Here is a 70,990-nt window from a genome sequence, read left to right as displayed (position 1 = left end):
ATCTGTGTCCAAAATGCCAAAGGTCCGGGGCAGGGCTCACTTGATGTACACCAGACTCTGCCATGAAGCCCTTGTGATTCCAACAAGGTGGGGGCTGGCAGGAAGGTGAAGAAGAGGCAGAGTTCTGAGAGAGGCAGGTGCCAAGTCAGGTAGGGTTCCGTGAGAGTGGGAAGGGGGTCATGTTCACGTTCTGATCACAAAATTATCCATGCATCTGCCTCTAGACTTGGAAGGCTCCTGCAGGGTCTGGGAGGGGACATTTTAAGTTGTATGTGGCCTGTCAGTTGTGGCTGCTGTCTTAGTCCAGGCAAAACAGAATGGGATCTGGAGCCCCAGGGCAGCACCGTGTAGGTGCTGCAAAGCCTTCAGAGAAGTATTAACTTTGATGATGGGGCCAACAGAGTTGGCATCTATCCATCTCCATGGGCAGCAGGGTCTAACTGGATCCTGGGCATGTCTCCAGAGTTGTTAAGTCTGTTAAGTCTATGTCTGGGGCAGAGACCTTCCAGAAGTTTCAGGAGGCCCTGGGAAGGGTTGTGAGAGGGGCAATAGAGGATATGCGTGTAGATCCCCAGATGGGACTCTTGGCCCAGTTCCCACCTGACCCATGTGTGGGATCCGTGCAGAGCCCACATTGTTAAATAACATGAGCAGACTCCTCACTGAATTTCCAGAAGGACAACTGCCCAAGCTATTCTGCTTTCTGGTCCTTATACAGGTTCTCCCCAAGATATCCTTGGGAGTCCTCCAGCCACTATGGCCCCAGTGACTCCAGAACGTGGAGGAAGGATCCCCATGGAATGAAGCAGAGCAGCAGTGGCCCCCAAGGACAGGCATGAGGGGTCAGAAGAGACAGAGCCACTTGGGACACCACTGTAGACCTTTCCAGTAAGTGGAGGACAAAGGATATGTGGTTGTGGACCACAGAAACCAGGGTATTCTGGTTATGGAATGGGGAATGGGGGAGAAGGCTGGGCCACTGGCCTCCTGGATGCAGCCCAGCAAGTCCTGGAGAGGGCTCCAGGCTCAGCCCGTCACTCACTGAGGCCACCGCCCAAAGGTGGCCTGCAGAACCTCAGTAGGCCTTCTGTAAAGGAGGATGGAGTCTCCTCTCCCTCTCCCTGGGGATCAGAAGCAGCCTTAGATGAGCTCATGCGAGTAAAAAGCACCTTAAAATTACAAAGCGCAAAGAAGAAAGCAAGTGATGATTATTGTCATTATTCCCTGAGACTAGGACATCATTTTTCAATTGCGTAAGTGGTGGGCGTGCGTGTGTGTCCCATGTGCGTGCATGTGTGTCCCAGAGTGGCTTCAACACAGTCTCAGAACCAGAGGGCTGAAAGACATGTGGGGGCTAGAAATACAAACTGTAGCAGCCAAGGGCAGCATCTGGGAGTCCTTGGGCCGTCCTTGGGCGGGAACCGAGCGCAGAAGCCGAAAGGGGCTTCCTCCCACGCCAAGGGCAGTGCCCGGCCCTGGTCTGGAAGAGGGCAGATAGTTCGAGGGAGGACAGGGGCACTCCCGGGGACACGAGATGCAGCCAGAGGATTCAGATGTAGGTGTAGAGGCAATGGGTGCCTGCGTGAACGTCTGGTGCGGGAGGACCCACGGGTGTGGCGGGAGCCTGAGACAGAACACGGGAACGCCGTCTCCCGTGGAGCTGAGTGGAGCCCTGAAGGAAAACAGAGCTTTGGGAGGAGTGCGCGGTGACGGCCAGGGCTGGGTTAGAGGGAGAGATCCGAGGGGAGCACAGCAGCCCCCGTGAAGGAGCCCCCTGACTCTAGGCCTGCTGTCACACGTGCTGTTTCACGCCTGTCGGTCCACACAGGAATCCGGAACCTCCCTGGCTTCTAGAGAAAACCCTCTCACGGAGCAGTTCTTGAATTTTGGGAATTTATTGGAGCCTGGGAAGCAAGGAGGGCTTCCCCGCCCGGCCCTTCTCTCCTCCCTCCTTCCCACCCCATCTCTCATTCCCTCTCCCTGAATGTTTCTAGGAGCCCCAGAAGGCCTGGACCCTCCAGTGTCCCATAGCCTCATCCCACAGTCTCACCCAGAGCCCCGCCCACATCCCCGCCCACAGCTTCACTGACAGCTCCGCCCACAGTCCCCGAAGCTCCACCCGTAGCCCCCGCAGGCTCCGCAGCCTCACCTACAACTCCGCCCACAGACCTCTAAGCCCCGCCCACAGCCTCCGACAGTCTCCACAGCTTGGCCCATAGCCTCACTCACAGCTCAGCCCACTGTACCCCACAGCTCCACCTATAACCCCACCCTGCAACCTCTCAGAGTCCCCCACAGGCCCACACACACCAGCCCCACCCCACAGCCCCCTCCCCCAACCCTCCACCTGGCAAAGGAGACTCATGCAGTGGAGACTGTGACATCCTTTCCTGCTTGGACAGCCTAGTAAGGGTGAGGACAAGGTGCTTCCCGCTGAGGGGGGTATGGACACGCCTGGGGACAGGGATGCTAGGGCAAGCTGGAAAAGGACGGGACTGTCTTAGAGGATGTATGAGATTTGAGTATAGAACTCTGTTCCAGCTCAGGGAGCAGACCAGGAGATAAGAGGGAAGGTAAATAGGAGTATAATCCAGGACAGAAAAAGTGAAAGTAGAGATAAGAGATACAGAAAGCTGACTCTCTATGTCTACCTTCCACTAATATGAAACAAAAAAGGAGACGCCAGGAAGGGAGGAAAATTATCAATAAAACATCGAAGAAAATATTTCCAGTTCTAGAGAGACACATGGGATGGAGGATGAAGGAAAAAATGACCTGCTCTTACAAATACCTGCTTGAAAGTGCGAGACAACATGGAGTAAGAAAAACTTGAGAGACTTCAAAAATGGTAAAAGTAAAATGTTTGCTGCAAAGACCTGAGCAAAGGCTCAGACTTCCCATCAGTAGCAGTGGACATAAGAAGAAACAATAGACACATGAAAAAGTGCTCCACATCACTCGGCATCAGGGAAATACAAATCAAAACCACAATGAGATACCACCTCACACCGGTCAGAATGGCTAAAATTAACAAGTCAGGAAATGACAGATGTTGGCGAGGAGGCAGAGAAAGGGGAACCCTCCTACGCTGTTGGTGGGAATGCAAGCTGGTGCAGCCACTCTGGAAAACAGCATGGAGGTTCCTCAAAAAGTTGATAATAGAGCTACCTTACGACCCAGCAATTGCACTACTGGGTATTTACCCTAAAGATACAGATGTAGTGATCCGAAGGGGCACGTGCCCCCGAATGTTTATAGCAGCAATGTCCACAATAGCCAAACTATGGAAAGAACCTAGATGTCCATCAACAGGTGAATGGATAAAGAAGATGTGGTATATATATACAGTGGAATACTATGCAGCCATTAAAAGAAATGAAATCTTGCCATTTGTGACGACGTCGATGGAACTAGAGGGTATTATGCTTAGCGAAATAAGTCAGTCGGAGAAAGACAACTATCATATGAGCCCCCGATATGAGGAAGTGGAGATGCAATGTGGGGATTTTGGGGGTAGGAAAAGAATAAATGAAACAAGATGGGATCAGGAGGGAGACAATCCATAATAGATTCTTAATCTCACAAAACAAACTGAGGGTTGCCAGGGGGAGGGAGGGAGGGAGAGGGGGGTGGGGTTATGGACATTGGGGAGGGCATGTGCTATGGTGAGTGCTGTGAAGTGTGTAAACCTGGCGATTCACAGACCTGTACCCCTGGGGCTAATAATACATTATGTTTTTATAAAAAATTTTAAAAATAACAAAAAAAAAGAATTTCCACATACCTCCCCCACAAAAAAGAAGACACTCAGGAGGTAATTTTGAACCTAGTGTTCTATATTTAGCCAAATTATCACTCCAAGTATGAGACAGAATAAAGACGACACCTTTAAAGATGCAAAAATACGCATCTACACTTCACACACATTCTTTCTTGGACAGTTACTTGAGGATATATTGCAGCAAAGTGAGAAAGAAAACGAAGGAATGGAAAGACGCGGCGGAGGCACCCTACATCAGTTTGCTAACAAAAAGGAAGAAAAGGGATGAAAAGCTACAGAAGGAAAACATGTATATAATAAAATGACGTCTCCAGTATAATGAAAACTAAAATGTGATATCATTTTAAGCTACTGATGGAACAAAATGTGTTCACCCAATTTGCCCTGGATGCTAAGAATATCTTTCTGTAGGCTCACAGAGAAGGAAATGTCCCCTAGCCTAGGGCCTGGCTGTGCAATGAGTGACAGGTGTGTCACCAAAATGCTCACAGCCCCGGAGGATAGAGGTGCTTCTTGCTGTGCCACTTGAGTCCACGTTTACTGTGCAAAGTTTGCAAGAGTACATGACTGAGGGGTGGCCTGGGCGGGGGTGGATGGCAAGGGCCATGGGACCCTCACTTTCCAGAAAGGGAATTAAAGACATGGACCAAAGGTGGGGCAGCATTCATGGGAAAACCAGCCGTTTGTAAAGCTTCAGAGAGAACCTACGGAGCTCAAACATTCCCCGTCATGTAAGCACAGGGTGGACAGATGGAATTAATCAATCCTATTTCATATCAGAAAGCCCGTATATTTTATCAAATGCTCACAGACCGCAAAACAGGAGGACAGACAAGCATTTCACTGAGGCTTGAGGGAATAACTAAAAAGATATTTATAAAGAGAAATGATAATAAGGAAAGGGTTAGGCCTGGGGTGGTAGAACTTGGGTGGGGACGGGAGAGCAGGAGGAGGGAGATTACTTTATCACTGGATTTTCTGGCATTTGTTTTTTTAACCTTGTTCACATGTATTACTTTGATTAAAATTCGCAAATGTTAAAAATGAAACCCATGGTTGAATTGCTTCCAAAGTCCTTGAACACCATGACTCAACACTCCATAAAGCAAAGTAAACATACTTTGCTGTTTTACTTTGTAAAGCATGTCACTTTCTCGGTGAGTTTTGCAGTCATCACCAAATGTGTACAAAGCATGCCTTCCTTACTCTACCTGTGCACATGAAGGGGAAAAAACCTTCAGGCTTTTACCTAAGGGTACAGCGCTGGGCGGAGTGAGGAATAACGAGTCCCCACCCCCACCCCCAGCTAGGGCTCCAGGTCCCAGAGTAGGTAACAGGGTCCCTTCCCAGCACTCAGGGCCAGCATCCCTCCATAATCTCAGATCTGTGAACACTGCTCTCTTTCCGGAGGCTTCCCAGCAAAGAGCCCCCCCGCCCACTTCCCTTTGGCTGGAACAGGTCTATTTTTATTTCCTGTGATCCACAGCTTACATACCTAGCCAGCGGCCAGGCTGCTGGTGCCAGGCTTTGCCCAATGCAGGGGGCGGCCTGAGGCCATCACAGTACACTGCAAGGACGGCCTGCAGGCCTGCCTGGACGAGTACAGATGCAGGAACCAAATCCCAGGACCATGTAAGATTGTTGAATGTTTCACACCTAGAGCAAATATGCAGAAAGAAAAACAGCCCCCACAGTTCTCACCACCTAGCAGGTACAGGTGAAGGCCTCTGAGCTACCTGCCTCGACGCCCCCCCAACCAGCATGGTTCCACACGCCTGGCTTATGGGGATGGATGCACTAGGAGCACCCAGCATTGCCCTGTGTTTTCCAGCTCATAGACATGTCGCCCTATGGCAGGGCTTCCTTTCTGCTGCTTGCTTTCATTACACAGCGCTGTTTCGGAACGCTCTAAGGTTGATGTGCTCGGTTCTACATTGCACCTTTGCACGGATGGGCCGGCAGCCACCGCATATGTCCTTCCTCACCCGGCTGTGTGTTTAGGAGCTTCTGGGGTGTGTCTGGGTTTTGTTGTCCCCAAGGACACAGCCATGGTGGATAGTGGCCATCTCCTGGGGGTGGGAGGTAGGCCTCCTAGCTTCCTCTGACAAGCTCTTAGCCTTAGCCACAAAAGTGGTATTATAGTTTTTTTTTTTAATTTTTAATTTTTTATAAACATATATTTTTATTGTAGTTTTTAATTACAAAAGTTATACCTGGGTCGTTTTGAAAACTTAAAAAATAAACAAAAATAAGTAAAGAATTACAAAAGTTATACCTGGGTTGTTTTGATAACTTAAAAAAGTAAACAAAAATAAGAAAATAAAAATATAATTTGTAATCTCCACTACTTGCAGATAAAAGTGCTTGTGTTTTGTCTTTTACCAGGAATTTTTCTATGCATATATACATAAGCACAATTATATAGGTAGAGAGAAAACTTTTTTAAAAAAAAGATTTTACTTATTTATTTGATAGACAAGGATCCCAAGTAGGCAGAGAGGCCGGCAGAGAGAGAGGAGGAAGCAGGCTCCCTGCTGAGCAGAGAGCCCGATGCAGGGGCTAGATGTGGGGCTCTATCCTGAGCAGAAGGCAGAGGCTTTATTTACCCACCGAGCCACCCAGGTGTCCCTGAGAAAACTTTTTAAATAACATGTGATTTTACTTTGTAAACTGTTTTATTACCTGCCTTTTTTACTTAATAGTATATTGGATACTGGACACAATGGATGTTACATGGTTCACTTAGCCAATCCCCTATTCCTATATATGCTATTTTAAACATTTTGGTGTTTTTCAACAGATGATTTTAAGTATTTTATTATTGAATATTTGCTGCGTTCACAAGAATATATATAATGGAGGTGCAAGGTGGGTTTTTGCTGTATTTTTTGTTTTGTTTTGTTTTGTTTTTTTTAAGAGAGAGAGCGCGAGCAGAGGAGGGAGGGGCAGAGGGTGAGAATCCTAAGCAGATTCCACACCCAGTGCCCAACCCCACACAGGGCTCGATCCCACAACCCTGAGATCATGGCCTGAGCCAAAATCGGGACTCACCCAGGCGCCCCCAGAAGTATGAGTTTTGACCTCCCCACCGCAGCGCCGGTCATGGCTGCCACTGGCCCCTGGCTGGTCCCTCCACACTAGAGGCACCCACTCTTCTCCATGTGGGGTTTGTGTTTCCATGACAATCGAGGATCAAGCACTAGCAGCTGTTCTTCCTTCCCCAGGTGAAAGTTATATAAGAAACTCCCTGGACCAGGGCTGGGAGAGAGCTGGGAGGCCCGGACTGAGCTGCTCTCCCTGCTCTGGGCGTCCTACCCCCGGGGGCCCTTCGATCAGTCTCTACTAACCTTCCAGAATGTGCTCATAGTTAGAAAGGGCAGGAGAAAGACCAAAGACAGGGAGCAGCTAACGTTCATCAAAGCCAGCCGTCAGTAACCATTTCCCAAAAGCAATAAGGGATCAATCAGCAGAGGTCTCCCGCGGTGGCTCTGTGTGCTGATGACTCCTCTGAGGAGGAAGCCTATTGATGGTGCAAATCATATTGATATTTCTTGTTGATACTCACCCGGTGCTCCTGGGGAATTAATAAATGACTTGCTGCCCCGTTGTGAGGCTGGGAATAGAAGGCACTAGGGCCAGGACGGGGGTGGAGAAGCAGACTAAGTCCCCGAGTGCTGTTTCCCCACCTCGCCCTGCTGGGGAGCCTCCAGGTGAATGGGGGGCCCTGCCCTACCCTCTGCCTGTGTGGAGGGTCTTCACGGGAGGACTGAGTTTCCTAACTGCTTGCGATGGGGTTGTCTTGGCGGCCGCGAGTGGGAGTGGAGGCCATACCCGAGGGAGCCGTTGTCTGGGCACAGACAATTCTTGCTGACTTGGTGCCTGACATCTGGTGTATCCCAGTGAACTTGACAACAAGTGTGCATGGCCCCCCCACCAAGCCGGTTTCCCCAGTGAGGCAGGAAGGTGAGGCTCAGAAAAGGATCTCTCTAGGGCTGCTGGGTGGCCTGCTCAGAACTGAGAGCTGCTGTGCTTGTGTCTGTGCAGAAACAGACCTTTGCTCTGCATGAGGGTCCTGCCAGCCACTGCAGGCCCACTGGGCTGCAGTTCTCAGACGATCAATCACTTCTTCTTCTTCTTAATGGTCAGATCACTCATTTTACTTTTATTGTTTTTAAGATCTTATTTATTTATCTGAGAGAGAGACAGAGCATGAGCACAAGAAGGCAGAAGGGTAGAGGGAGAGAGAGAAACAGACTCAATGCTGAGCAAGCAGCCCCATGGGGGACTTGATCGCAGGACCCCGGAGGGATCATGACCTGAGCTGAAGGCAGAGGCTTCACTGACTGAGCCACCCAGGCACCCCTCCCCATCACATCTTTAGAAAGAATTGCAGCGGAGTGACTACTGTTTCCATGGTTGTTATTTCTACTTTTCAGAGCTGACAACAAGGAAAATACCATGGAGGACTACGGAATGCACGTGGCAGACACTGGGTCTGGTTTAATTTCCCGTGTGACCACAGGGTTCTCCCACCACGTGGGGGTCGCTCAAGCCTGCGTCTCTCTGACGTGGCCCCGCCCTGCCTCTGTGCTCTCCCGTGGCTCGGGGTGGGTGCAGGAAGGCCAAGAGGGCTGGGGCAGGTGCGAGGTTACCCTGCACTTCATCACAAAGGCCCTTCTAAGAGGGAGGTGGGAGGTCAAAGAGGAGAGACGTTGCTGTACTCTTGGCTTTGAGGATGGACAGAGGGGCCAGGAGTCCAGGAGCGGAGGTGATCTTTGCAGGCTGGAAAGGGCAAGAAACAGATGCTCCAGAGGACACCAGTCCTGCTGACAGCTTGAGTTGACCCTATTAGACTCATTGCAGATTTCTGACATCCCAAGCCACAAGAAACTATGTGTTGCCTTAAGCTACACATAGTTAACTATGTGTTGGCAGTGACTTGTTACATTGGTAAGAGGAAACTATGATGGGCCAATGCTTCCAACAGCATCTCCATCAGACCCTGCGTGCCCTGTGTACCACTGCTGTGGGCTCTCCAATCCATTCCAGTGGCAAGGTCAGGACAGAGGCGACAGCCCTGTCAGGAGGGACCAGGTGCCATCCCTGAGCTAAACTGCTGTATACTAAGGACGCTTAGGGCTCGTGCTAATGGCAGAAATTTTTTTTTTTTTTTGAAGATTTTAATTTATTTATTTGACAGAGAGAGGGGGAAAGAGAACACAAGCAGGGGGAGCGGCAGTGAGAGGGAGAGGGAGAAGCAGGCTCTCCACTGAGCAGGGATCTCTGCATGGGGCCCCCGGGATCAAGACCTGAGCCTAAGGCAGATGTTTCACCAACTGAGCCCCCCAGGTGCCCCTAATGGCAGGAATTTTATCACGGAATGCATGAGGTTTGATTAAGGGGTACTAAGCCATCCATGTCCCCAAAGTGAACCACACAGTCTAACCCACCAAACACCAGCCGCATCCCCAAGATGACTGACATGGGCATAAAGAGATTGGTTCAGAGGATTATGCCCCATTGGGCCCCCCTGGAAAATCCTGTGACCTTAGTTTTGCCTGCCAACCAGGCTCCCATCCAGAGTCACTCTGTGGCATTTGGGACGGGTAGCACCTCAGCCTCTGCTTGAAAACCTCCAGCAGTGCGGTGATCACTGCTTTGCAGACTCCTGCCAAATGATGGGAAGTTTCTGCAGTTGGTGGACCCTGCAGGGCTCTGCCCTCTGATGCTACCCTCCTATCCTCCGCCCTCCCCCCCGCTCAAAGCCAGCACTCCCGGTGTCCCCAGGAGACCCGAGGGCGGGTCAGCAGCAGCCGGACATAGTCTCCTCCAGACTCAGTGTGGTAAGGTGGATCTGTCACATTTGGTTTTGTTGGTTATGGTCAGGGGCTTGTTGTCATGCTACTGGCCTGTTGAGGCTATTTTGAATCCTCTGTTGGTCCAGAAATTAACTACTACATCCCCATCTCTGTGCAAACCCTCCCCTACAGTGCACACTTCAGCTAACAGCCCCGGGTGGGACGTTGTAATGCAATGTCCTGATAAAAAGTGCCAAGAGTTTTGGGCAAGGAGTGTCTGGGGGCTGACCACACTGTAACACCCAGTCCCTGCTCTGTTCTGATAGCCCATCACCACAGACCCTCTGCCCCCACATACTGCTCGTGTGTTTTTTTAAACACCAGGAAAACCTATTGCTTGAGCGTTTTCTTTTTTCTTTTTTTTTTTTTTTAAGATTTTATTTATTTATTTGACAGAGAGAGATCACAAATAGACAGAGAGGCAGGCAGAGAGAGAGAGGGAAGCAGGCTCCCTGCTGAGCAGAGAGCCGGATGCGGGGCTCCATCCGAGGACCCTGAGATCATGACCTGAGCCAAAGGCAGCAGCTTAACCCACTGAGCCACCCAGGCGCCCGCTTGAGCGTTTTCTTCCTTCTGCATGACTGGGTACCTCTCAAGGTCGCAGGACACACCTTGGCCCTGAGATGTAGCCTCCCTGATGCCAGGCCCCCATCTTCTAGAAAGGAGCCCCAGCAGGAACCTGGAACTTCTTGCAAACCTCAGCAGCAATGTCACAATGTTAGGATGGATGGCTGCATTCCCCCCACCCCGTCAGTATTTCTTTCTTTCTTTCTTTCTTTCTTTCTTTCTTTCTTTCTTTCTTTCTTTCTTTTTAAGATTTTATTTATTTGAGAGACAGAGATCACAAGTAGGCAGAGAGGCAAGCAGAGAGAAGAGGAAGAAGGCCCCCTGCTGAGCAGAGAGCCCAAATCGGGGCTCGAACCCAGGATCCTGAGACCATGACCTGAGCTGAAGGCAGAGGCTTTAACCCACTGAGCCACCCAGGTGTCCCCCTCCCCCGTTAGTATTTCTAAAGCATCTGGGCTCCTGTCAACACACAGCTGTTTATGGAAATGGATCCATCCATCCGGCTTGCTGTGATCAGGGAGTTCCCCAGCAGAAAGGAATGGTGTCTGAGAAGGCGGAACACCGGCTCTCCTGGGAAAATGCCCCCCCAAAGACGGGGTTCCCCATGTCTCAGCACCAAGAGACATTTGTCTGAAGATGCGTGCTTGTTTTCCGGCTGGTTCCTGTGTGCTCTGGGGCCTTCACTTGGCGGGTCTCCCTCCTCAGCTGTGATACAGAAAAAAAAATTATATATATATTTATTTACATATATTAAATTTTAATATAATTAATATCATAATATAAATATATTAAATATTAAAATATTTTCTGGGAATATATATGTAAGTATTTATTTATATATAAATATATTTATATTAATAAATATATATTTACATGTATATGTAAAAATATATATATATTCCCAGAAATACATATATATATATATTCCCAGAAATACATATATATATATATTCCCAGAAATACATATATATATATATATATATATATATATATATATATATATATTCCCAGAAAATATTTAGAAAATATTTTAATCAGGAGCGCCTGCCAGTGTAGATGTCGCTTTAGGAAAAATCACCTTTGATCAGCTCCAATGCGTGTCACTCATAACACTCATTTTACATTTCTCTGTGTTTCTGAGTGCTTGCTGAACCACAGGTGATAATGTGAGACGCTCGCACTGTCCCAGAAGCAGGCCTGGCTCTGCCCCTGGCTACGGGCTTCTTTCCGTCCTCTGTGGGCACAGGCTACAGGCCAGACCCATCACCCATCTCTTCCCACTAGCTACAGGCTTTACACTGCCTGCTGCAGAAATGCCCTGTTTTGGGGGAGCCCCACAATCACGGGAGACTTAAACGAGCTCTGGCATTAACACGTACCATGCCAGTCCCCAGACCCCAAGACCTGTCGCCACAACTCCGGGTTGCCATCTGTGGCAGAGTGCTTTAGGGTCAGTGCCCCCAGCCACCCCAGGGGCGTCAGTGGCTGCAGGCAGGTCATTCTTCGGACTCTGGGCAGAGGGGCGAGGGGAGCAGATGGGCATCTGGCTGAGGGACAGCATGGTTTAAGGGGCTGTCAGAACCTCCGAGGGGATCTGGGGTGGAAAAATGGGGCTGCTGCCCGGGGGAGACAAAATGCTGGGCTTTATGGGGAGTTCAAGGGAAAGTCACTATGCCCTGCTCAGAAACCCATCATTGCTGCCACCCCAGGGCCTGCCTTTCTCCTTGATGCTCTTGGGGATGGAACTGTCAGGGTGACCTTTTGGGGGGAGGAGGGTGGGAAGGGGAAAGAGTTGAGGGGTGAAGCTGTGACAAGCTAAAATCAGCTGAGTAGATGGGAGGGGATAGCCAGAGGGGCACCGACTCTGTAAAGCCTTCGATCCTACAAAGTCCCAGGTGGGTTTCTGCTCCCTCAGCCAATTACATAGAGCTGCTGGAGTTGGTCCCCTTTGATTGCTCCCCTCCCCCACCCTGGGGCTCTCCAAGGAACCAGCTCTGGCAAATAAAATAATGAATCATAAATTTTATTTCAAAATGTAAACGTCACTAAACATGCATACACGTTAAAACAATAAAATTTACAATTTAGTCATTTTTTTCTTTTTGCATAGGACATCATTACAATATAGAATCTATGCCATACAAAATACATACAAAGTTTTATCCGAGCAAGCCAAGGCCAGATTGGGAACTGTACAACTGTAATACTTCACTGTAGTGATCCAGGAAGGATGAAACGTGGCCTTCAGAAGCATGGTGTGGTGCTGGTTAAAAAGAAAAAAGTTCCTACAGAAAAGGAAAATGTGTGCTCCATGGAAATGGTCTTGGACCCTTGGATTCTGCCTTGGGATTTTGGCAAACGGTTCCAGAGAGGCTCCATCAATGGCTTTGGATGAGGAAGGGGTCATTTGTGTGGGTCTGGGGGTAGCCGACTCATGTGCCTGACACACCCACACAAGGTACTCCCGGTTATGTGGGGACACAGCAAGCCCCCCTCCCCACAATGCATAGCTCCTGGTGATGCCACGGAGCCCTCGGGTTCCTCGGCACCAAGCACGCGATTCTCCAGGGGGGGATGAGAGGGAGCCCACCCGCCCCACCCCACTCCACACTGGCACCCTAACCCGGGAATGGCTGCCACACCACTCCTCAAGTGGCATTTGAGCCCAGCTGGGAAGTGGTCCCCACACACAGGGCAGGCTGGGGAGGGATCCTGCCGGTACACCCAGCCTTTGTGCTCCTGGTCAGGGCGGGGATCGGTCAACCTCCGGCCAGACTGTGGTTGTCTCGCCGGCATTCAGCTCACGTACTTGGGTTTCTACATGAGCTTGTACAGCATCCTGCCAACACGTCACTAGGAAAATGCCCCTGAGCCCTGGGAGAAAGCTGCTCTTGTGGTCCACTCGCCTCCCATCCTGATCATCTTTAAATAAAAGTAGTAAGGTTTTAAAGCTGCATGAGAAGGGGAGAGGCTGGGCAGAGCCAGCCAGCGGCCGCACTGCAAGTCCAACATTGCTACAGGGGGTCGGAAGAAACCAAGTAGGGCCCCTCCACCCTCATGGATCTGGGGCCACGGCTCCCACCAAACCTAATCTTCACACCAGTGAGTGGCAGGGCAGGCGGTGGGGGAAAGGCCTCGCCCTAAATGACGTTCAGGCGTTTATCAGTAGTAAGCTGGATTGCACATCCAAATTCTGGTACAAAATTCTCTGGAATGTACAAAATTCTCAGTTTCAAACCTTTGAAATTGAGCCTCAGAATCAGGAGTGTCAGTCACAAGAGCTGGCTCTTCCCTGGGCAAGCCTGCATTCGGCAAGTGGCCCACATCCTCGATTCTACCTTTGGAAAACATGGTCACCAGAATCACATATGGAATCTTTGGGTAGCAAAATATGCAGGTGACCAACAAAGCATCTCTTACTGTTTTCGATGCAACCGCTACATCAGACCCTTTAAACCTTCCAGCACTGTTTTTGACTGACTTTTTAAAAATGGGTTAAAAAGAAAAAAAAAATCAGTGCTATCTGTCCAAAGTCAAAATAATCAGGTAGTCTTGTGAACAGCCCATACCAGGAGTCAAATGACAAGGGGATGCTATTGCTCAGATCCCGCTTGCTTGTTAGGTGGCACTCCTGCTAGCTGAGACCACTGATCACATCCCTGGGGAGTGCTGCGACCCTGTGCTTAGCACCTGCTTCTGGCAAGAAAGGAGGCTGCGTCTTCTGAAGACTCTGGGCCGGGCAGCAGACAGCTCACCTGGAGACGCCAGCTCGGCCACACTTCACTTGGGACCACAGGAAGCCACCAGCCCTCCCTTCATGTCCCAACAGGTGGGCTGGGGGGCCACCTGTGGCCTGGCTGTCCCTACCTCCGAGTCCCTACCCACTGGTCTGAGCTGTGACCCAGGGTACAGTGAGATCCGGGGACCCCAGTGCCCCTGATGTTTGCACCTGGAGGCTGCACCGTGGCAAATCCTGCACCTGCCTGGTCGCATGGCCTCGGAATACAGGGTGGGCGGTGTCCTGCACCTCCAGAGCCAGAAGTGGGGGTGTGGTGGGATGCAGGTAGGGTCCCTCCAGGACTACATTCCCATCAAGGGCATCGCTGCCTGTTCCTACATAGCACCCTGTAGAAGAGGACCCTGAGGCCCTTTGTGGAAACGGCTGTGTTCACCTGTTCCTTTCTGGATGGCTGTAGGATTCCATGGGCATGTGGGGAGGGGACAACTGGCTCCCTCACATGGCTGATGCAAAGAGGGGCTTTCTTATTTGGGATGTGATCTAAACACCAGCCCCCTGATGGTTGAGTCCTGGGTCACTTTTAGGACTTTTTGGAGGAAATCCTCCGGGTGTTCAGGCAACCTTCATTTTGAGATCTCTGCCCCCTTGGCCTGTGAGAATAAGTCTGCTACAAAATAAAGGTTTCAGTTTTCACTATTCTGTCTAGGAGTCCTATGGGCTCTTCAATCACACTGAAGCCAGTAAGCATGGCCATAAACCAGAAAAATGAAAGACCCTGAAATAGACCCAGGCTGGGAAGACATTCTACATCTTAGAAGAAAATGCAGGCTGTATCAGGAGGGCCCGCTCCATTAACTACTTCCAGTGGGGGGCCCTGGGGAGTCGCTTTCCAAGGCCCACCACCCCCTTCCAGGAGCACTCATTTCATGATGATGAGATGCCGGTGAGAGCCCATTTAAACCTTGCCTGAGGTTCATGGATCTTTCCCCCCACCCTTCAAGTGAGATGAATTCTAGCCCCAGGTGAGTTAGGATGGTCCAACCGGAGCTCCAGGCCAAGTGCCCAGGGATGCCAGGTGGGAATTCCCTCCAGGTGCCCTACGTCAGCTGAGCAGTGCCCCATCTCTCCGGCCAGGCCCACAGCGGAAGGACCGCACCCTGCCATTAGACCAGAACCACTTTGGGAATGAAGACACACTCATTTGCCAAAAATAGCCAATGCCTGCATATTTCTGTTTTAAGGCAATGTTACCCTTCCATCTATCTGATGGAACAGCCCTGGGTCATTTAGAGGAAAAATTAAATTAAGTGCTCTCTTTGGAAACAGCAAACACCCGCTTTCCCTCCCCCACCCCCCACCCGCCTCTAAAACAAACCAGCTCTTCTTTTATTCCAAGATGACTGGGTTTAGAGTCCTTACTCCCCTTCCTATGTGCAGACAGATGTGGGGTTAGAAACCCTCCTTCTGAGATGCCAGTGGGCAGATCACAAGGAGACTCCTGGCTCCTCAAGGGGACAGCACTGCGTGGCCTCCCAGAGACACACGGCTCCCTCTCCCTGCCTTTCGGGGACCCGTGGACGGTGAGCACACCAAAGGACTTTGGAATAAAATTCCTGAACCTGGAATGTGAGTTCCTGAGACATGAAATGTATTCAGTGTGGCTTTCTATGCCTCACACAGAAACGACTTTGGGAGGAGCCTCCAAGGGCCTTCTGGGCCTCACTTTGGAACTGGGCACCAAGGCCTCTCACCCTCAGCACTCAGGGCGCTCTTCTGTCCAGGTCTCTATAGGATCTTCCACTCTCTCCCCCAGATCAAATGCAAGCATGGCTGTCATGCAGCCCAAACGGGGCACCGTGGCCAGGGCCAGCAGCTCTGCACCTGACCCCCCCAGCCCCGCTTGGCTTCCACCCACACCAAGAACGCTGCCGCCCAGCTTGGTACCTAACACGCCACTCAGAGGCTACCACCATGCCACTGGCTGAGCCCAGATGACTCACAACAGAATTCGCAAGGGGTACCCAAGTGTTGCAGAAAGCAGACTGTACTCTTGTGCTCACCATGGGCAGAGGGTACCAGCCTAAAGCCGGGGCCAAGGGCTGTGAGCACCAGCCATGCCTGGGTCTCTGTGCTGCAGCCCACGCCATGAAAAGGTGGGGACAGAAGCAGGACGGCCACAACCAAGGCACTCTGGGCCCAGGAAGCCCATCTCTAGCCCTCTGAGGTCCCGAGGGTCATTCCTCCTCACCAAAATGAGCAGAGGTCTCTGCAAGATACCCCAGGTCCACCCCAAACCCACACCCCCCACCCAACACACACACATACGCACACACTGTCCTGGGGCTTGTATTTACATGCCCCGACTCTCAGGAGGAAGGGAAGGGAGGTGCCTGGGCAGCAGCACTGAGGTGTAACCTCCAAACGTGGCTGAGCAGCAGCACGCTGGAGTCCAGCCCAACTGCCGTGCCAGTGCTCAAAGCCCGGCCCAGCCCAGGCGGGGGCTACCAGAGATACCGCTTGGCTCTCTGCTCTTCCTCTCCCTGCAGGAGAACGCCGGCGACAGAGCCCCTAAACCCCAATGCCCCCACGAGCAGGTGTGGGCTGGATCCTCCCGGGCAGGAGGGGACAAATGGGAGGGAAAGGGAGAAATTAGTCCAGGGGGTGCAAAGCTCATGGAGAAGCTGGAGGTTTGCTAATTCCGAGCTGGGAACACGGTGGGTCTGAGCAAAGTATTTCCCACAACTTTCTGTCTGGCGTTCCCCAGGGAGGAAACAGAATGCACATTCTCCGACAGCATTTCCCTTAACATCTGCTTTACCACTCCCGAAAAGTTCCAAGTCACAATGTTCCGGTCTCTTGCTACAGAACTGTCTCTGTGAAGCACCAAGCGCTGCCACGTGCACGGCCACATACACTGGGCCTCTGGCCAGGTGGCCCAACGACCTTCCCCACGGTTGCAAACAAAGGTGTCTTGAGACCAGGGCCATCCAGGAGAACACAAGAACTAGAGGCACGGAAGACACTTTCAGACGTCTCTGAAGACCAGGATTCCCAGGCTTTGTTTTCCAGTCAGAGAACGTGGCTGAGTGAGAGGTCTCCATGTGCCTTCTGCAGGACACAGACGACCAGGTGTCCCTCCACAGGGCACATACCTCAGGCAGGCCAAGGGCTGGGCAAATGTGGCCCCGGGACCCATCACATCGGACTTCAGATGGTGCACTGGACTGACCAGCCGAGACTTACATCTCTACTCTCAGTGCTCTGAGAGGCCCCGAAATAGGCTCCTGGAGGCAGGGGAGGGAGATAGGCAGGGCCTCCCCCGCACAAGGCAGGCATTTCTGTGGTCTCCCCAGGTGGAGTGCTTCTTTTGCCCGGTACAGCTTAAGGCATCCCTCTGAATCATCTATGTCCTGAGCCTGGCCGGGCTGCTGGGGCAGAAGCTGGCAGCTGGGAGGCCCCCTGCTTGGGAATCTGGCCTGGAAGCAAATGTCAGTGACCGTGTCTGCTCAGAAGTGACTGATCAACTGACCCACAGGCTGGATGCTGAGCCCCACCTGCACTGCTCCATCTCCTTTGTCCCCAGTGTGTTCCCGAACCTAACAGAAAACTCCAGAGTGCAAATCTATATACAGAGTAAGGCGGCAGGAAGGGGGTGTCCTCACTGACCTCGTGGAACATGTCCATCCCTGAGAAAGGGGGGGGAGGGGTTCAACACCACTGAATCTCACCTTTGTGGGTATGTCTATTGTGCAATTTGTGGATGGTGTTTTTTGAAAATTTTTTGTTTTTTTACAAATTTACTTTTGACACCTGAGGTGAAGAAATTGTGTTGTTACTGACTTCATAAAGTTATCTCTTCTTTCTTATTACAAAAGGAAAAGACACGGCATCAGTAGAGGAAGGGCGAGCATCTGCTCATGGCTGTAGTGGGGGCGGAGTGTCCTCGGCCAGCCCTGGGGCGGGGCGCCCGCGGAGGGGTTGGCGACCCCGTGGAGGGGCGGGGCACCCGCGGAGGGGTGGGGTGGGGCCCCTGGGAGGGGCAGGGCGGGGCACGGGGGGGTGTGGGGTGGCCGGGTAGCCGATGGAGGGGTGGGCGGGGCGCCGCAGAGGGGCGGCCGGGGCTGTGCTGCTGGGGGCGGGGCAGCGGCCTGGCTCAGGGTGAGCTGGCCGGGCTGATGGTGGGGCTACTGGCGTCCGAACGGCTGTAGTCGCTGAGGGAGCCGGTCCGCGAGCCCCCGCTGCGCCGCTGCAGCATGCCCGGGTGGAAGTTGGCGTGGCGGCGCGCGTGCTTCGTCAGGTGGTCGCTGCGCATGAAGCGCTTCTCGCAGATGGGGCAGCTGAACTTCTTCTCGCCGGTGTGTGTGCGGTAGTGCCGGGCCAGCTCATCCGAGCGCGCAAACTTCTTGTTGCAGTCCTGCCAGCTGCAGGCAAAGGGCCTCTCACCTGTGGGCGACAGGGCAGAGCGTCAGCCCCAGCTCCTGACTCTGCCCTCCACGACAGCCCCTTCCTTTCTCCCCACCCCTAGCTGTCTTCCCACCCTCTGCGACAAACCCATCAGGGCAAAGGTGTGCCTTGCCAGTGCCCTCCAGCTGGTACCCAAGGCAGACAACAGACCTCTCCCATGAAAATGGCAGCATCTCAGGTAATGTGGCTGCAGAGCCCACGGCCGCTGGGGAGCTCAGGCCCATCTTCAGAATCAAAGACTGGTTGGTAACCAGGAGTAAAGGGTCTTGGGGCAGGAAGAGCTTTCAGGCCTGCATAGTCCCGCTGCCCCCACACTGGCCCTGGGGGAGTCACACTTCAGAGCCCCACACCTCTCAGGGCCAAGAGACAATTCCCAGACTCGAGTGCCCTACCCTCATCCTGACCTCTGCTCAGTTTCCTCATCTATAACATGAGGAGCCCAGACCAGGTTATTTTCTTCTCTTGTTGCGCCTTCTCTTATAGAAGTTCCAACAGGGCCAACACGCAAGAGCCAGCAGAGCAGGAGAGTACAACAAGGCTTTTGCAGACCCAAGCCCAGAGACAGATAAGGGTGGCTACTCAGAACACTCCATGAGAGGGAGGTAACAAATATGTAGGCTATGATCAGAACCACTCCCTTCCCTCCTATTCCTTGCTCAGAGCAAGGAACAGTTGAGCATTTACCCAGACAAACTCTGAACCACAAGAAAAATGACATCAACTGCTCAGAGAGAGCCAGCAGAAGCTCCTGGCACCCCAGAATACAGCCCTTATGGCACCTGGGTGGCCACACAGCCACCTTTCCAACCATTTACTTTCCCCTCCCTTCCCTACTCTGGCTCTAAAGCCAACAGCCAGTCCTTATAGCTGGCCCACCTGTGCCTGGAGGAGGAAATCCACACCACCCACCCCAAATGAGGCCATCAACCTTAAATATAAACAAACACCCAGGGATAGCCAGATGGCCAAGGAAAATCAGCAGCATGAAAGGGAAAAATCGGAGAGCAACAAAACAAAGCTTACTCCAGGGGAAAAAGAGTGAAGCCAGAAGACAGAAGAGAATGTCAACCTAAAAATTCTAATTAGTATTCTAAGAGCAATTTCAGACAAAATTCATGCATCAAGCAAACGTGATACCATCAAATGGAAGTTCAGAGAACAAAAAATTGTATTTAAAAACTGAGAGCATTGTTGCCCAAACAAAAATTCCACAGAAAAGCTGGAAATAAACTCAAGGAAATATCACAGAAAAACAGAACAACATCAAAAACCTCTAGAACATGTGAATGTTGCTGTGTTTTCTGTCTCCTAGTAATGCTAAAGCTAAGAGCTACGTGTGGTTGTATATGTTCTTATTGACTTTATGTGGGTTTTTTGGAAAGGGAAAGGGTGTGTGTTGGGGCGAGGGATTCAAAGTAAAGTAGGAGAGTAAACCATGATCACTTCCTAAACCTATCTAACAGTTTACAAATCATAGTTCAGAGTTACAGGGACTCAATCCTGGGGAGTGCAATATTTAATTTCTGTTAAAGAAAAAAAAAAAAAAAAAAAAAAAAAAAAAAAAACAGGGAAAAAAGGGAGGAGCGCAAAGTACCAAAGAAACAAGAGCACCGTATCTGTCAGGATCAAGTAAGACTAGTTACCACAAATGTGGGCAGGCTAGTGAGTAAAGGCTCCCGCCATGAGAAATTCTGCAATGTCAGAACACTGAATAAAAAGAGACCACAAAATTCATTAGAAAGAGGTGAGAAACAAATACCAAGTTATCTGGAAGGGAATAAGGCTGGGACACACACTAGACTTCTCATAAATCACACTGGATTCTAGATGACAAAGAGAGTGGGTCTTCATGTTTACCTCCAGCAAAAATAAGAAAAAAACAAAAACAAAAACAAACCTGAGAAGCCAGATTGATGAGCGAGAAATGAAGGGGTGTTCAGGAGAGTGAGGTAGAGACCTGGAGACCACTGAGGCAGGATTCATGGGGGGTAGTTCCAAGAAGAAAGTGAGTTCCATGCATCAGAGAGTATGATCAAGAGGCTGAATATACTTCAGGACACAGTGAGGGTACGTATTATTCTTTATTTAAAACAAAAAAGAGAGGCAATTAGAAACTCCAGGAAAAACAGAAGACATGCAAGAAAACTGGGGTCTAAACTGGAAGCAAACTAAAATGCTGCAAGACTCTGAGCAATCAGGGAAGAGCTCTGAGCCAAACAGTGGTCTAGGGGCTTTTTGCATGTTAAACTATTTATCTTTCACAACAACCCCATGAGGCAACAGAAGGGAATGAAATCCCTGTACAGGCCCTGGCATATGGAAGGAATCTTTTCATAGTCATGGTCATGTGAACCCTAGCACCAGTTAGTTGTCAGTGTGTAGAATCAATGTTATAGACAAAGTCCACGCAACTGACTCGGCCCCAGGAGAAAATGATTTATAAGAAAGGTAGGAACACACACATGAACAGTCAAAGGAAATGTCTAAATGAGGTTAAAGTTATAAGGATAATCAACAAAAAAATTAATAACATATCCATCAATTCAGGAAGAGGTGATGGGAAGGGTAGGAATGAGGTAAATCCTTAAATTTCATGGCAGGAAGATCATACCTACATCTAAATCTAAATCTGAAATATCAAAGAACAGTAAAAAAAAAAAATTCACATATGTTTATTTATATCAATAACCACCAAGACAACTAAAATCAGAGCAGTGTTGGTCTCTGGGGAGTGAAGCTGCACTGGGAACAGGATTTTTGTTGTTGTTGTTGTAAGCTCTTCTGTGTTACATGTCTTCTTAGAACTGAATATATTGTTAGTTGGTTCTGGGGGGAAAAACCTCGTCACAAAAATGTCCGAGAAATGCTGCATGCTAAGTCCACTTTAGGAACCTCACAATGCACGCTGGTCATTAAATGTTTGGAAAGATCCAGCATTAAATACAATGGTTTCATTTCTGTGTCGCTGGGTGCTGAGTTCAAGAGCTCGGTGTGCCAGGTGTGAGGTTTAGACCCATCCTCACAGTTTGCTGAGTGTGGCCTCAGATAAGCGTCTCTATGGAGGAGTCAAGAGTGCCTCCCCTCTAAGAAGTCCAAGTCCTAACCCTTGGAACAAGGAATCCTCGAATCCCTTTTCTTATTTGCAAAAAGGGTCTTTGTGGATATAATTAAGGTAAAGATTTTGAAATGAGATCACAAGTGACCTTAGAAAAACACAGAAGAGAAGGCCAGGTGAGGATGGAAGAGCGACTGGAGCGCGCATCCACCAGCCCAGGGCCAGCAAGCACTGCAGGGCGCCCCGGAAGCCAGGAGAGACACGTGAGATGGATTTCCCCCTCCCTGCTGCCAGCAGAGCCTTCAGAAGGTGGGCAGGGGAGTGAGCTGCCAACACCTTAATCTTAAATTCTGCCCTCTAAAACACTGAGAGAAAGTGCATTCCTGTTGTCTCAAGCCACCCAGTTTACAGTAATCTGTTTCCAGTAATCTGTTCTGTCAGGCTACTTAGTTTAAGGTAATCACCCAGGAGACGAATAAACTACTCCTTCCTCCCAGTGGGGTACACGTGGTGATTCCTCGAGGTCACACACAACCAGGTCGTGGCACCGTGCCTGGCACGGGCCAAATGCTTACCTTTGAAAAGTTAAGCTGTTAGTTTTGCTCTTATCCATTATTTTTGTCACCTGTGTCTTCTCAAATTGAGGCCTGTGGTGGGAGCAGGGGAGGACCAACCCAAATTCAGACTCCCCTTTGCTTTCTAAGAAGCCCTGGGGCCTCACTGGGGGTTTGTCCTTTTCAGGGTCCTTAATGCTTACAGCTCTGGGAGGCACGTGAGGCAGGCATAGTCAGAGATGGCTCCAGTGATGTCAGGGCCGCAGAGAACTGCAGCATCCGGTGGCATGGGATGTGGTATCAGCCGGCCTGGCGCGGCAGTGGCAGAAGGGAGGGAAAGCCCAACACCACCCCTAGGCCAGCACGCGGCTCTTGGTCTGTCTAGGCGTCAGCAGCTCGGCACTTTTATTGAACACACACCCAGTGTCTGGCCCTAGGGACAGGGTCCTGATGCAGACAGGGTCCTCGATACTCCATCCTTCATGCCTCTGTCAGTCCACTCCAGGAGGGCCGATGGCAACAAAGTGGCCCACCAACAGATGAAGCAGACGCCTGCAGACACCTGGGAAGTTATGATTCATGCTGGTAAAGAGCGGCACCAGGGTCTGGCTGGGCTGGGGACACTCAGGCAGCACCCAGGGGCCTAATGAGGAACAGCCAGTAAAATCGAGAACAGCTGGGGTTAAGGCAGCATGGACAGGGGGACAGAGTCACCCACGACAGTGTTTCTCATACTTGTGGAGAGGGACCCAAAGAGAGTCTGTTCATATGGGCTATATCTGTTGGTATTTACCGTATTAGAAATTAAAACAAAAAAATTCAAACTCAAGCACACATTCCAGTAGCTGACAGAGGGATGATGTCATCACTCATCATTTAGCTTTTGGAATATTCCATTATATTCTTTTGAGAGAATAAAGGATAAATGATGTTATTATTTTGAAAATAGTTTTCCTAGAAGGGTCTCAGGTACCTACAGGTGTCCCTAGGCCTCCCTCTGAAAACTGCTCTGCTTGGGATTGGCCCCAAGGTGGTGCGACCAGACTGGAGTGGGGACCCAGCAGGTCTGGGTCCTACAGGGTGTCGGGACTAAGTGGATCCTAGCTTCCCTCCTGCTGGGCTCAAATTCTGCATCTGCTTCCTCTTGGGCACATGACAGGGAGACAGCAGGAGAACCACAGGGCCATCACACGGAGAGTGCGCAGTCTAGCTCAGAAGTGACATGGGCCCTCTTGGAACAGGAAACCTAACCGAGGATTCCAGATCCTTGAAGGGAGCTCAGCCCTCCTGCAGCACCCTGCCTGAAGCCTAATCCTGGCATCGCTCACTGAAGACCCCCTGCCCTCACTTTCCCAAGGGGGCCAGGATTGGGGCTGTGGGACTGAACGGTGAGAGGGCCTTGGGAGGGGGAAGCAGAGTGAGAGGAAGTGGGTAGAGGTCAGGTTTTGTGGGGTACAGGGTACACAGGGAGGGAGGGAAGCTAGGGGAAGGCTGGAGTCACTGTGGGGGGCTGGGGAAGAGGCCAGGCCATGCTCAGGTGGAGGGAGGGGCCTGAGGCTGCCAGGCTGCAAGGCCAGGGGATAAATGGTCTGTACTGAGCGGGGTGCTACTGGTGTGTAGTAAGGGGGGGGGGGCAGCTGGGCAGCAGGGGCGCCAGGGCCAAGGGCTCGTGGGGCACAGGGCGGGGGTTACATAAATGTTCCCTGGCGCTGCAGTGAGGCTGTGAGAGCGATTGCCTCATCTTATCAGGGAACACTGCGTCCCACATGCTCCTCTTGCCCAAGCCACAGGCCTGGCCTGGGACAGCTTGTTCCTCCCGGAAGCCGCAAGAGGCCAGACTGGGAGCACAGGGGCTTTCCTCCTTCGAGCCCCTGACTGGGCACCGAGCCCTGGGCCCTCCCCTCGCCCCCTGCTCGGCAGCCTGCAGGTGCAGCTTAGGGAGTGTGCACCATCCAGCCCCTGCCCGGGGCGCAGGCTCCGGCCACAGGGAGACTCCCTCTGGCTCTCACCCTTGTCCAAAGGGCATGCTCCCAATTAACTCAATTGCTCCAACCAGTCTGGGCCAGACTGCCAGCTCCTACAGGTGAGTGGGTCCCTCCTGGCTCCAAGAATGCCTGCACAAGGCAGTTCTTTTCTATGGGCCTCTTGGGGGCAGTCCTGGGGGTCCTTTAGCATTGGCTCCTAGTGCCACTCACAGAGCTGGGGCCAGAATCATGTCTGTGGACTAAAGCCTTTCCTGCCTGTGGCCAGTAAGTGCCCTCGACTATTGGCCCCCTTGACCTCCTGCTGGCTCGTCTCAGCTCAGGCCAGCTCGACCAGCCAGGGCTCTGGGAAGCCGAGCTGAGCTCCTCTTTGTGGAAGTGAGAAGGGATAGGGTACATCTCTGAACAGAGGGCCCCAGAGAGAAGACCCATTGACGTAACGGCAGTGCCACAGGCCCCATGAGCAGACCTCAGCGAGCAGAAGGAATCCACATGGGTGTGTGTCTGGGCAGTGACAATGAGGGGCAGAGCTGGTCAGAGTCAGAGGCAAGCACAGGGAGAGTCTGCCCCTCCCCCCCGACACGCAGCTTCTCCAGGGCCCCCAGGCCCCAGCACCCAGGTCCTGGCTAGTCACTGCCAGCAAGTGGGCTGTCCCCTTTCAACAGCTAGCTCTGAACTGCAGCCACTGGCATGAGGCCACTTCCAGCTCCCCACCTTGACACTGCCATGTTTTCCCCTCTGGGGAATCCCTCCTGCTCACCCTCCCACCCTGGGGCAGCTTGGCAGTCGGCCAATCGCTGGAGCCAACCAAGGGCCAGCCTCCAAGGAAACCCGGGCTCACAGGCAGCCTCAGGGTCAGCAGAAAGGCCTGTCCCCTGTGGTGGAAAGCAGACTCTCTTCTCCTTAAGGAGGCCACTGGCTACTCAACTGATCACTGACAATGCCCACGGTTTATAGACCCACGTGGAGCTGACAGGAGGATGCCCTGTCTCGCAGAACACCCCTGTTGGAAGCCCCTCCCCACTACCGTTGGTGCAAGGGAGGGAGGTGAGGCCCAGCAGGAGGGAGAGCTGCCACTCAGTGGGGACCCCTCTTACCCTGGGACTCTGCCCAGAGCTAGAGAGGTGCTTTCCGCATGGAAGCAGCCCCTGCAGTGGTCAGCCCCCACCACACCCCTGCACCCCCCTCCCCAATCTGCTGACAGCTGCAGAGGCTGTCATCTTGCCTGTTTCTTCTCACAGTTACTGGAAGACTGAAGAGGGAGCACATACATGCTCATACGAGTGACACTGTTATCACCAGTTGCAGGGGGGTTGCTCCTGGGCTCCCCAGCCCCTTGAGGGGGGCTCTCATGAGCAAGCCACCGGTAAATGACCGTGGTGGCAACCACTGGTTGCACATGCAAGCTCCACACCCGAGAGCATTCATCTTTGCTGGAACTGCCCCCGCCCCAGGGCACTCTGGTCTCCTGCGGCTGTAAGAGCTGCACCAGTGCGGCCAATCCCTCGCTCCTGACACTGTGGCACGAGCCAGGCCGTGTGGAGGAGGGACGGGAGACTGCTGCACAGCCTGGGGGGCACAGTGGGAACAAAACCTGCCTTTCTACAACAGATGCAAGTGTATTTTTAAAGTAGGCGGTTTTGGTGTTGCTTTGCTTTGTTTTGGACTGGGATAACTTGATTCTAAAATTCCTACAGAAAAACAAACAAATAGAAACTGCGAGGAAAACAGAAAGATTGACGTGGGGGTACCAGACCACCAGATATTCCACATCTGCCACATAAGCAGGTAACGGGCCAGTGGAGAGGAGCAGAAATGCCAGAACTAGACCCCAAAAGAGCGGGGAAACAAGTATGGCATAAATGAGCATCTCAGATGGGTGGGGGGGAGAGGACCCAGGATACGCGCAAGGACAGCTAAGTAGCATCTGGAAAGAAAGTAAGGACCATGCTAGGGTAGACGTTAGACGTTCTTTCTATGCATGGAAGCCCAGTAGCCATAAATGAAAAGACGGATGAGTCTGACTACAAAAGCATAAAATACTTCTCGAAGCACAAAGCTACCAGAAACAAAGGCAGCAGATAAATGACAATCCGAGGAAAAAAATATATTTGCAGCTCGTATCACAAAAGGCCTGCTCTCTGATACAGAAAGAAAATACAGAAAAGGAAAAACCAACACCCAATAGAAATATGGGTAAAGGCTATAAGACAGTAGAGAAAAAGAACACAAAGTACTCCCCAACACCTGAAAAGATGCTCAGCCTCACCTATCAGTGAGCAAATGCAAACCGACCCCCCACTGAGGTCCAACTTTGCACCTGCCAGGGGCCAAGGCGGCAGGATGCTTGCACTCCCAGCTTGCCCAGGGGAAGCACAAACTGCCCCAACCTCTACTGGGGGCCACCTGGTGAGGAGGTTGATCACAATTACAGACATGGGCAAAATTTGACTCCACAAAACAACTCCTGGGAACTTATTCTATAGACATACCTGCACCCCTACAAAATGGGATAGGTACCTGATTATTCAAGGCAGCAAAAGCCACAGAACAACTCATGCCCTTTCACTGGGGCCCATTAAATCAATTCTGGAACAGCCGCAGCACAGAAGACTGTAAGAAAGAAGTGGACTGGGCTCCTTGTGAACTGATGCGGGAGATCTCTAAAGCAGTACTATTGATATTGAGGGAGGAAAGCAAGGTTCAGAGCAGAAGGCATGAAATAGGGTACATGGCGCGTGTACGTGTGTGCATCTCCCTGTGCATGCAGCAGGATCCTCTGGGAGGACACCTAAGAAAGTCACAGCAGAGGTCACCTGGGGACAGAGCTGGGAGGGTGTAGGGGAGGTTGGGAATTTCCTTGAAAACTGCTTGCATCTCTTGGAGTTCCAAACACTCAAACGTATTTACCTATTCAAATGATGAAAAATAAGAATCCATAGCAAACTAGGAAACGCTAGCCACAAAGAAGGCAAATTTTAAAACAGGAGTCAAAGAACAACATTCTCTGCCTTCCTGGCCAGGCCGACTCATACCACACGTGGCCTTGCATATCCCTCAGCAGATTCCGCAGACACAGACGATCCTGAGAGCGCCCCTTAAAATAGATTCTCCTCAGGACGGGGGAGTGGGCAGGGGAGCTCCTTGGCGTAGGAGAAATCCAAAAATAGCAATGAGGTCCAATCTACCTTTCTGGAAGGTGTTCCTGGGTGTCCCAGGACTTCTGGGGCTCGAGTCCCTGGGTCACACCACAAATTGCTAGCGTTGGAGGGCGCTCCCTGACACCTGGTTGGACAGACCGGTCTGACTTAAAGGGCAAGGGAGAAGGAAACGAATGGCAGCAGACCCAGATTTGCGACTGCATGTGCCCGAGGCGCCTTCAGGCTCCTAAATACCATGCGCCTATCATTAGTGTCACAGGACTGGACAGTGGAGAGTCAGCCTCGGTAGATGGGTGAGGCACTTCCAGGAGAGTCCGTCCACCTACCAGGACACAGGCCCCAAGTTCAAGACAGGAAAACTGGTCCCCTGGTCCCCTCTGCCAGGGACTGGGAAGAAGGTGGGGACTAGAGACCCCGTGCAGGCTTCTGGGAAAGATTTTTCTCTTGTACCAAGGGAGAGGAAAAGGAAGGAAGGGAGGGAGGGAGGGAGCACAGAGGGCCAGGCGTGTGGGGGTGGGGGAAATAGCCACAGATCAGAAAAGCCTCTGGCAGGCTGTGCTGGGCTGTGACATCTGGGGTGGCACCAAGTCATTGGCGGCCACACAAGGAAGTCTGCAGGGACTCATAGAGAAGCCAAGATGCTCCTAGACACAGACGAGCAAACCTTGAACCGACCTGAGGCTGCCCATACCACCCCCTCCCCAAAGAAACAAAACTTTTCAAGGTCAGCCACGGCCCCTGGGAGAGGGCAGGGAGCAGAGCAAACGGGTTCCCTTCCAGACACCATCTGCCAGCGTGCACCACCAGCTGCCCTGCTCTGCACCCCAAGGGCTCTCTAGGCAACCAAGGGAGGGGCCCTGCTCTGTAGAGCCTTTGGCAACCATTCTGTCCCACTTCCTTTTCCTGTGTCCCCCCCTCCCCCAGCCTTCATTTCCTCACTGGGTGGGTCTCGCCAGTGCCTCCTGGGTGGGCCTCACCAGCAGGGACCATCCACAGTGCAGACATCTGCAAGCACAGAGCCTACCAGTGCACAATTTTTACTTCTGACATCTGCAAGCTCCTGGGACTCTACCCTAAGGGAAAGAAGGGTGTCGAGATGAAACCTATCTCAGAGATGGGGACTAAAGGCAGAAAGTCAAAAGGGCCTCACGAAGGCCACACACCTGGCATGGCTTGCCCTCCAAGTCTAGATTTCCCTTAGAAGGAGGACATTCTCACAGCTTTCCCCACTGTGGAGCAGGAACCGCTATGGCAAGCTGCCCAAGCTGACCTCGGCCTTTAGTGTCCTGGGAGCTGAAAGAGGAAGAGTGACATTCAAGGCCAAGGGGCCCATCTCACAGATGAAGGCACAGAGGCCCAGCACACACACCACCAGTTGCCACCCTAGGGCCTCCAGCTTCCCAGGGAAGAGAGCTCCCCAGGAGCACGCCCAGCTTAGGCGAGCAGATCTGGGCCCCTCCGCCTACTGGCAGCCTTGGCAGGCAGCCACCAGTCCTTGTGCAGCATGTGGCCGCACCTAACGTGGGGACGAGCTGGGCAGTTTTTTTCCAAGAGGCCCTGCCCACCTGTCTGAGAAGGACTAAGCACCCCGAAGCAGTGCGCTCAAGATAACTGAGCTCAGAAGTGGCTCCTGAGGAGCATGTGCTCGTCCTCCAGACCCCGCACCTACACCTGGCCTGTTCCATGTACTAAAGCAGTCGTCCACTTCCCTCAGGGGGAGAAAAAAAACAGTCACAAGGTTTCAAACAGAATATAGCAGAACAATGTATTTTTTAAAGCAAATAAATCAGGATAAAAACGAGTAAGTCATTTTTCTATAGTAGTCCTAAAAATGCTTTGGTTTTTGAGGTAGCTGATGAAAAAAAAAAAAAAAGAAAAGAAAAGAAAAGGCAGTCACTGACCTACCTTTTCTAGAACAGCTGAAGAGTGCTGAGGAACTGCTTCAGACACCCCCCGAGAGCTCCTAGGGCCTCTCCTTCAGTAGCCCAGGTCACCAGACCCACCACAGCCTCAGCCACTGGGAGCAATTTACACCCTGTGTGTTCTAGGAAAACTACATTTTTTGTTTTTGTTTTTGTTCTTTTTAAAGATTTTTAAAAATTTATTTATTAGAGAGAGAGAGAGAGATAAAGTGAGAGAATATGAGAGGGGAGAAGGTCAGAGGGAGAATTAGACTCCCCACAGAGCTGGGAGCCCGATGTGGGACTCGATCCCAGGACTCCGGAATCCTGACCTGAGCTGAAGGCAGTCAATTAACCAAAGGAGCCCCTCAGGCGCCCTCTAGGAAAACTATCTTGTTCACAAAACCACCTGCAGAGAACAGGATACTAGTACTGTAGCCAGAGGCTTTGCTCCTCAGTAAATCAGAGTTCCGTCCCCAGAGAGGAGGTGGCCCCCCAATGCCTTCCGCAGCCAGCCCTCTCTCTACCTGAAGAAACCCACGTAGAAGGAAGAGCATTCCCAGGGCCCTTTGAGGCTCAGGGCACAAAGGCCAGCCCCTTCCCTATCACAGGACCTGCCCACTGCTTCTCATTCACATCCTGCTTCGCGCTCAACCCTGTTCTTGTGCCTAGCATGGAACAGGTCACTAGGGGGGCTGATCCTGAGGACAGCAGCCAGCAAGAAGCAGACACCCCTCTGCACTGCACCCCTCACCATCCCTCAGAGTGACCCCTTCCTTCTTCTGGTGACAGCTCTGTAGGGGTCTCTATGACCCAACACTACCTGCATCAGACTGATGACAAGGGAGGCCAGCAAAAGCTGGGACAAGCTGTTCAGGGCAGGTGTCACCCCCAATGTCACTGGAACCAGGCTTCATGTGCTGGGTAAGCAGACAAAGGAAAGGTCAGCACAGAGGCTGACTGGCTGTCCCCCTCTAAAGTCCTGGAAACCACAGACAGGGATGCAATTGTAAGTAGTTGTATTTGCACAGACCAACCAAGAAAACAGCACCGAGCAGGTGAGCCCCACTGTCCCAATGTGTGCAGGAAATGCACACACTACAGAGCTGTAAGGGCAGGAAGGAGACAAAGCCATTCCCTTGGAAAGACAGGATTCATGCGTGATTGTCCTTTCTGCGTTTCTGGACTCTTCAGCTGAGCTGCTTTTTGCAGAGTGCAGCGTGTTATCTCATGAAACTGGATGCATGCGTATTTATCTGCATGTGTGTACTTACGTGTATGTGTTCTAAACCTCTGTTACAAAATGATAATAGCTCACCCAAAGTCCCGCTCACTAACTGGCCTGCTTCCACTGAACTCAGCACCTCTGGCCTCTTGTGAGGGAGTAGCACTAACTGACATGCACGGGTGCAATGTGGCTGGAAAGGTCAAAAGATCACATGCCAGAAATTTCACAAAGGTGTTTCCCCCATTTTGCTAAGGGTTACAAAACACATTTAAAAATTTCCGTTCCCAAGGTCCCATTTAAAATAGCAGTAATAAAATACTAATGATTTCTGCCAGCAGGGAGCCAGAAACCACCCTGAACAAGGGCCCTAGAGGTCCCCCACCCTCTTCACACAGACACACACAAGCACGCACACACATTCTACCAAAGGGACATGGAGAGAGAGGTATATCAGCTCCCATCCCCAAACACTTCCAGATTCCGGACTGGAACAGTCCACCAAGTAGCCAAATTTGGTGAGTGAACCCATGGGAGGTGCCCCAAAGCACAAACACGTCCATCTCTTTCCCATCTCTTCTGAGGGTCACATCGCTCACTGTCTCCAAAGGGAACCCAGAAGCACTTCCCCTGGGCTGACAGTGTGACTCACGTCAGGCTCCCCAACCCCCCTTCCCTCTGCAATCTCAGAGGGAGCACCCCCTGTTTGGGAAGCCAGAATGCTGTCCCCAACCCTGTTCTTGCATCTGTGATCTATGGCACATACGGCAATAACAGCAGCTGACAACTTAGGGATGACATTTCAGTTGCTCTTTTCAGAGGTTTTCTTAGACAGCAAGGACATGAGTTTGGAATCCGTGATTAAAGATTCAGGTTTATTCATTTGATAAAAATGTTCTTCATTTGAGGCTGATTGAAAATAAAGGAAACTTTATTTTCCTTATTTTATTATATAGAGCAACTGGAACTCTTGTTCATTGCTGGTGACAACGTGTCTTATCATAGCCATGTGATAAGACAGTGTGGCACTTTCTTATAAAGTTAAATACAGACTCACCATACAGCCCAGCAACCCCAGCCTTTGGTATCTACCAAGTGAACTCAAGAGCCATCTACAAATGTTTATAGCAGATTTACTCATAATCAGTGAAAATTAGAAGTAAGTATTGATTCACAAACAGAAAAAATGGTTGAGTATCAAATGCATTTTGCTAAGTCAGAGAAGCTAGATCCAGAAGTCTATGTATCCTATGACTCCGTTCATATGACATCTGCCAAAGGCAAAACTGTAAGGACAGAAAACATACCAGGGGTTGTCAGAGTTGGGGAATCAGGAAGTGGCTGACCTCAAAGGGGAATTTTTAGGGCAATGGAATTGTTCTGCCTGGTACGGGACGGTGGATACAAGACTCTTCATTGGTCAAAACCCACAGCACTGCACATCGAAGTGTGCCTTCAACGTACACAAATTCTGAACACGTAAAGGAGGCTGGGGGATCCCAGGATGGAATGCAGACTGTGACCACAGCTTCTGACCATATTACAAATGTATGGTGTGGCCTCTGGGAAGGGGGCGGGGGTGGAAAGCAGCTGACTTAAGTATCTTGGGAAAATGGTGTTTTGACCGGAAACTGAAAGACTGCAGACATAAGTAACAGTACTTAAACACTGCTCTAGCTTCTCACAAGATAAACAATTACGAAACCATTTCACATGTGTGCTGGGATTGAACAAACAGGCGACAGACAGCACAGTGAATGGTGGGAGCTGGTGTCTCACTGTTGGAGAAAGAGGTTACAGATTAGCAGAGGGAGGCAGGATGAGTCCTTCCTGAAGGGCTGCCCCAGCGTCTGAGATAGCTGTGTGAATGTATGCTTAGCTCAATGTGCACACAGAGGGCCAGATAAAGAAATTATTAAGGGTATGTACTTGTAAATGGGCTGGGACACAGACATGTTTCCTGGGTCCGTCCACTGGGATGGGCTAGAAGCAGTGACATCCCCAAAACAGGGAGCACACTCAGTACCCAGATCTGGTTTCTAAATACCATTTTCCAGCAAAAGGAATCAGGGTTCCTTAGAGAAATAGGTGATCCTAGGACTAGAACAGGAAAAATAGAAGATGAACTTGATTTATCTTACTAATGCCAGAAAGTAAGGAAGTACACAAAAACCCAAAAGGATGGGAATGGGTTAAAGGGACAGCAAAACTGACAAGAGTTCCTGGCCAACGCTGGAACAATGAGCAACAAAATAAGTATCTGCAGCAATCACGTGGTAATGTTCTCCCACTGATACAGCCTGATGAGAAGGGTACTTCACCTCTGGTATTTTTCCCCCAAAGCCATAAATCAGTGTCATCGCAAGAAAACCACCAGACGAATATAAACTGAGGGACAATCTACAAAATATCTGGCCACTGTTCCTCAAAACTAAAGGTCATGGAAAACAAGGGAAGTCTAAGAAATTGTCACAACACACAAGGAGCCTGAGAAGGCATGATAACTACAGTTCCGCTAATAAATTACAGAAAACCCATTTCACTCACATTCTGTGATAACTGCAGCTGCACATTCTGTGATAACTGCAGCTGCGACCATGTAACTCATTTCTAAGTAGTAAGTCAGTACTTCCTAGCCAGGACGAATGGCTGCTATAGCTTCACTTGCTGGGGAAAAGGAAAATGATGGAGAAAACACTTGATTTCTGAGGTTCCTCAAACACTTTGGGAGCACTGGCTCATGCAGTGGTCACCTTTGCTAGTGGGGCCCTTCTCTGATCAGTGCTTGCTGCCTTGAGGACAAATGCATAGGAGTCACCCAGCGACCACGACAGTGACAACCCAGTGACAGCTGGGCCAGCGTCTGTTCTCCGTCTCTTCTTTCCCTAGACAGCATGACTGACGTTTACAGCCACAACGCACCCAGAAAAGGTGGTTCCTTTCCGACTCCCTTGCAGCTAGGATTGGCTTTGTGAACTGACTGCGGCCAGTGAGTTCTGGATAAGTCACCGGATAAGTCTCATCATGATAAAGAGGACCACGTGCCTGCTGCCTTTCCTCCCGCCTGGAGAATGTGCCAAGGTTGTAGGACCAGCAGCTGTCATGCGGTCATGGGTGGAAAGCACAGCCTAATTCATGTGTCAACAATGTCTAACGAGAAAGATACAATGAGACTTGGTCCCTTGGTGGCATTCTAGTGCTGCTACACCAGCCCTGGATATCCACTCTGGGACCTGTAACTGAAAAAAGGAACCCAAACCTACCAACCTTAGGTTTAGACCTTCTTCTTTTCCCGGGCAACTGGGTTCTTGTGAGCTGCCTACAGTTGCTTCAAGATTATTGCTCACTGGTAGCTTGGGGGCTGGACAGTTTGGCCAGTAGATAGGAGCCTATGCGGGAAGGAACTCTCCTGCTACTGAGGGAGGTCCTCGTCTTGCCCTCTCATTCCTCCCTAGACTTCCCTGCACTGGCCCACAGGCCAAACAGGAACTCTGGATAAACACAGTAGATCACCACCTTCGCATCCCCAGATCCCTCTAAAATGAAAGGAAAGGGATTTTTCAAGGACTAAGTGAAAGGGAAAGGAGAAAACAATAGTAATTTGGAAGCTGGAAATTAGAGGGATGGCAGAGAGAAAGAAGCACGTTACCCTGCAGGACGTGACCTCCCGAAGGCTCAGGAGCTGGCAGTGAGGGTACAGCTGGGCAGAAAGAGGGGGCACCCAACACATCACAGGCGCCCGCCTCCTCCCCACCTGTCGAACAAGTTACTGCTGGTAGGTCACGGCAGGTGGAGTCTCTGGAGACTCCAGACACACACACACAGCTCACAGCAGGCAGGACAGCCTCCCCCATGGGGGCCTCAGGAATAGCTTACCTGCTCCCTGCCGCCACTCCCAGCCCTCTCCCCACCTGGCCCTGGATTACCCCCCAGGCAGCGGCAGAAAGACACTGGGCCCCTCCGTGCACCAGTCCTGGCCTTTGAGCAGTATCCCCAGAAACCAAGGACTAGGAGTCAGAGAAGTGCCTCTGAGCAGGGCTGTCGGGCAAGCAATCTAAACCAGCAAGCAGAAAAACGCAACCCAATGGAGCACTGGGTGTGGTGCAAAAGTAATGAATACTGTTATGCTGAAAATAAAAAATAAAAAGAAATTAAAAAAAAAAAAAAAGGAAAAGAAATAAAAAAAAGAAAGAAAGAAAGAAAGAAAGAAAAAAGCAACCAAGAGGAGGCAGAGTCCATGTGACCTGGGGGGAAGAAAACTTCTAGAATGGCGAGTCACCACAGAGCTAAGACACGGCACCATGCGGCAAGGACAGGATGCGCCTTACCAAGAGACAATCCAGTGGAAACCTGAGTCTGAAAGTTGAGACACATTAGGGGAATGTGGCAGAGGTTAAAATCTCCATTTCAGGGTTGGATGAGAAAATGGAGAAAGTTTCAGAGAAAACAGAGCAAAATGACAAGTAAGCAGACGATACAGGGAAGAGGTAAGAAAATGGAAGGCTCAGCCGACCGCTTCAACTCCTGACAAAAGGAACCCCGAGAGCCCTGAGGACACAGAAAGTGGACATCATCCAGAACACGTGCAAGAACGGGTCCCAGAAGCCCAGGGCGCTCGTGGCCACACCAAAGGGACTGCTGTAGGAAACAGGGCCTCGGGCCCAGCACTTCTGCCACAATCAGATGAGGGGCAAGACATTTCCAGACACCAAAGTCTCTAAGCCGTGGCCTCCCACACCTGCACCAGAAGGCAGAGGCATAGGGTCCAGGATATGGGGCCTCAAGATGGGGAGGGGATCTCAGGACAACCAGGGAGCTGCCAGAGGTCTGGAGAGGGACCTCCACCCCAGAGAGAGCCCCGTGGACAGAGGCTGTAAAAACAAGTCACGGACAAAAGCACTGAGAAAACCAAGCAAAAAACGGAGCAACTATTAATTCTACAGAAAAGAAATGTGTTGACACTAGGGTCACCAGCAATAGCATTCAGGTAATCCTGGTCATCTGTCAACACTGAATGCAAACTACCCGGCTAGCCCAGTGAGGCAGCGGGGACAGAACGGCAACAGGGAGCTCACGTCTCAGCTGCCACTGTGCGAAGTCGACGGATGATGCTCAGAGCAGAAACACGGAGCAGAGCCCCCAGTGGAGCACGCAGTGGAGAGCTAGGATAGTAAATCCCAAAAGGGGCCGCTGAAGGAGCCCACGGCAGCCGCCTCTGGCAGAGGGACGGGAGGAAAGGGGCACAGGCTGGTCCTCGTTTATCACGATGTGCGGCAAGATTTGGTCCACGTGTTACCTGATGCATTACTCTAATACATTTTTATTTTTATTTTATCTTTTAAAGATTGTATTTATTTATTTGAGAGAGAGACACAGAGTGCTTGAGCTGGGAAGAAGGAGCCACTGAGCAGGGAGCCCGGCGCAAGGCTCCATCCCAGTACCCTGGGATCGTGACCTGAACCAAAGGCAGACGCTTTACCAACTGAGCCATCCAGGCGCCCCTCCAGGATATTTTTTAAAGTGATTTACAAAATGGGGCAGAGATAACATTCATGGTGGCCATGCCCTTCCATGCAGAACCCCGGTGCTATCCCAATCACCACTCTGGAAGCCCTGTGAGGCCGCGGGCTGCGGGTGTTACCCTGCTTTGCTCCTCCCTGGACCCTCCCCCGAAGGAAAGCCCTTCCTGGGGAGCCGGGCCTCCTCCCTTGCCTACTTGTCTTACCCCAGTAGCACTTCGGGTTGTCTTTGTTGCCACTGGGCTTCCGAATTTCCATAAATACCCATTCCAGGACAGTTCAGCTCCAGCTCCCTTCTGCCTCCAACGAAGCACTGCCCTGAGAGGGTGTGGCCCGCACCACGTCCCAGTCTAACGAGTACTCTGGGGGGACTTCAGGCTGTGGCTTTCTTTACTCCATATTTAATTAGTGTTATTCTAGCATTAGACACCCTGGACTTTCATTTAAAAATGTGCGGCACTGAAATATTAATGAATAAAATGATAACGGTGTCTGGGATTTCCTTGAAAACAATGGGGGGGTGCTGGAGGGGACCCTGGGGATGTGGGCATTCGTTACATGGTCCTCTCACGGTCTCTCTGTCTGACACTCTCCCTACGGCAGGGACATGGGGTGTAACCACGGGTCCAGCCTGGGGGCCCCTCTGCTCACTGGATTTCAACCCTCCTTTGGCTCTCCCAAGGCTGGCTCACTGCACCCCAGGCAAATCTCTGCCCGCCCTCCCGTGGGCAGGCAGACACCCTGCAGGCCTGGCCAGTGCCCTGGACTCGCCACTGCCATTTGTCCACGCAGGCCCAGTGCTCACTCCCACAGCTGGGAGAGCGGAGGGTAACAGGCAGGACTGGGTCTGGCCAGGACCCTCTAGCCTGATGCTGTCTCTAGGGCCTCACTGTGGCCACCAAGTGCCATGTCTGAGCCCAGACTGTGCATGCCCACTTGGTGCTGGAGCCTGGGAGCTCTGGGGAGTTCCTGAGTCTGTGCACTAGGCAGGGGGGCAGGGGTGTTGTTGTCCAAGAAGCAGCCTGGCTTCCACTGGAAAGGAAAAAGGGGAAAAAGGGGTTCGGAGCAGAGTGCTCTTCTGCATGTTCGCACCTTGTGGGTGCTGGGCCCCTGGCAGGAAAGGGGCTGGGGGAGGGGGCGTCCTGCCTGCTGAAGGCCCCCAGACACCTCCCCCCGCCCTCCCCCATCCGCCTGGGGTAGGGGGAGGCCGAGGGCAGGGAGCTGCCCCAGAGAGCACCCTGCCAGATCACTGTGGGAACTCTGGCCGCAAAGGCCACAGCCCCCCTTCCCGGCAGCTATTCTTGGTCTGTGTCTCCCTTTGGGGGGGAGGATAAGGGTGGAAATGATCAGAAGCTAAAATTAGCAAACGGCAAACAATTGAGGCCAGGAATCTGAGGTCAGCTGAGGATAACGGTTTGTTTTTTGCGGCCCTGAGGTGGTTTGAGCAATAAAGGGAATTGAAAATGAAAACAAATCTGGAAGCAGCCCAACCCCTGCAGGGACCAAGGCCGACACTGAGTCAGGCAGGGGTAGGCCAAGGCAGATAGCAGGGACTTCGCTCAGCCCAAGCCCCCTGCAGGACTCCCCTCCTCCCACAGGACTTCCTGCTGTTTTCCTCTGAGCCAGCCTTCCACAGCCAGGAGGACACCTACAGCTGTGAGTTACAGAGGGCTCAAAGGGTTCCCCAGGCACTAGTCTGGTTTTGAATTCCACTCCCAGGAGGGCCGGCAGAGGCAACGGTAAAAGCCCCAGTCACGGTGCCATGTAACCAGGGCTACGAGCCTCAGCTCTGCTTCTGCGGGCACCTACCTTTCTTTTCAGAACCCAGTAAACTGCCTAAGTGACGGGCAGCCAATCGGCCCAGCGAGGGTCTGTGGCACACAGGGCCACAGAGCCAAGCCTGAGCCTGGTTCCCTGCCTGGCACACCTGCCCCACCTTCCACCTGCACACCTCTGGGAGACCCGGACAGAGCTCCTGACCACAGCGGGCTGTGAGCCGAGGGTCCGGGGCCCCAGGCCAGAGGCAGGCAGTAGTTTTGAGTCCTGACTGCCCCGAGGTGGGCCAGCTGCAGACAGATGGGGAGAGGACAGCCCAGCGTCAGCACTGCTCAATAGTCAGGGGGCTACCTCCTGCCCAGAGCTCCAAGCAACGACCCTGGAGTCCCCGTGCTCAGGGGTCCTAGGCTTCTATCTGGATGTTCACAGCTTGGGCCCTGGAAACAATGTCCTCCTGTCACTCCTAAGGGCACTCATCTTGGCCCTGTGGTGCACAAGACTTTACACGGTCCTTTCCTACAGCGCATGGGAGCCTAGAGAGCCTGGAGAGCCTGAGCCCGAGCCCTGGGGACAAGGCTCCTGCCTTCAGGACACAGCAGGTGCCCAGAAGCTTTGCCACGGGGCCAGCCCCAGAAGAGGGGTGAAAGCCACACCAAGTGACACCACTGCCCATGTGTGCTCATCTCAACAGTCACCCAAGCTGCTCCAAGACCTGCTCTCCAGCCATACCCAGGCCAGGCAGGCCGCGTGCGGCTTGCCCCTGACCAGGCCCTCCTCACCAGCGGGCTCTGCATGATTCTAGCCAGCTCCAACCAGAGCCCAGCTGGCCAGCAGGTCTATGCGCTGAGCGGGGCCGAGGATGCTGGGAACCAGGAGAGCCAGAGGGACGGAAAGGCGAAAAGTCCAGGGCATGTGGAGGGCCCTGGGTGGACTGCGGGGCTGAGAAGAGGGATGCGAACCCCCGGGTGTGGCTGGAGCCCTAAAGAGGAGAAGAGCTCCCGCAGCCGCCTTCCCAGGCTGGGCGCTGCTGTAGGAAAACTCCCCCCTTTTCCTGACCATGAGCTCTCCAGACGCCTGGTGTATGAGGCCACACCACACACACTACTACAACCGTGAGCGTCCAGAGGTAGGGGACGCAACAGGGCAGTGTGAGGGTCCCAGTGTAAGAGTGGGCCTGGGGCTTCTGTCAACTCTGTAAACCAACTACCTCGGTTCACCGTGGACCCCTTCCAGGTCTCTCAGAAGGCTGCCCGCCAGGGGGCCAGACTGCGGCTCTCACGTATGGCTGTGCTGTTGGGCTCATGCTCCCTTTTCCCTAACTGCACATTCCCCTACTTGCTCCCAGGAGTTCATGCTGTGAAAACAACAAAGACAAGTCCACTGCGGAGTGCCCTCAGTCATGCGGTATCCCAGAAAAGCAAGTCGCTGGAGGCGTCACAGCCACTGACCCCCAGGGCCTGTTTAGGTTACCGGAGATGACCGTGAAAGGCCAGGTCAAAAAACCTGAAAGGCCAGGTCAAAAAACCAGTCGGCCTCTCAGGGATGTGATCATGACAGGATGTTCCAGTGGGAGAAGTACGGAACATGAAATGACTTCTCTGAAGCAATCCTGAGTGTACGAAAACACACAGAGGCAAAAATGTTAACCGTGGTGACTTGTGGGCGGGTGGGAGTAAAGTTATTGATATCTCTTCATGTTTGTCTTTCTCTTGATACTTCACTGTTTCCCAAATCCTTTTTCATGAACATGCCCAACTTTTTACAGAGATGAAAATGAATGCAGTGCAGCCAAGCCAGGCCTTAGGCAAGCCGAGTTCTTGTGAGAAACCAGAACACGCATCCCACCCCTCCCACAGCACCAGAAGCCGGACCCCGCGACGGGAGGAGCACACAGTTTCTGACTGCTGGCTACACCCAACTCAGAAGCTGCCACAGGTCAGGCATGGCGGATGTGGGTTATCTTGAAGGGCAAGTCATTCCTGCAGACGCTGTGGGATTCTCCACTTGGATGTCCACCAACGACCCCCGTCCGGTATCCTGATTCTCACCGCACCACCATGTTCCTACACAAAGGCCATGTAAAGCTAGGCTCCTCACCTATTCCAAATTACTGTAGCCCCAAAAGCACGCTGGGCCCTGGGTGTCAGTCTGGGTTCTAGCCTGGCTATGAGGCCTCCTCTTGATGAAGTTCTAGAACCTAGGTGAGGTTCGGTGGGCTGAGGTCCGGAGCCGATGACCAAGAAAGAATTCTTGAGACATCTTTAGTGCAAAATGATGGTTTATTAAAGCACGGGGACAGGACCCGTGGGCAGGAAGAGCTGCCGCCCCGGGTTGTGAGGGATGGCAGGTTATGTACCTTGCGGTTGGGGGAAGGTGAGGGGGAGGGAGGTTTCAGTGGAGTTTTCATGTGCTAAAGAGGGCCTACAAGGTGCCAGGATGTTCCAGGCCTGCCGGAGGCCTTGCCCTTGCTGCTGGATCAATGTTGTCTTTAGACCAGCCATTAACATTAAGATAGTTGGGAGACTTTTTGGTGGGGTGTCACAATCCTGCTATCAATCGTCTTTGTTAGTGAGATTTAGGACACTTGTAAGCCAAGGGAGACTCCTGTCTAGCAGGATTGTGAGCTCTGCAAGTTAACTATTTGCTTATTGTTCATGGCAGTCAGGGCTGCCTGAGGGATGCTACACATATGACAGAGGGAGAGTGGATGGAGAGGGGGGTGCAAGGCGCCAGCTTTTGCTTTGTCTTCAGCCAGCCCCATGCTCCCTCATCACTCTGAAGCCTGCCTAGCGGACTGTACCCAGACCAAAGTCACCCTGTGGATCCTTTGATGTCGACCAGAGGCCGTGCTACACACCAAACCGTGTTCTCTAAACACTGAGTGGGTGAAGCAGGTGCAAAGCACCAAGCCCTAGGCCTCATTTCTTTTACCCCACATCCTGGGGGACACAGCTCCCTATACCTCAAGTTTAAGCATCTGATGAAAACAGAACCTAAGGGGGGCATCCCCGCCTGGAAGCTCACACACTTCCCCCTGTGATATATAATGAGATGCAGTTCCCAGATGTCTACCTGTGACCCAGACAGAGGAGCCCAGGGCAGGTTCTGAAACATGGGCCTGCGGCACCTGTGGGACCTGGTTTTAGCCCTCCTGTCCCCTCCCCAAGCTAGGATCCCGGATCCAGCATGCCCACTCCCTGACTGGGACTTGAGCAGACTCTTCCCCTTCCTGGCTTGCAACCTGCACACTGGTTTAAAGATGAAGACCACATGCCACACCACCCTCCCAGTTCTGGGAGGTCAGGGGAATTCTCTGTAGGGCTTTACTTGGTGGAGAAGAGCCACATCATCCGCAGAAATGTTCACAAATTCTGCAAGAGTTTCTCAGAGGACTTGGCAGTTTCAGCAACAATCCGAGTACCTCTGGTTCAGCCAAGGACACATGGCCGATCACTTGTTCTACCATCTAGCTTCATGTGGAATTCCAGGGACATCTGAACTTGTCTGCTTTCTGTTAATTCACACCCAACTTTGCACTGGCAGGAGGGGTGCTGGAAGCTGTGACCGCTCCCTGCCCCTAAAGCCCTCCAGCCCCAGGAGAGAGAAGCCTAAAGCTACCTCAAGCACCTGAGGACCCCGGCTCCTGACTCAGGACCCCCATCCGCCTGGTCCAAAAACAGTAACCCAAGTCTGGCCCACACCCGCCCCCCAGGGGCCTGGTGGGCGCCCAGTTCCTCCTCACCACCTGCTAGACCCCATGAAGAAGGCATTGCCTGCGTGATCACACAGCCTGTGGGAGTATCCAAGGTGAGTGGAGGCTGGACGCTGCCAGTGCCCAGTCGGGGGCCTGGAGACTCAGGTCCAGGGTCAGGCAAGGCATGAGTCAAGTGCACTTTTGATCCCTGGCCTCCCTGACTGTGCACCATTCAATTCAGGAGAGAGTTGCTCCTCCCACCACAGCCCAGCAGGACACATGCTTAGCATGCTTATCACATGGGCCAGGCCAGGTGGCTGTGGGGGAGGGGGGGCAGCTGCTGTGGGCCCATCCCCAGCTCTGGGGAAACAATGCCTAAACCTGGACCTGTCTAAGTCAGGAAAGCACTGGGCAGCATTTCCACGGTCCCGGGGATTCCCCCAGAAGGAATTACAGTCACAGACCATGACCCTTCAAACTCAGGCATCAAAAAGCCCCTGCAAGTGGGGGTGATGGGCCCCTGGGGAATACAGCATCTCACCCAACCCATCTGCACGCCCCGGCTCCTGAGACAACATCAGGAGCTTAGGCTGTACCCCAGAGCCCAAGCACAGAGGCTTGGCTACAGCCTGAAAGAGGAAGCCAGGAGGGCCCTGAGCAGGCCGGCCATGTGCCGCCTTCGTGGTCGGCCATGCCGTGGGCTCCAGGATGGGCTTCCTGGGCTGAGTGGCAGTGAGTTACCGGCTTGCCGGAGGTGAGAACGGCCGAGCAGCAGTGCCCTCCAGGAGGTAAAACCACATGTGCTGCTTCACCTTGGTTTTGACGCTCTATTTGCAGAACTGTTCGCAGCTACCGAACACTTGCAGTAACAATCTGTGTGCGTGTGCCATGCACGACATCTTTCTTCCCCGAAAGCACACAGAATGGGCCGACCCCCAGACCTTCAGCACAAAACCAAGCTCACAGGAGTAGCAGGGCCTGCCCGCGCTTGTCGGCTTCTGCGGCCTGCTCTTCCTCTGACACAGGACTGCTCCTGCGGCCATCCTGAGTAGCACGGCCCACCTGAGCATCTTCCACTTTTCTCCACCTGCAGGAAAACCTGGGGTGGGCTGTGCCTTCAGCCACAGATGCCAGGTGCCCAGATGAACAGCAGGAAGCTGCCCGAGTTGAGGCAGATGCTCCAGGGGAGGGAATAACCAAGCAGGAGACAGCAGGCATGGAAACACACATCTCCTCCTTGATGAGGGAGCAGGAGGCTGGCTGAAGACAAAGCAAAAGCTGGCACCTTGCACCCCCTTCTCCACCCACTCCCCTCGGTAATGTGTGTGACATTCCTCAGGCACCCCTGACTGCCATAAAGGAGAAACAAACAGTTAACTTGCAGAGATCACATCCTGCAAGACAGAGTCTCCCTTGGTTTACAAATGTCCTAGAGATCTACAAACAAAGAAGTTACCTTATCAATAGCACAATTTCCAGAGGCAAATAACTCAGTTCCTCAAGCCCTAAATAAAGTTAAATTTCTTCTAAAACCCAAATCTCACTAACAAAGACGCTTGATAGCAGAAATGTGAATGGCTTGCCAAAAGACAACATTGATCAAGCAGCAAGGCCTCCCATATCCTGGCACCTTGTAGGCCCTCTTTAGCATATGAAAGTTCCGTGGAAACCTCCCTTCCCCTAACCTTCCCCCAACCACAGGGTAACCTGCCATTTCTCGCAACCCAGGGCAGCAGCTCTTTCTGCCCATGGGTCCTGTCCCCGTGCTTTAATAAACCATCTGGTTTTAATAAAACCATCTTGCACCAAAGATGTCTCAAGAATTCTTTCTTGGTCATCGGCTCCAGACCTCAGCCCACCGAATCTCACCTAGGTTCTAGAACTTCATCATCCTCAGTGTGGACCAGCTCCATCCCAGCCTGGAGGGTGCTGGCCCCAGGAACGTGCACTTTGGGAGAAGCCAAGTAGATGCCTGAATGTTCCACCAAAGCTGCCCATGGAGGAGGGGCCATGCACACAGCCACAGCACCTGGGAGGCCAGGGAACCCAGAAGGGCAGGACGTGCCAGCTACCATGACACCTACTTCATTCTTCTCCCCCTGATTTCCCAATCATGTGGACTCCCTCTCTCTTCTCCCCTTTTCTGGTGCTCCCCACCCCAATCCAGACTCCGGAGGCAAGAGGCTGCTACAGGACCTCTTTCCCCACCCCACCATCTCTCAGGAGCAACACAATCCCCTCTATCTCCATGACCCAAGGGGGCTTGTCTCTCATTGCCAAGGCCACGCCTCCTCTCTGCAGACAGGCCCCTAGCCCTCCCTCTAACTTGTCCTCTGCTACCCAGCCTGTCAGGTTTCCCAACCCCACCCCAATGATGGGGCAGCTCCTCCCTGCTCCCACACCAAGCACAGTCCCCCTGCACACCAACCCCTCAACAACATAAGCATTGCTCAGAAAAGACCCCCTCTCCCCAGTACCCCCACCCCGCCCAGATAAGCACCAGAGATCACACCTCCCAGACCACCCATCTGTTCAGCTCGTCTCACAGAAATCAGTGGCCTAGTGGCCCTGCACTCCCAGGTGGTTCCCAGACTAACCTCCGAAGCCTTCTCCTTGGAAGCCTTGGTACTGCCAGGACAGTTCTGGGGGAAAACCTGCTGATGCAGGAAGGTGTCCAAACCCGTACTCCTTGCCTAACTAACCTCATTTCTCAAGCCTGCGAGTACTCCTCGTCCTACCTACTGAGTCTGGAGCCCTGACACAGACCTGACCCCACCACACTTCCAGCTGAAGGCCAATGACCAAGGGACCTGAGATTCCTACCCAGAGCCCCTCTGTGCTTGACTCTTCAGGCTGGCCCCCCTCCCCTGCCACCCACCCAAACCACCACCCCAGTCTGCACTTCCCTGACCTCAGCCACCTGGCCGCTGACTCCAAACCCTGATTGCACCAGGTGGGAGTGCAGTGCCGAGGGGAGGGCAGTGATGCGCCAGGCCCAGCTACCGAGTGCCTGGCACATCCCTGTCTAGAAACTGCATGGTTCTGAGGCACAGGTGGTGTTTTCATTTCTTCTTCCAGTTGAAGATGATGCCTTTGAAAGAGAAAAGAAGGTACGGAAGTGAACCGCTGTGACAAAGCAGGTCACTGCCTCATGGGAGGCCCATCCCAGAGCAGAGGCTGTGGTTGTGGGGGAGGAAGCCCCTAGCCTGGGAGCCCCGGAGACCCTGAGAGGCCAGGAGACCAGGAAGGACCTGAGGAGAAGGAAGAGAAAGGAAAGGTGGCATGGCGTCACGGGCGGGATGGGGATGTAGGAGCACAGGGTGCAGGCCTGTGGGAGACAACAAAGAGCCACGCTACGACTGGGGAAAGGCCAGAGCAGGGCCTCGTGTGCAGGCTTCCCGGAGCCAGGAGGGATGGCCCAGGCCCAGGCTGGCAAAGTGAAGGGCCTGCTGAGGACAGCTCTGTTCCTGACTCAGGGGGTAGGGAGCGAAAGCTCCAAGTTTCAGAGAAAAGATGAGGGAGCTTTCTGGGAACTAGGGATGGGTGATCTTCCCAGAGACAAGAGAGTCAAAACCATTGACCTAGTAGTATTCCCTGCAGAGCAGGCCTGGATTCCTATGGTGATAGACCGGAGACTCATGAGAGGCACTGGGCAAATGGGGGCATGTGCCAGGACCAGGGCTCACACTGGGCACACACACAGGCACTCAGGTGTCCTAGTACCTCTGTGCACAAGCTCCATCTGCGTTCTGGGGATGTCCTGGGACATGTCTGCCCTCTGGTACTTCTCCTTCAGAACCGGGATCAGAGCAAGCTGATGTGTCATCACTGCCAGTGCTGGGAAACCTTACCCAGGGGGCAGCAGAAACAATGAGCTGGTGGGAGCGGGGTGGGGGGAGCAGCTAGAGACCCCAGCGAGGTTGGCCCATTGTACATGGGTGGTGTGAATGGGATTTCACGTGGCTAGAAACATTTGAAGATCTTCCACCAGGTTGGCTGAGCAGACACCCTGGGGCAGAGAACTGGGCGCTGGCCCAGCACTGCTGTGGTCAGTCCTGTGACAGGGAGGTTCACCCCTGGTCCCGGAGATAGTGTGCTGGCACAACTGGGCACGGCAACCTCAGGCCGCAGGAGACCTAGCCTGGCATCTCTGTGATGACACCCCTGGGCACAGCATGCCAGCTGGGTGGGGCACTGCCAGTCCCCAATGAAAGGCGGCTACAGGGGCAGCTCACTGCTCCGGCTCTCCTCACACTCACTTCCTGTGTGCGACACCCCCCCTCCCCTCGGTCACACACTGCTGGGCAGACAGTGCTCACTCGGGCCTGGATCTGCCCCCCGACCCCGGGCCTTCTGAGAAGGCATGTGAAGGAGGGACAGACCTGGCTGAGTGGGATGGGTGGAGCACCCAGGGTAAAGGAGGGTTGGAGTGAGGGACACAGACCCCCCTCAACCCAGGCCCAGAGCAGCACAGGGGTAGGGCCATGTGGCACTGGCCTCACAGACACCGAGTCTTCCCGTAAAGGGGCAGAAGCACCAACTGGAGCCAGGACCCTTGAGGCGCTCAAGGAATGATGGACAAAATCCCATGCCCTGCATCCCTCACCCCAACACTGTCTGCTGACACCCCACAAATGCAGCTTTACACACCAGTCCGGGGTGTGCCACTGGCTGGAATGAGCCCACTCCCACACCTGCCAGCCCATCACCTTGACCCCTGACCACCTTTTCTCCCCACTCCTGAGAGCCCAGTGCCACTCAGCCAGCCTGCCGGGTGGGTTAAGACCCTGTTGACCACTCTCTTGGGACCTGGTGTACCTCCTGTCTGCCCCTTGCTGGGGCCAGGGTGTCATTACTAGTTCTGCTTGCTAGACCCCAAAGAGCCCTAAACCCAACCACCTTTGACTAAAGCCTGGGCAGCCAGGGTGGCAACCTTCTGAAAGGTGAGAGAACAGTGACCACAGACCCCAAAAGTTACCCACCCCAGACTCTGAGGGCCCACCTCCCTCGCCCAGCCCCAAGGGTTAGCCTGTACCTAGCCTGCAGCCTTGGGGGTTGAACCCCATTCATCCACTTTCTTCCCCTCCAAATCATTGAAGTACAGAAGCAGGATCTTCGCTAGCCTAGGGACAACACAGCCAACCTCGTTGAGGGGTATGTGGAGAGTGACCCAGAGTGCTCAGTGATAAAAGGCGCCATAGCCAAATCGTTGAGGGGTATGTGGAGAGTGACCCAGAGTGCTCAGTGATAAAAGGCGCCATAGCCAAAACCCCTCCAGCCCCTACAAGCAATCCTCCCCAGCTCCATTCCACACTGGAAACCATGGGATTTGGTTGAAGGAAATATTCTGCAGCTTTTAGGGAAAACAAACAAACAAACCCCTATAAGCTCAAGGACCAGGACTCATTCCCCACATTCTTAGGACAAATCCTGTGACCACCATGTTTGGCCCTGGGGAAGGTGTGGAATGACAGCCCAGACCTCGAAGTGTTCTCCCTTATCACTGGGGTCAACAGACCCAGGCCAGCCTCCTGAGAAGGGGATGACCCCTCACCCCACCATGGATCCAGCCCATGACAGTGGGACAAGAGCAGGCCACCCCACGAGAAAGGTCACCAGCTCGGATACTGAGGAACCATGTCTGGTGAGTATCTGGGCCGTTGCTGGGTCCTGGCCTTGCTCCCAACACCCTCAACCCCCACCCTGGAACCCCAGCTAACTGGAGGGGCATGGAAAATTCTGAGCCACCACCCATTTCAAGTGGAACAGCCTGCAAATTCAGGTTAAGGGAGTGATGCTGACACTTAGGAGACTGCTCTGCTGACACCCAGCCCTGCGCCAAGTGAGGGGGTGAGGCCAAGTACCATCCGGCCTCGAGGTACAGGCTGTTGTCAGGACAGATCTGAGGGTGCCCCCACCTGTATGAACAGGGTTGGGAGAGTAAGTCCCACCTCTGGAGCTGGAGGGAAGGGCTCCGGGCTGCATGGGTACCAGGTGCTAACCTGAGATAGCTGGGGAAGTATTGGGGTATTTGCCCAAAGGGCTTGGGGAGTGTCTTAGTTTGCTCAATCTGCCACCAAATAACACCAACAGGATTTCTTAGAAGAACAGAAATGTATTTCTCACAGTTCTAGGATAGGAAGGCCAAGATCAAGGGTCCAGCATGGTTGGGCTCTGGGGAGGGCCCTCTCCCTTGGTTCCTAGCTGATGTCTTCTCACTGTGTTCTTACGAGGAAGAAGAGGCAATGGACAAGGGCAATAATCACATCCATGAGATCTCAGGACCTAATCACCTCCCCAAAGCCCAACTGCCAAGTATCAACACACAGGGCATTAGAATTTAACCTGAGAATCTCAGGGGACACAAACATTAGAGCAGGGAGCATCCCCCAAGATCAGTGTCATCCCCAAGACCCAGCCATTTGTGCCACAAGTAGTTACTGAGTAGGCATGGGCCTGTTGCTCTGCTTGGTGTGACCTGTTTCACTGGGAGGAGGGAGACACACTATTACAAAAAATGTACCCAGAGGGAAAGGAGGTACAGCGGGGGGAGGGGCAACAGTAAGATATCTCCCCACGAAGAGACACAAAAGCAGGACAAGCACATGGAGCATCTCGGAGCTGGGCAGGAGCCCAAGAAAGGCGACTCTGCCCTCCAGAAAAACTGAGAAGGCTGACTCCTAAGGCCCTTCCCAAACTGGTTCAGGAACAGGAGACACCAACACTCTGTGCCTGGGAGCTCAAGGTGCCGTTGGGATTTCTACCTGGCTTTTGCAAGGTTGTCTTCCAAGGAGTCAAGGCAGTCCAGAGTCAGAACATCCAAATCCCAGAGGGCATGCTGAGCACCCAGGGCTGGCCCTCTTGATAATGGACAATGTAAGCAGAAAAGTTTTCCAGGTCATTTCCTTGTGGCTGGAAATGGTCCCCTAACATATGACAACCCCATTTGCACTCCTGTGGCCCAGGATGTGGCTAGCACAGGTGGTCACATGGCCCTGCGAGAGCCCATGAATGCTCAGGCCACCCACCAGCTGACATGCCTCCACCATTGTGGGCCGCACAGAAGGCTGGACACCTCTCTAGCCTTCTGGTCTTCTCCACGCTGGGAGCAGCCTGCGGGAATCCCTACTGGAGGCTGCACCTGCCCACCTTTCTGCACAGACAGCCCTGGCTTTTGCCCCTGCACCCCATGAGAAGGACAGGGGCACGACTGTCTCTGCACTTCCAAGAACACCCAAATGTGGCCATCACAGACCTGGGACTGTTCCTCTCCAGGGGAGATGTCGAGTGGACACCTGTAGCAACTACACCTGAGACACCTGAACCGTCCTGTGCAGGGCTGGGGGCGTGCCCAGCTCAGGGGGCTCACCACAGCCCCTGTGCTCAGCATGCAAGGGACACAGCCTACCCCACGAGCAGGGCACAGCAACAGCCCAGGCCCCCAGTGGCCTCGCCTGGCAGAGCAGAGGCGCCGGTCCGCAGGAGACCGGGAAGCCCCTTCCCCTACCCAACATTCATAAATACCTTCCAGAACAGCGAGGTACCAGGAGAGAGGAAGGAAGGCCAGGCTGGTGCCCAGGTGTCACCTCAGAAGTGATGCCCTTAGTCCTTATATTCATTCAAAATATTCACCTCAGACCACACAGGAAGCATCTCGATGCCAAACACACTCAGACGGAGATGAAAAGCAAGCAGGAAAGAAGTATGAAACTGTGGTCCAAAAGCTGAAAACCCAGCCTCAAGAATGCTTTTATGCTTCCCTTTAGGAAACAATTCTCATATCTAGCAAACTGTCCCCCTTCCCCTCAAAAAAAGAAAGAAAAGAAAGGGGCGGGGGGATGCACAGATGGCCCAAAGCTCACGAAAGCAATCACTCCTGCAAACAAGTAGACTGCATGCTGAAAGCAGAGAAGCCCAGGAAAGTTACAAAAATAGCAAATGTAAGTCCCGAATGGGATTCCCAGCCACCTGACAGTGGAGCCCTGTGCCCTCCCCTTGAGGAGTCACTTCGAACTTGGGATGAAACAGGCCCCCAGCAACACAGTCTCTGCTGCTCCCGGGCCAAAGAGCTGGGCGGCCGGTCACCAAACTCTTCCATCCCAGCACCGGGGCCTCCCTGAGGGGTGGGCAACCTCCTCCAAAGACTGCACAGACTCAGGAAGTCCTTCCACTTCCAAAGGGGTGGAGTCGCCTGGCAGGGCTGGCACCGCACCTGTCACCACTAGACCGACCCTGCGAAGGGAGGAGCCGCCAGCCGGGTGCCCATCTCTGCTGGAGCCCACCAGAACTGCTCTGGTGACCAGCGACGGGGTCACCTCAAGGTCCCAGGCCAGCTGCTTCTGAGCCTTAAAAACTGTCAGGCCTGGTGCAGCTGGGGCCTGGGAGGGCTCCGTCACCTGGTAACATCTAGATGAGGCACACCTGAGATCCTCGCTGCTACTCCCCAGGCTGAGCGCAGCTCCCCCGGCAGCAGGTCTCCATAGCAACAAGATGCTCCCAGAACCTCCCAGCTACACTGGCTTTCCATGGCCAGGCTCCGGCTTCATCCTCCCACTGCCAAAATGGGCATTTTCTGGCCTGGGGCCCTCCACAGGGGGCCGGAGGGTGGAGGTACGAGCTGGCACCAGCTTCAAAAAAGGAGTTCTAAATTGTCTGTTGTTGTTGTTGTTGTTTGTCCAAAAGAGAAGGCAGCAAAAATGGTCACTCAGGGGCAGTGGATGAAGTTCTGTTCCAGCAGGTTAAACACAGACACACCCATGCCCCACCCGGACACATGCAAAAGCCACCGGCACACACCACCTTCACAGGGCACAGGCCATGCCACTCGCACACCTCCCACCAGGCCCCTGGAGCAGGGCACACTTGCCTCCCGCTCCGGGTCAGCACGCCCCGACCTGCTTTCCACAGAAGAACACCAGCCTGAGGCTCACTCTGTCCTCGCTCCAAAGCCCCTCCACCCCAGTCCTCGACAACACGCCATTTTGTCTCTCTGTTCAAATGACAAAGTGTATCAGGCAAAAAGGGCTTTCTCCCATAAAAACAGAGAGGCTCCAGGAAAGCTGCCTGGAACACGGCAACTTCAGCACAGTGGGGAGGGGAGCGCGGCACTGGGCTGGGGCTCCAGGTCCAAAGCCCAGGTTGTTAGGCAGGGCTTACAGAGTGCACAGAGACACTGGGTTTTTGACAAAACTCCCAAATGGATTAGGACTTTGGAATTCCAACACTTTTCACACAGTTTAATACCTTTAATTTGTGTCTTTTCACCAACTTTATAAAAAAAAAAATACATTCTTCACAAAAAAAAAAAAAAAAAAAATCAAATTCTGCACATAGCCTCAAAAAGGGTCTCTTAGAAAAAGGGAGAAAGGGTGACAAGAAGTCTTCTCAGTGCCCACCCAGGTAAGGAGGCTGCCCAGCACTTGACAGAAAAATCTGGAGAAGATGAAAGGCACAGGGCAAGAACTGGTAACACCAGAGACTCACCACAAAATAAATGCAACCAACAGAGACATTGGGGCTGGGGGAACTGTCCCCCCATGGTGACTGCAACGGCCCCTGCTGCAGGGAAAGGCTCGCTGGCTGTGAAGAAGACAGAGCGGCCTCAGGGCAGCCGTGCCTAAGTCAGCAAGAATTCAGCCTGTCTGTGTAGATAGAAGGGCACCAAGAGGCCCTTCAATGAAGAGGGGACCCTGGATCCCTGGCTGGGTGTCAACTATAAGGCTGCTTAAAGGATACTTCACCCCCCACCCCGGGTGCTGCCTGGCCCAGAAGCCCTCTGGCAGGTCCTCCCTGGGACAGCCAGCTGGAGGCATGACCTGGCTCAGCCAGCCCAAGCTTCCTACATGGCAGTTACTGTTTAACAGCAAGCACCAGGGCATCACCTGGTCCTGAGGTGTAAAACTAGTTCACACGGCGGCCTCCCACGAGAATTCCGTCCCAGGTGGAGAGAGCACTGCTGGGGCTCAGAAAGACTTCAGGGTCTGTCAGATGGCTTCCAGAAGCTCCAGTTATAGGCATCCGAACACCCCGAGTTAAGAGGCATCTCCCCTAAATTTTCCATGGAACTTACTCAACCTCAAAGCCAATACAATCCTGGTGTGGTGTTTACATAAGTGCTCCCGGTGTCTGGACCCCTGCCAGTGCTCCCCGCCTGTGGCCCAGCCAGCTGTCTGCAGTGGGGGCCCTCGGTGCCACCCCCGCCCTGCCTCGCCACAGTTTAAAAGAAAAAGTCAATGAATCACTGGAAGGAACATTCCTCCTATAAACGGAATATAAAGGTTTATTAAGAAATTATAGGAACCGGGTCAGGCATTTTGGTATCTTAGTCACTCCAGCTAATTAAAGAAAAAAAATCAAAACAGAGCAGCATCCCAGAAACTTGAGACAATGAGAACTCTCACCACAAGCACTTTGAGCCCCAGCTCTGCCAGTTGCCGAGGTGACCCAGTGTTTACCTCCCAGTTTGTAGGAGGAAGCTGTCTGCCCAGGAACAGCCCACCGGGCTAACACGCTGGGAAGGGCCAGAGCTACAGCACCAAGGAGAGGCGTCTTCAACAGCTCTCAAGCCCCCAGGGCCCTACTCCCCAGCACACCTCCAGTCTTAGTCCGGTGGGCTGGAAACCCCTGAAGACAGATTTAAAAAGTGCTTATATCCTAGGGTGCAAGTAAGGTGAGGAGAAGGGGGAGGAGGGGAAGGGGGAGGGGAAAGGAGAAGAGGTGAAAGGGGAAAGAAGGGAGAGATGGAGGAGGGGAGAAGAGGAAGGGAAGGGAAGGGAAGGGAAGGGAAGGGAAGGGAGAGAAGGAAGGTGTCAGGAAAGAGGGAGGAGGAGGAGGAGGAGGAGGAGAAAGGGTAAGAGAAGCGGAAAGAGGGAGAGGAAGACTAGGGAAGGGAGGGGGCTGGACTAAGGGGAAGGGGGCAGGAGGAAGGGAAGGGAAGGGAGAGCAGGAGGGGGACAGGAGAAGGGAGAGGAAGACTAGGGAAAGGGAAGGAGCAGGAGGAAGGGGGAGGAAGCATAAGAAATGAGGGCACATGGGGCTGCACACTTAGCTGGGGAGCTAAAGAGCTTTCATTTCCCTGGCCTCAGCCAGGCCCCTATACCAGGCTACCTGCCCCAGTGGAAAAGGTCAAGGGCAGAATGGCTTGAGAAGGAGGACTTCATCAGGGACCAGGAATGCATGTGCTTCAGCTGGGCTCCAGGAAACCCACTCTACCCTGAAGGCCAGACCTGCCCAGCATGCACTGCTCCTTCCTTCTGTGCTCTTGTAAGGCACCAGCCTGGATGTAAAACAGCCCTACTGGGGATCATGGACAAAAAGCCATCCCCGAGGCAGCCTGTGCCACCCGGCCAGATGCCCTGTGACTGGCTTACTTCCAAAGGAACAATCCCCTGAGCTTTAGCAGGCGGCTGACAGTGCACACGCGTTCACACACGCACACACATGAATATGTCTTCTGGGGCCATATGTGATGCTGAATGTGGGACAGGAGGGCCTGGGTATGGGAAGGAGTTTAAATGCTCAGCTCATATTTAAGGAGATGAGTGAGATCAGGGAAAGGGAAAGGAAAGTAGAAGTTTTAGAAGACCAAAGTTAGTACACTTTAGAATGAAGCAAGTGAGCAATATGCTAACATGAAATACCCACCAATCATTAGGGAAGGACAGCTTCAAATCAGAACCTCAAAGAAGCTGAGGCTGAATTTCCTGTAAGACCCAGAGGCCTGACAGTAACTCAGGACAAACACCTTCGTGCTCACCACAGATGCCCATGATGGCAGATGCCTGTCGCGGGACCACGGACCCTCCACAAAGAGGGCATGGCACAAAAATGCCGAGACTACATTTCATCACAATAAAAGCCAGTGTCTTGAAAAGCCCCTCAGACCCTCCTGAGAGCCCCTGATGCATAAAGCCAAGCAGCAAAGTAATTTTAGAAAGCAGGAAGTGCCACGCAAGCAGCCACAAAGGGGTATCCTGGAAAAGATGAGGAAGCCTTGAGAACCGCCCTCAGCACACAGGGCAGCAAGGAGCCGGAGTCCCTGTGGACCCTCACACACTGCTGGGAGGGGCTGCATCTCCCACCACAGGGTCCAGAGATCCAGATGGAAATCCAGGGTGTGAGCCTGTCAGAGGAGGCAGGCAAGATCTCTGGGAGGAATCAGAGGGGACCTATGCATGGCATCTCCAGGGCCTGAGTCCCCACCAACCCTACCAAGGCCATTCAGCACACCTGCTAGGAGACCACTGGGGCTGGGGCCCAGGGCAGGGGACACCAATGACCAGAGGACAAACCAGACACGGCCGGTCGGGGGAATGAGGACAACAAGGCAGCAAGTCAGGGAAGCCGACTGCGGAGTGCTAACTAAGACAATGGAGAGACTGCTAAGGAGCTAGACTGCCCAACACTTGCTACAATGGCAACTATGCAATTCGCTCATATTTATTATTTCTCTTTCAATGAAAATATGTTGAAGTTTGTTACTGGGAAGATGTCTGAGGTGCACCCATGGTGCCAACACCCAGTGTCCAGACCCTTCCCCTGATTCCAGACATGGATTTGAACAACCAGCCCAGCGAATGGCCCAGGCAAAGAAAGCATCACTGGGTGCCAAGAACACACCTAGGTTCCTGGGCCCCCGCTCCTCTCCCCACAAAGGGCAGAGCTCTAAGCCTCTTCTGTTTCCTCTCTTTCCCAACACCTCCTTGCAAAAACCTCTACTCTTCATCTGCCATTAACTAACTTCTACCCCTAGCCTCAAATCAAGTTCCCTTTACCCTCTTCTGTGTGAACATGTTTATCATTAAAGAGAGTTAAAGACAAGTGTAAAAGCTCAGAGGAGTTCACAGGGGTGGAAATTCCTCTCTATATGATAGAACCTATTCTACTCCAGGAGAATGAGCTCAGGTCTACCTAATTCAAGAATGTCAGGAGGCCCCAACTTGGGTCCTTGACCATGGGCCAAGCTGTCTGGCCATCACCTTGCTTATGTCCCTCCAGGTCTCTGTGGCAGTCCTGGGTGGGGGGCAATAAGCCTCCTGAGCTCCTATGAGCCCACTTCATCTTCTCTCCATTCCCAAGCTTCCTTCCAGTTGGCTGGTGTTTGCAGGACACAGGCATGTGCCAGAACTCCACCTTCAGAAGCTCCTGGGACAGGAGCCCCATGCGGGAGCCAAGCCACGTGCTCTCTGGTAAGTGATTTTTATTTGGGCCCCCAATCCTTGCAAAGCTCTGCCATGATGTACCCTGGGCTCTAACTCCTGTGCTCAGGGACCATGGGTCACCCACCCATGCAGGGAAGGCCATGCCCCAGGCGCAGCAGCACAGGGACATTTAATCTGCGGCATCAAGCCTCAGTGCTCTTCCAAGCAGGTCACCTTGGGACAGAGTGGCCAATCACTACGGAGTATGGCCAAGTTCCTGGTTAGCAAGTGTGTTTGTGTGATGAACTTCAAAAAAGGAGAACAATAACAGATCCCCCCCGCAAAAAAAACCCAACCAACCAAACAACAACAACAAAAAATACCATCCGTACCCTCTGTTCTGTTTGTCCAGAATGATGTTAGTTAAAACTATGGACTGAGCAAGGCTACTTGCTCCCACCATGCACACAACAAGCAACAGCAAACAGGGATGACGCCCAGGCCGTGGGTCGGAAGGGAACGAGAGCTGGGGGTACGGCACATCAGTGCTGGGGCACTGAAAGTGGCAGGAGGGTCAGTAAAGCAGACAATCTATACCACCACCTCCTTTCAGCTGAGGGAACTCCAATGCCTCCAAGAAGCCTTGGTTGACCCACAGATGCTGGAAGATAGGATTCAGAGTGACCCTAAGGTCAAAGTGAATAAACAAACCAGAATCACAGGATCACACGTCCCATATAAACATGTTCTAGGTTTGAACGCAACAACAAACAGGATAGCGTGTGTGTGTGTGTGTGTGTGTGTAGCCAAATGGCAGAGCTTTTCTTACATCAAGTGCCTAGTGTCAAATCACTGCCAACAAAGTAAAAAGTTAGCATTTGAGTCTCCATTACACTGACCTAGAGCAGGGGCCAAGGCCTTCCGAGCTCAGGGTCCCACCCTGGGCCCTGGCAGCCAAACGCCCAACACCCTCCCATCCCAGTCCTGCCATGGCAGCTCCTTCAAAACTGCCAAACTGGAGAGAACACTCCAAAGTCTAAGTCCATTTTATGGGAAGCTGACTTCTCAAGAAATAATCCCAGTTGGGGCTATGAAAGGGAAGTAAGACAGACTAAGGTGTGTGGACTTAGATCAGTATTTGTTTTTTCTGGAAAGCAAGCAGAGACCCACCAGGACCTTGAGGGTATCACTGGCTATAGGCCCCCCCCAGGCCTGGAGGATGGGTCACCTGTGGCCACAAAGTCAGGTTGCTGGTGGGCTAAATGAAAAACAAACAAACAAAACAAAGGCTATAAATACCATCTGAAAACATTTTCTTTCTTTTTTTTAAGATTTTATTTATTTATTTATTTGACAGACAGATCACAAGTAGGCAGAGAGAGGGGGAAGCAGGCTCCCTGCCGATTCCAGGACCCTGGGATCCTGACCTGAGCCAAAGGCAGAGGCTTTAACCCACTGAGCCACCCAGGTGCCCCTGGAAACATTTTCATTCGAAGTAAAATTAGGGCGTGTTGTTTGTCTGGGAAGGGAGAGCACCTAGAACTTGGCTGAGCTATCCTTTGACTTTAAAAGGGCTCCCAACAGTGGGACGCAGAAACCCCAGTGCTTGTCCAGTCAAGGAAGTTGAAAGAAGCAGCACAAACCTCCCAGGTGCACCAGATTGAAGGGGGTTGAATAAAGGTGACCAGGCACCCAGATAGACACACAAGCCCAGCAGCACCCTAATCCTCCCAAAACCCAGTATCAAAGTGTCACCCTAAGAGTTACCTATTATCAAGAGAAGAATGTCCCTTTATAGAGAAGAAAGCCAGCAGACACTGCCTTAACCACGGATGTGATCCAGCAACCAGGTGACCTGACATCACCTGCTCCCACGGTGGTACATGCCCAACACTACCCTGTCTCCTTTTCGACCAAAGTCTGTTTAAGCTGCATGTAATCAGGGGAAGCAACCAGACAAACCCAGACTGTAGGATATTCTACAAGACGACTGGCCTGCGGCCCTAAAATGCCAAAGCAGCAAAAGGCTTGCAAGATAGGGGACTCCTTCAGACAGCAGGAAACTGAAGAGGCCGACCAAACGCCATGTGTGATTAACTGGATCCCGCATCCTATAAGGGACATTTTGGGAATCATTAGGGAAACTGAATATGGACTGTATGTTACATAACACATACTATTTAAAGACAGAGAAGAGACAGGGAAGGGACAAGATACAGTACTTAGAGAAAAAAAGAGGAGGAAGGGGGAAAAAATGATAAAGAAAAGGTGACAAAATATTTAACCAATGAGTCTACGAGAATGTCTGAGTGTTCACTGTATTTCAGAGTAAGAATTTGGGGGCTGGGGGGAGCAGCATGCTGGCGACACACAGGCTTCTAATCCCCTGAGGCACTGCCCACCTGTCATGCTCCAGAACGCAGGTCCAGACAAGAGTCGCAGTTGGGCATGGCGGTGGGTACCTAAACTCAGCAGTGCCCACAGTGCACAAACCTCAGCTCCCCCCTCATTTGCTGTGCGACCTTGGGCAGATCTCTTAACCCATCAGAGCCCTGGCATCTGTATTGAAGACTAGTCACAACAGCAGCGCCTTTTTCAAAGGGTCCTTGGGAAGGTGAAACTGCTTACTGGAGACGAATGCAGACGGAACCATGCCTGCCCCAAGAAGGCAGTCCACAAGCATTAGATACAACTCTGAGAGATGAGTGCAACCTTCTAGAAGTTTTCATTTCAAAAAGTAGCTTAACTGCTTCCCTAAAGCACAGACAAGACACACATTAACAGTGTCCTGATACCTCAAGATCACTGTTATTAAATAACAGTTATGACAGAATACAGGCCTTGGGGACTGCTGGGGAGCGTGACACCCCTGCACTGACAGCCCCACCTGTGTTTCAGCTCTGTTTGGTTTTGATGGGCCTCTCAAGTTATATACTTAAGGATGCAAGCAGATACAGATGAACACATACTAATACCTCGTTGGTTTCTTTCCTTCCTCACTTGTAGCTGCTATCAACACATCTCCCTCTTCCCCTTTCGATTTGCTACATCTAGGAACCCAATGACCAACTGGATTCAGAGCGAGGTCAGAGCAAAGGGGCCCTCACTGTGTCTGGGCTGTTGTGAGCTGGGTTCGGTAAGCCGGCTTCAGAGCACCTCCTCTGAAGGGGCAGGGCCCCACCTCTGTTGTGTTCCAGATCTGATGCCCCACACGCAGGACCTCTGCTCACTCAAGTGTGGTGCTAGCGGCTGGTTCACACGGGAGGGGCTCCAGCCCTCTTTTAGCCAGAGAAGGGAGAGTTTCAAATAGCATCACCCCAGCCCCGTGCCCAGTGCCAACAAGCCAGGAGGCACACACCTGACCCGGCTGGGGCCACAGGGTAAGCCAAGTAAAGATGGTGGGAGGGCATGAGGCGTGAGAGAGTAATGGCGGTTTTGTTCGTGTTGTTCTAAAGTGTTCTCAATATGACAATCTCACACGTGCAAAAGGAGAACTGGGAGAAGTTTAAAAAAAAAAAAAAGGGCAGCAACACAGCAGGAACCTCAGTACTGGGGAGACCAAGACCTCCATCTATTTCCTTTAAAAACATAATGTGCTATTTCCTTTAAAAACATAATGTGTCTTTTAAGTCAACAGAGAAACTCCACAGTGCTTTGAAATACCGTCTACACTACGGTCAGTAACACTGCCAAGGCTCGATCTTACAGAAATGCCAGCTCCCCTGCACCGACACCCACACCAGAGTCCACTGCTACAGGCACGAAACAGCAGAACACAGGAAAGGCATTGCAGTATCCTTCCAGCAGATGAGGGGTTCACAGGTTGTGGACCGTGCAGCCATGTGGAGTACTGCGCAGGCAGGAAAAAGAACGAAGGTGCCTTGTTAAACAAGCACACAACAGAATCCTGTGGTAGAATGTATTTGCTAGGATCCTGCATGTGTACTTTTCAAATGTCTGCGTGTGCATGCATAACATAAATCCGTTACAAGGGCCTGGAAAGGGATACACCAACACGTGGGGAGGGTGGTTAGCCAGAGGAGGGGAAGGCTGGCACGTTCTGTCTACACACTTCTGTGTTGTTTGAAGAATTTCACAACTAGGCCCCCTGACAGGCTAGGACCATGAGGGAGCAGGGATGGGAACTGCCAGCCTGCCTGTATCCTGAACAAAGTGCTGGCTCTGTGCCAGCCTGGCTTTGCCCGGGGTGAAGGAGAGCTAAAGTGGCTCACACTCTACCCGGCAGGCTGCTGGTCCAAGGCGGCTGCGCCAGAAGGCACCTGCGAGGGGCCCAGGAGAACAACGTGGCTGGAAACCAGGCTCTAGGGCAGGACTTTGTGTTGGGGGAGGGAGCCTAAATACCCTGCCCCGATAATCTCATTCATGATCAAATCCCTTGTTTGGAGGCTCAAGATAAACTTCAAACTAACCCCACCCAAATTATTACAGGAAATGGCTGAGAGAAGGCAATCTTACTCTACTTCCACCCCTATCCCAAAAGGGCCAGGTAACCAGGGATGTGTCTCTCCCGAGTTAGGCAGGAGGGAGGAGCTGCGTACAGCACAGTATCCCCCTTTTCAGCCAGGCCCCCAGAGTTGCTAAAATGGACCCAGCCTAGGCAGCTCACAATCGGATGTTTTAGCTCCTCGTGCTGTAGGGAAAACAGGGCACAGAGGCATTCTGAAAACAATTCTTTGTGGAAACAAATAGGTAGGAATGTATTCAAGGCATCTCTGCCAAAAAAGACTGAGTGACCATTCTGCTGGGGCCTGCCGAGCCCCACCACTCCAGACAACAAGCAGGAATCTCCAGGTGAAGGGCCTGGCTGGCTCAGAGGGAAGATCTGCCCTCAGAGGGCCCCCCAGGCCTTCCCTTCTGCAAGTCCTGAATGTTCACATCAAAGCCCTTCAGCCTCCAAGAAAATATGTTCCTGGTCTTGCTATTCCCCAAGGCAAGACTTAGCAAATTCCCAGATCTGGACTGGGAAGTTCTGACTAGCCAAATAAGTGGCTTAAAAAAAAAAAAAAAAGTGTGTTGAGTTGCAAAAACCTTAGCATCTTTGTTTCATCACATGTTTGCTATAATATCAACAATTATCTTAATGTAACAGAGTAATCAGTCCCCAGGAGACTGGCCTACGACTCACCAGGACAGGCAGCTCTTTTGCATTCAGTTGGACAGGCAGTGTAGGTGGGAGACCACAGCAGGGTCAGGGAAGGCTGGGTCTCCCTAGAGTCAAGGCTCAGCCCTGTACTTCCCAAAGGGTTCTCAAACTCATAGCCTCATTTCCCACACTTTCCAAGTGTTCAGGGGAGACATCACCAAGCTGCAAGGTCTGGGGACCTGTCCTTGCCCACAGGGCTAGACAGAGCAAGCTGGGAACTGCCTTCTTGGCTAAAGTGGTTTTGATATTCACACACACACACACACATATACACACCCTGCCATAAAATCACTATGGGTGGGTGGGGTGGTGGTGGTGGTTCCTAGTGGAGTAAAAGGCCTGACATGACCTGAACCACTGCCAGCAGGGACCCCCCCCACCCTCCCCCCACCCCCCACCCCCCCCACCCCCCAGCCACGAAAGCTGTTGGAAGCCCACAAACCAAACCACAGCAACCTCAGAACCAATGTCTGCTGCTCAGGTCTTTCCAGGGTAGCCTGGCCTCTCAGTCACCACAGTAGCCTGTGAGCTACCCCCTTCCCCTCTATGAACACCAGCTAATTATGTTCTGCACACCTGGGCACAGGCTGGAAATGGGCTCCCTAGAGGTGCCCTCCACCAGAGGCTGAACCAGACACCCTCAAGAGGCAGGCTCTTGGTTCATAATCAGATTCACCTGGGACACCACTTAAACTGTGTGTTCAGTGGGAGGTCAATATCTGGGACCTGGAAATCTACATTTCCAAGGCCCCCAAAGGAACCCTGTACATTCCTGACTCGAAGGTCTACATCTGCTGTGGAGGTAGGACACACTTGGAGGGCAAGGCTGGCTCCCTGCTCTTAGACTCAGCACACTGCAGCCAGAGTGCGGTCCATCCTCTCTTGCCTGTTTGGGGTTTCAAATCACCCCAGAGAGACTGGGTTCCACCCACTGGGGGAGACCCGGTTTCCCATCGCCTCTAATCCTCTCGCCAAGAGACCCGCTCAGGGACACTGGAGTCTGAATTAGGGAGTGAACCAACCCACAAGCTATCCTCCAGCTCAGGCCCCCACCAAGCCTGCTCCGCCCACGCCAGCGAGCCCCGCCCCTCAGCCAGCCCCTCCGCAATTCTCGAACCCCGCTAGTCGGCTGGAAGGCCACAGTGAAGCAGGCTGCGAAGTTTCCAATCCTTAAATTACCGGTCCACTACGGACCTCGCGCCCCAAATCGGTCCTCGAGCCAAGGCCCTCGCACTGACCCCGCCCCCGTAATCTGGGTGCTCCAGGATCCCAACCTAGCTTGGTCCCTCCCCTACGGCCACACCCACCCTTGCAATAACGTTCCTAAATTGAACCAACATCCATCCCTACACTAACCCCACCCCCCATCTCTGTCCACACACACTTAATTCTGACTCAGAATGAGTAGAAATGGCCCCGCCTTCACCCTCGACCCCACCACCATCCACGTGATTTAGGGCGCTCACAGCAAGTGACCAAAACCGCGGGGGCAGCCTCCGAGGTAAAGGTTTGTCTGAAATCCGCCGGTCTCGACACCTTTAGACCTTGGGACAGCTCAGTTCCAAATTTACCAGGAGAAAGGGGTCTTTCAGCTCCAGGGTCTTGAGGAATGCCGTTTTTACGCCAGTCTTTTAACCAGTTTCTGTACTGTTTTATAAATGTGAAGTCTAAATCGTTGGTAACAAGGCAACTTTATTTATACGGGTTTTTAACCTGGTCCAAATGTGGAAGAATTAAGTGTAACAGAAGAGTTGGCGTGAGCCCAGGAAAAATACACAATTCTTTAAACCAAACTGGGAGAGAAAGGTTGCATCCCACCGTTGTGTTTAAGAAAACGAAAAACAACAAACGACGAGCCCATGGGAAGGGGAGGGCTGCCCGGGGGTCGGGGGTCAGGCGATGGTCCTCTGAGACCGACCGTCCCCCGTGCAGGTGCCGCCTGGCAGGTGAAAGCAGCGCAGAGAAGAGGGCGGCGCGTTGGAAACGGCAGTGGAGTGGGCGCGCTCCTTTCTGGAGAAAGCGCCCCCAGGCCTAAGAGCCCTCTCGGGTCGGGCGCGCCCCCGCTGGCCGGATGGGCGGGGCTCCCACAAAGAGCCTCCGGCGGAGAACCCGGACCGCCCCCCGCCTAGGCCGCTGCTGGCTCTGGTTTCGACAAATTAAACCTTAGAACGCTGGAAAAATTACAGTAAGAGGAGAGCGAAGAATGTGCCGAGTGGCTGGAGGGAGCCATGTCCCCGCGTGAACTTCGCCCGCCGCTCGCCCGGGCCGGGCCGGGCCGGGCGGGCTCTCCCCTCCCGAGAGCGCGCTAGGCCGGCGGGGGAGGGGCCGGCAGGGGAGGGGCCGGGGCCAGGACACCCCTCCCCCGCGGCCCCGGGGCGCCCTCGCCGCCCAGCTCCCGGAGCAGCACGCGAGGTCCCCACCCAGCTCGTCCGCACCTGCCCGCGCTGCACCCCTCCCGCCCCCCGCGGGGTCTACGCCCGCAGCCCCAATGACGACATCCGCCCCCGCGGCCCCGCCCGAGAGTGCCCAGGGAGGGGGCGTGCCCGGCGGGGGCGCGGTCGCCGGGCGGGCGCCGGCTCCCAGCTCCCGAACCCGCCTCGCTCCGCGCGCGGGGCCGACCACTGGACCTAGTGGCGGGGGAAGGGGCGAGGCCCCGACCGTTCCCCGCCCGACCGCCCCTCCCGCGCCGCCGGCAGCTCCGGGGGCGTGGCCCGGTGGCTGGCGCTGTCCCCGTCCGCGCGCTCGGGGCGCCGGGGCGGCCCTACTGACCTGTGTGAGTTCTCAGGTGCGCCTTGAGGTGCGAGGATTTCCCGTAAACTTTCTCGCAGCCCGCGTAGTGGCACTTGTGCTTTCTCTGCGGGGACTCGAGGTCTGCGCGACTTCGGCCCCGCCGGCCCCTTTGTCTGAGGCCGGGTTCGCCGCTCCCCGCGGGCCCTGGCTCCCGCTCCGGCTCCAGCCCCGCCTCGAGCTCGGCCTCGGGCTCGCTCCACGCGGGGCTGAGGGGCGCGGCCGCAGCACCTTCCCTGCCAGGGGAGGCCGGCTCGGGGGCGGGTGGCGGCGCTGGCGGCAGGCGGCAGGGGGTCCTCGCCTTCCGGGCCGCGGCGCCCTCTCTGCGCTCCGCCGGGGCGGGCGCCGGTGCTTGCTGGTTAAGGTCCGCCAAGATCCGCGCCACCACGAAGAGCGAGGCACTGTCCTTGCCGTCGCGGCGCTCCTCGACGCGGGGCAGCGTGGCGGCGACAGCGGTGGCCGCGCCCTCGGGTCCAGGCTCCGGACCCTCCCGCGGCCCGTGCACGACCGCGCGGCTCGACATGGACACGAGGCACTCGGCGGCGAAGTGGTCCACATAGGCGGCGGCTGCCATGCTGCGGGCTCCGGCCGGCGGGCCGGCGGCACTGCTGGTCGCTGCGAGTCGTCAGCGGCGCATCCGCACCCACGGCCTCACGAGAGCGGGCGGGGGGCGGGGGCGCGGCGCGCCCTCTCCGCGGGCTGGGCTGGGCGCGCAGCCGCCTCTGCCGTCACCCGCGCGGCTCCGCGTCCGCAAGGCGCCCGCCCGGCCGGGCACCAAAGAGTGAACGCATGGAGGGTGCGGGCCAGTGGGGTCCCCGCGCGGCGTCAGGGGCGGCCTGTCCTAAGGATGCCGAGCAGCGACGTTAGGGACTACCTCGCCAAGTCGCGGCCGCAGCCTCGCCGCGCATTGTGGCAGGCGGGACAGCCGCCGTGCGCGCCGCGGCTCGGTGTGGGCGGCCCGGCCCCGGGGGTGGGCGGGGCCGGGGCCACATCTGGACCCGACGTCAGCCCCCAGCCACATCCTGGCAGCGCAGGTTACAGGCGGCGGCGGCCGCGGGGAACTGCGCGCGCGGAGGGGGCGGGGGATCCCAGAGCGCGCATCATCAGGATAGAGCGGTCGCGCGCCCGCGGCTGAGGAGGGGGCGTGGCCTAGGACAGGGGCTGACGCCGTTGGTTCGTCCGTAGGCCGTCGGACCAATCCAGGCGGCCAGAGGGGCCGACCCGGCCTGGGGGCCTGCGCTCGCCAATGGGCGTGCCCTCCTAGCCCGCGGGAGGAGGAGCGGAAATTTGAGCCGAGAGCCGGGCACGCTGACGCAGGACGTCTGAGGGCGGCGGGCCGGGGCGTGGCTGCGCGGGGACCGCTCCCCACCCCACCCCACCCTACCCCACCCGACCCCACCCCCCTAGCAGCGGGGAGCCCGCGGGGCATTTTCTTGCCAGGGTTCTGTACGGTGACAGCCTCGAACCCTGGAGTGGAAGCGAGCGCTTGAGAGGGCGCCCCTTTGTCCCTCCGTCCCCGCCTGTGAGGGGCGCCGGGGATGGGCGCGCCTCCGTGGGGGCTCGCCTCCGCTTCTCTCTTTCCTTCCAGAGCTGCATTTGCACGCGGGGAGGCGTGTCCGCTCCGGCTGGGCGTGGGGCTGCCGGCCTGGCCTGGGGGCGGAACAACTCCCCGGGCACCCCGCCGTAGCAGGGTTCCTAGGTGGCCGCGCCTCGAGGCGCAGGCCGCTCGCCCCCTCCATGCCCTCTCCCTCTGCTTAGCTCCGGACCTCGGTGCGGTCCGGCTGGGAGCGAGGTCACGGGTGGGGCGAGGCCGCTCCGGCAGGAAGGACCGGCTGATTCCCCGACCCAGCAGCCGGAGACCCCGAGGGGATAGCGCTGCGGGTGAGCCTATGTCGGCCGGAGTCGGACTGGCCGCCGGCTGGTGGCTAACCTGCCAGCGTGGTCACCGTGACGTGCCCACCGCGTACTGTGCTTGCAGGAGTGAACTACGTGCTGGTGCAACCGGCGCCGCTGTTCAGGGAACGCGGGGCCCCTTCCTCCTCCCCGCCCCGGCCTGCTGCCAACAACTTCTCCAGGCTGCCCCTCTCCCACGGCGGTGGGGAAGGCTTCAAACGCCACCAGCTGCGAGGACCCCGCCCACCGCGCCCCACCCACCCTCTGTCTGGGCCTCCCGAAGGAAATACTCCGCGGCGCCCAGCCCGCGTACTCCTTGTCCCGGCCCTGCCGACTTGCCCCTGACTCTCGCCGGCGCCCCCACCCTCATCCCCTCGGCCCCACCATCCTTCTGCAGGCCTAGGCCATCTCTGGAGAGGCCAGTATATTACTTTCTACTGCTTCGGAATCAAGCGCCGCAAGACCCTTTCCGGACCCTCGCCGGCAGCCCCTGAACCGGAAGGCGGAGGCCTGGGTCAGCCCCCTGGGTGGTTTGCCTTCTCGGACGGTTTGCACGTGTCCGCCGGCCGCAAGGGGACCTTGCTGGGTGACTGGGTGACGGCAGCCCAGGCACTCAAACCCTGAGGACCTGAGAAGAGGGCTGGGTAGGGCGAGGTCATCCTGTGCACAAAATTAAGAGCGGCCATTTCTCACCAAATTAATTTGAGGCCTGGGTAGGAAAAAAACCGTCTTTCCAGGTAACGAAGAAGGAACTGAGAGAGACGGTCTCTGTTACCTGCTAGGAGGAACCGTAAACTGGCATGGATGATTGAGCACCCCGGGTGTCTGTAACCGAAACTCTAAATAAACTCCCCTCTCACTGATCAAGTTGGTGCCCTGTGGGAAGACTACTGGCCTGCTTCCCTGCGGTGGGCTCTGTAAGGGCCATCTGGGTCAGGGCACTCTAAGAGGGTCTCCTGGCAGGAAGGAATCATTCTGTCAGGCAGATTGTGTTGATGACATTTAAGAGATTTGTGTTCTGACCAAATAATGATGCAGAATGTTCTTGTAGTCCCACCACATGCCGCAGTCAGTCACTTACCAGCACCCATTCCCTTTCTATTCCCCTCCAGCTGGGGTGGAGGATTCTGCCCCAGTCTTTGAGATTCCACATCTCTTGGCTTTCTCCATGATCCCTGTTGGGATACTACCCACCCCCACACCACCCCCACAGCCGACACACTCACACTGGCCATCCTCCTACAGGTAGGCTCTATTCTAGGCATTGGGCCACAAAGCCATGGACAAGACACCCACTCTGGGTGAGGGGAGGTCAGCCTGGGTCAAGGGTCCTCTGCATTGCCACACACCCCACCTCCATCCACAGCCCAGAGCAGTCCCTAGGCCTCTCCATGAGTGCTGAATGCTGTCTCCCTAGGAGTTTCAGGGGTGCCCTCTGGCATTCCAGATGCAAAACTCAGCCCCTTGGCTAGTTTCTCACCCATCTGGTGATCACTGAAGGCCTCAGACCCTGCAGCCTTTACCATGTAGAAGTATGTTCCAGTATCCAGAGATTCATTTCTCTTCCCCAGAGCTGTGAGTCCATGTTTTTCTTGCTAACCAGAATTCTGGCAGAGGTAGCTCATTGTATATATGAGGGTGAGTGGGGGGCGAGTGTCAGGTGGAAGGCACAGTATATAAAAAAGCAGGAAGATCAGATGAAGTAGATGAAGATGTGTCTGGGGAGTAAAGAGGTTCAGGACTGGGGTTTCTGGTAAAGGTGGTGGACTGGCTCTTCATTTCTGGAGCCTCCTGAAACAACATTAAGTTTGTTTGTTGTAAGACAGAAATTGCCAAGGATGGAGAGAGCAAGGGAAGAAGTAACAACACCACAATTTTTGAAGCTACAATACTTAGCAGACCGGAGAAAATGTCCTGAAATTAGAGCCAGGAACATACCTTGGAATATCCAGAAACGTCACGAATGGGTGGCACTAGGTACCTTTGGATGTGAATGTGAATGAGAGGCTAACCTACGAATAAACTGGAAAGCTTGGTTAAGAAGTACAGAGTTGCCCAGATGCTCTCCCTAACTCTGTGCAGCCTTCCCCATCCTGACAAAAGACTGATGGTTATTATCTAAAGAAGGTATAAGGGAACATCTTGGGTTGGGAGACCCCAGGCACAGTTGACAGCAGAGGAACCATAATAGGAAGCGGGGGGATTAAATGAGCAGATAGACACTGGATGGTGAGACCAACCCTGCTCCCTTTTTTGGTATTTAAGATGGCAGGGGCCAGGAGACAAAGAATCTTTTCTGTGGCATCAGACCAGGCCAAGGCTAAACTTTTTGGCAGCTGTAGTTGCACAACTATGCCAGACCACCCAAAGGAAAGGCCACTGTTCATGAGCCCCACATGTGTGGATAGGGCTTCTAATCAGTCTTTGACACGCAACCAAAGTTGACCTGGCATCTCAGGAAAGCCCTGTGTCATGAAATCTAGAGCCCCAATGGAATTTTTCAAAAGCAAGTTGGAATATACAGAGACTATACAGAGAGAAGTCCTTGTCAACATAACTACTAATAATGTCATCTAAGAAATTAAGATATAGCAATCCATGAAAGTGGGACACATGTAAAGAAACATTCAGAGAACTAACAAAGCTCTTGGAAATTTAAAATAAGATAGCAGAAAGGAAAAACCTTCAAGAGGGGAAATGGAGGATAAAGTTGAGGAAATCCCTAGGAAAGTAGAATAAGAGGTGCCTGGGTGGCCCAGTCGGTTGAGCATCTGACTCTTGATTTCCTCTCAGGTCATGATCTAAGGGTCCTGGGATTGGCCCCTGCATTAGGCTCTGAGCTCAGCATGGAGTCTGCTTGTCCCTCTCCCTCTGCTCTAACCCCACTTGTGTTCTTTCTTTCTCTCTCTACCTAAAATAAATAAAATCTTAAAAAAAAAAAAGTAGAACAAAAAAGAACACCAAAGATAGGAAACAGAGAAAAAAAATTAGAGGACCATCCAGAAAGTCCATTGATCAAAAAACAGGGACCCTGAATGAATGATTAGAGAAAACACAAGGGGTGGGCAGAGTCATCAATGAATTAATCCAAGAAAAGTCTCCACTAGTGAAGAATGTGTGTTGAAAGGGCCCACAGGGAGCCCAACACACTGGGAAGAAAATAGCCCTACCCAAAAGCAGATTGCTGTTGAAGTTCAGAATAATGGGGACAAGAAGTTTACTGACAATAGAAGCCGGTCGCTTCGAGATTGTCAGAAGTCAGAATGTCTGTGAGCTCCTCCACAGCAACAAGTAGAAGTTAGAAGGCAAGGAACAAAGCCTCAGGCAACCTAAAGTAAAATGATTTTCCCATCTTCACCCAAAGTACAAACCAAATATTTTTAGATGCACGAGGTCCCACAAAATTTACCTTGCGTACATTGTTTCTTATGGTAGGAAGCTACCAGAGATAAGGCTTCCAAGATGAAGAGCTCCAACAATGAAGAGGGAGGCACATGATCCAGGAAGCACCCCACATGGGAGGGAGGGCAGAAGCCCAGAGGGCAACCAGACAAAGCTGGAGCAGGGCAGAAGCTCTGAGGACACCCCTTCCAAGGGTAAGATAGACTGTATCAGTCAAGAAAGGCTGGGCCATTCTACAGAACGAACAACCTGCAGATCTCAAAGGTTTATTTCTGGCCAAGCTACGAGTCCCCAGTGAGGCACCCGGGAACAGACAGGTTGATGGAGCAGCCTCTCTAGAACATGCTGGTCATCCTGGCAGAGGGACCGTGAGAGCATTGACCCAGAGGTGTCACTCGAGCCTTCTTCCCCACATGTAAAATGTACTTTTCCCCTCCCCAAGTGGGCCTGCCCCACTTCCATGAGCCTTTTAAATCTGGATCTAGAGGCCAGGGACAGGGAGATCCAAGACTGAAGGATGACGGATTTGAGGCGAGGGAGACTGCAGTGTCCCATTCGAGTTCCAGGACCTCTGTAGCAGGCTCAGTGGTCTCTATACGTAGCTGGCTCATACGGCTCTTTTTAGTCTAGAAACCCATGACCTAAAGATAAGTTGTCTGTGGCCCCCTACCCCCACCTCACTCCTAGCCCCGATGCACAATCACAGTGCACCGTGGGAGAAAGGGACAGAATAACACAACAAACACCCAGATTCAGAAAGCAGAGGAGCAGGAGGGTCCCGGTAAACCGCATCCATAGCAAACCTAAAATCCTGCCTGGCGGGTATTTTTCCCCACCCAGGAGGAAGGATATTCCTGGAATCATCCCAATCCTGCTGCCTGGGATGGCCTGGCCAGTGCACTGGTCTTTAGAGTCTTGCTTCACCCCTGGGGGTTCTTTCTTCACTACCATCTTCCTTATCTGCATGGGTGGGGGTAGGCTGGGAGTTGGGCGGTTCCCAGCCCATTTCCATCTGTAGAAGGCTGGAGATTAAGGGTAATCATAAATTCCAGCCACAAATTCTATTAGTCCCTGTGCATAGTTTCTCTTAAAAATTTAGTTAACTTTTTTTCTTTCTTAAATAATTATATTTTCAGAATATTTTCAACAGGACATTGATGTAAACATGGGGAAGATAATAAATATAGTTTGTGCCTCTCAGTTAAAAACAGGACAGATGTGAGAGGCATTTCGGATCTGATTTCTTAAGATACATAGGCTCTAGCAGTGCCTGAATGGCTCAGCCTGTTAAGCTGAGTCTGTCTTCGGCTCTTGTGATGATCCCAGAGTCCTGGGATGGAGTCTCTGCATCAGGAGGCCTGCTCAGCAGGGAATATGCTTCTCCCTCTTTCTCTTCCCCTCCCCGCTGCTTGTGTGTATGCACGCACGCTCTCTCTCACTCTTGCTCAATTAAATAAATAAAATCTTATTAAAAAAATGCATAGGCTCTAGAGCAAATAATAGATTGTTCCCATTTCAATCCATTTAAGAATGCAATGAAATTCAAATTGCAATGTTCATGCCTATACGGCTCTGGTGAAAATACTATAACCAAGGAAGAACTGCAAAATATTCTCCAACGACAATAAAAAAGTAACTATAGATGGTGTATTTATACAGCATCAGCTATATATGTAAAGCGTTTTTTTCTTCATGCCTTTGAACTTGAAAACACAAAAAATACAGAGGGACAGTATCAACTTGCAAAGTCACAGGTCTGGAAATGTCATTTCTTCATGGTTTCACGGACGTGTGTGCATATTGTAATTTGTATTTCTTCCTTCTGTATCCTCCTTATCTGTGGTGTGTTTCTGGGCAGTCCCTTGTGGCAGCTTTCCTCTGCTATTTAGACACCCCTAGTCAACACTTGGATACATTTAGTGACCTGGCTACTGGGGCGGCACAGCTGAGTGTGTAAGCATTATGACCCACATCAAAAGGCTGAACTTCATTGACTTTTTTTTTTTTAAGATAAAGTGTTCTCATTTTAAATATTACTAACCTATGAAATTAGAATGTACTTAACTTCTTACCTAATCTGTTTGATTGCAGTTAGCTATGTTGTCAATAGACACTTTCCGGTGCTTTTTGATACATGCATTTCTCTCTCAACTTAATTGCGAGTTCTTTGAGCCTCTTAATCTTTGGTGGTAGAGTAATACCCCTAAGTCTTTTTTCTTTGATTCTTCCAAGTTATCCCAGGTGACAATTTATCAAATACTCTACCCCTGGGAACATGATGGCCATCCTTCTGGCCCTCACCATCAGTTTTCTCTCTGCCTGCTCACCCACCCTTAAGCCAATGCTACAAATCTTATCTTCTGCTACAGTGACACCCCCGCACTCGGTTACCACTCTCCATCAGTCAGGAGCAGCTAAGTTATGTTATAGTAACAAATGATTCCAAAAGCTCTGTGGCTTCAAATATCAAAAGTTTAATTCTCCATACATCGAGGGTTGGCTGGGGATTGCTCCGGGGCATGGTCCCCCCTGATGCCAGCATCCAGGTCAATGGGGCAGCCATGCTCTGGAACATTGACAGTTACTTCTGTCCATAACAGTCACAAGCATTGCCCTACCTTACAGAGAGCCAGGTGCCGACCCATGAGGTCCCCAGAAGACAAGGAGCTGAGCTACTCAGCCAAGTAGTAATACCTCCCCCAAAACCTGTGACTTCCCAAAATGTGGCTTCTGAGGATATTGAGAAAATAGGCCAAAAGTTAGTGGTTGAATTAATGGTAAGTACATAAAAAACTAAGTGAACAAAAAAGAAGGCAATCAAGAGCTCCAAAGAAAACAAAAGGAGTCCATTGTAGCTGACCACTTGGCTCAGTTACAGAGGGTATTTCCATGAGAATAACAAACGTGGAGCATTGATCTAATGAACTGCTCTATGTCGCTCTAATGGGACCTTTTGAGGTGTGCACATGGGCCGAGGAGGCAAGAGGGTAGGAGGCTAAGTCCACATCTGCATATGGGGAGATAACCAACAGCACCCCAAACTGAAAGCCCAAGAGGCAGCAATGTGATCATGCTGTGGGGGACAGAGTTCTAAGATGCCCCCAACATTGCAGTCCCCGGTCTACACATACCTCCTCCCACAGAGTCCAACACTAAAGCAGGTGTTTCTGCAAAGGCATTTTACAGATGTGATTAAGGCCCAAATCAGTTGACCTTAAGATGAGGAGATTATCTGGTAGGCCTGACCCAATCACCTGAGCCTGTTTATCTGGGTCTACAGGTCAGATAGGGAGGTCAGAGAGATTGGAAGCATGAGAGGGATTTGAGGT

At 53.0% G+C, this 70,990-nt stretch overlaps 1 protein-coding gene across 1 annotated transcript; it reads right to left on the bottom strand.

The window, feature by feature from the left end:
- Window positions 1–12,213: 12,213 nt before the first annotated feature.
- On the bottom strand, window positions 12,214–63,429 carry KLF13 (KLF transcription factor 13). The gene is made up of 2 exons (XM_059180211.1): window positions 62,349–63,429; window positions 12,214–18,388 (listed from the first exon to the last, which is right to left on the bottom strand). Exons 1-2 carry the CDS (start codon window positions 62,938–62,940, stop codon window positions 18,099–18,101), a joined length of 882 nt encoding a protein of 293 aa, XP_059036194.1. The 5' UTR covers window positions 62,941–63,429; the 3' UTR covers window positions 12,214–18,098.
- Between the last annotated feature and the right edge of the window lie 7,561 nt (window positions 63,430–70,990).

The sequence above is a fragment of the Mustela lutreola genome, chromosome 7, assembly GCF_030435805.1.
Source record: "Mustela lutreola isolate mMusLut2 chromosome 7, mMusLut2.pri, whole genome shotgun sequence".
In the NCBI taxonomy this organism is placed as follows: domain Eukaryota; kingdom Metazoa; phylum Chordata; class Mammalia; order Carnivora; family Mustelidae; genus Mustela; species Mustela lutreola.
This window is presented reverse-complemented; position numbering and strand designations above follow the sequence as displayed.

What these genes read in the sequence shown, in the direction of transcription:
- KLF13 (XM_059180211.1), bottom strand. Translation starts at nt 62,940, where the DNA reads ATGGCAGCCGCCGCCTATGTGGACCACTTCGCCGCCGAGTGCCTCGTG. An exon ending in GCACCTGAGAACTCACACAG is followed by an intron (nt 18,389 to 62,348) that starts GTCAGTAGGGCC and finishes TGTCGCCCACAG; the next exon opens with GTGAGAGGCCCTTTGCCTGC.